The 56,969-nt window shown below is 46.0% G+C and overlaps 6 protein-coding genes across 6 annotated transcripts; 3 read left to right on the forward strand and 3 right to left on the reverse strand.

Moving 5' to 3' along the window:
- Positions 1 to 5,607: 5,607 nt before the first annotated feature.
- On the reverse strand, positions 5,608 to 7,842 carry LOC100824325 (probable cytokinin riboside 5'-monophosphate phosphoribohydrolase LOGL9). Its single transcript, XM_003576752.4, has 6 exons — positions 7,601 to 7,842; positions 7,355 to 7,452; positions 7,146 to 7,176; positions 6,826 to 6,996; positions 6,597 to 6,740; positions 5,608 to 6,126 (listed from the first exon to the last, which is right to left on the reverse strand). Exons 1-6 carry the CDS (start codon positions 7,781 to 7,783, stop codon positions 6,010 to 6,012), a joined length of 744 nt encoding a protein of 247 aa, XP_003576800.1. The 5' UTR covers positions 7,784 to 7,842; the 3' UTR covers positions 5,608 to 6,009.
- Positions 7,843 to 14,513: 6,671 nt separating this feature from the next.
- LOC100824630 (O-fucosyltransferase 6) lies at positions 14,514 to 19,011 on the forward strand. The gene is made up of 9 exons (XM_003576753.3): positions 14,514 to 14,916; positions 15,223 to 15,313; positions 15,518 to 15,594; positions 16,133 to 16,221; positions 16,338 to 16,521; positions 16,907 to 17,088; positions 17,484 to 17,586; positions 17,683 to 18,014; positions 18,118 to 19,011. Exons 1-9 carry the CDS (start codon positions 14,692 to 14,694, stop codon positions 18,557 to 18,559), a joined length of 1,725 nt encoding a protein of 574 aa, XP_003576801.1. The 5' UTR covers positions 14,514 to 14,691; the 3' UTR covers positions 18,560 to 19,011.
- Positions 19,012 to 21,860: 2,849 nt separating this feature from the next.
- Positions 21,861 to 24,925, forward strand: LOC100824937 (chitin elicitor-binding protein). The gene is made up of 4 exons (XM_003576754.4): positions 21,861 to 22,625; positions 24,008 to 24,125; positions 24,223 to 24,416; positions 24,555 to 24,925. Exons 1-4 carry the CDS (start codon positions 21,956 to 21,958, stop codon positions 24,692 to 24,694), a joined length of 1,122 nt encoding a protein of 373 aa, XP_003576802.1. The 5' UTR covers positions 21,861 to 21,955; the 3' UTR covers positions 24,695 to 24,925.
- A 1,167-nt stretch (positions 24,926 to 26,092) lies between these two features.
- LOC100825239 (protein DETOXIFICATION 45, chloroplastic) lies at positions 26,093 to 33,396 on the forward strand. The gene is made up of 14 exons (XM_010240162.3): positions 26,093 to 26,602; positions 26,694 to 26,818; positions 26,983 to 27,126; positions 27,196 to 27,344; positions 29,099 to 29,234; positions 29,873 to 29,969; positions 30,336 to 30,436; positions 30,568 to 30,731; positions 31,119 to 31,190; positions 31,289 to 31,405; positions 31,492 to 31,587; positions 31,698 to 31,819; positions 32,223 to 32,279; positions 32,708 to 33,396. Exons 1-14 carry the CDS (start codon positions 26,289 to 26,291, stop codon positions 32,727 to 32,729), a joined length of 1,716 nt encoding a protein of 571 aa, XP_010238464.1. The 5' UTR covers positions 26,093 to 26,288; the 3' UTR covers positions 32,730 to 33,396.
- An 899-nt stretch (positions 33,397 to 34,295) lies between these two features.
- LOC100824028 (probable flavin-containing monooxygenase 1) lies at positions 34,296 to 37,506 on the reverse strand. The gene is made up of 5 exons (XM_003578531.4): positions 36,960 to 37,506; positions 36,257 to 36,488; positions 35,998 to 36,173; positions 35,516 to 35,874; positions 34,296 to 34,861 (listed from the first exon to the last, which is right to left on the reverse strand). The coding sequence occupies exons 1-5, from the start codon at positions 37,404 to 37,406 to the stop codon at positions 34,516 to 34,518; spliced, it is 1,560 nt and encodes a 519-aa protein (XP_003578579.1). The 5' UTR covers positions 37,407 to 37,506; the 3' UTR covers positions 34,296 to 34,515.
- Positions 37,507 to 38,438: 932 nt separating this feature from the next.
- On the reverse strand, positions 38,439 to 41,140 carry LOC100824340 (probable flavin-containing monooxygenase 1). Its single transcript, XM_003578532.4, has 5 exons — positions 40,616 to 41,140; positions 39,851 to 40,088; positions 39,587 to 39,762; positions 39,120 to 39,478; positions 38,439 to 39,031 (listed from the first exon to the last, which is right to left on the reverse strand). The coding sequence occupies exons 1-5, from the start codon at positions 41,060 to 41,062 to the stop codon at positions 38,677 to 38,679; spliced, it is 1,575 nt and encodes a 524-aa protein (XP_003578580.1). The 5' UTR covers positions 41,063 to 41,140; the 3' UTR covers positions 38,439 to 38,676.
- Positions 41,141 to 56,969: the final 15,829 nt, after the last annotated feature.

Raw genomic sequence — 56,969 nt, forward strand, 5'->3', positions numbered from 1 at the left:
GGTCGCGTTGCTTACCTGCCCGTTACTGATGGCTATGGGGTATATAAGGGAACCGACCGAAACAGTTAGATTCATTCTCGCCTACGCGTCCTCCCTAACCCGAGAGACCAACCGTGGGCGCTTCCTAACCCTAACGAAAGCGCTGCCGGATTTTCGCGCCGCCGCCGACGCCGTCGACCGCGCGCGCTGCCCCGAGCCCGCCGCCGACGGCCTCGTCCTCGCCTCCTTCCTCCTCCGCCCCGAGCCCGCGCCGGATTCCGCCCCCGCGCCTCCCCGTCCTCGACCGGAGCCCCCCGCCAACGGCCTCCTCCGCCCTGAGCCCGCGCCTCCCCGTCCTCGACCGGAGCCCCGGCCGTCTTCCTCCTCCGTCCCGGCCGTCCCTGAGCCTGCGCCACCGCCAAGCCCGACGCCCCCGCGTCGTCACCGAGCCCGCGCCTGTGCCATCTCCGTCCTCCTCACCGGTGCGCGCCTCCTCTGCCTCCTCTACCTCCTTCTCCTCTGCCTCCTCCTCAGTTTGTGAACCCACGGTTGCTGTTAATTTAGGGTTAGGGTTAGGATTTGGGAATTTGATAATTGAGTTAGATAATATGCTGTTAATTAAGGGTTAGGGTTAGGATTTGTGAATTTGATAATTGAGTTAGATAACATATTGTTAATCTGATATAGGGTTAGTACATTTTAGGGTTAATTTTTTACAAGTGTTAGGGTTTACTATTAGGTTGCTTCTGCCCCTGTTTTACAAGTGTTAGGGTTCACTGAAATTAAAATTGTTAGTGTTAGTGAATTTACAAGTGTTAGTGTTAGTGTTAGTGTTAGTGTTAGTGTTAGGGTTACAAGTGTTAGTGTTAGAGTAATTTAGGATTTATATACGTGCTGTTTACTTATGCTATATACATGTTATATATGATTTATATACGTGCTTTATTTATGTGAATTGTGGGCCCGACCATCGTGTCGGGTCATTGGAGAAGGTGCCGACCATCGTGTCGAGGGGGTACATATGCGGGTGGGTTTTTTATGCAGGTTTCGAGCTCCTCGTTGAGAAAATTTGCTAGTTTTTTAGCATAGGTCATGCCGAAATTTTCGGCCGATATATATTTGATGGTTTTGATGGCACATAGGTACGAAATGAGCAAGAGTAGCCAGAAACCAGTTCTTGATCGGGAGGAGGTAGATCGTGTCGATGAAGAGTCTTCATCGGAAGAGCAAAGTGCCAGCTCTGCCTCAGGTAGCTCTTGTTCAGAAGAGCGTGACAACGAGCGACGGGTGGAAGAGAGAAACCCGCAGCCTTCTGAAACTTCCGCTAAGAAGCAAAGGAAGAAGACGCCGCGGGGGAGCCACAACTTGAAGGAGTTCTGTTACGTGGTCACCCGGCACTCTGAGAGAGGCCGCCCGGAGTCGCCTGAGAGGGCACAGAAGGCCTTCGCAACGACCTGTGGAGCCGTTGCACGCAAGTATTGCAAGATCACCGACGAGTGGAGTGACATCTCCCAAGTCGTTAGAGACACGTGCATCGCGGACGTTGCAAGGAGGTTCCAAATCACCGACGAGTGGTGCGAGCGATTCCTAGCGGCCGTCAACATAGCAGTCCGCAATTGACTTGCTAATTGGAAAACCACCGCTAGAAGGTAGATGGACAAACCGTACGAGATCATCAAGAAAACATGGCCGCCGGTAACTGATGAGGCCGAATGGGAAAAGTTCAAGAAGGAATTGTCTGACCCTGCCTTCATTGCGAAGAGTGAACGCATGAGGGCGCTGCGCTTAAGGAAGCCCTTGAACCACAGGCTAGGGAGTGCAGGGAAAGAGGGGAAAAAGAAGGTCTGGCGCAAGCAGGACCAAATTCTCAAGGCGGCAGGCAGGGTGCCTCCAGTGCATGACATGCTGGAGGACCAACGTGCTAGAGAATATGCACGTCAGCACATGACACCCGAGCAGTGGGCGGGCATTGAGCCAATGCAGACGCCTATTAAAAAATTTACGGTAAGGGTTCACGTACATTTAGTTGTTTTCGGCGTTAATTATGAAACTCCTGATCCATATAGACTCACGTCCTATCTTATATGATAACAGGAAAATGCCCACAAATGGGAGGAGAGCAAGAGGTCAGAAACCTCCGACAGCTCCGTGCAAAGCAAGAGGTGGGAGTCGGCTGTGACCGCCGGCTTGCAAAAGGCGGAGCACACGGGCCGTGTTCTAGGAGAAGGCGAAGGGGCATGCTAGGATGATTATTTCCCGCCTGCTCCGAAGCGAAGAAGGGTCCAGAAAAAGCTCCCCGCTTCTTCTGAGATAATAGAACAAGCTAAGGCAGAGGCGCGAGAGCAGGCATCTATCGTGTCTCAAGAGGTGTCGCGGGAATATGCAGTGCAAGCCGTCCATCATTTGGTGTCGGCATTGGCCAAAGACCACCCCGCCCTTGGCACCATACTCGGAGGAGGAGTGGAAGGTTTGAGGAACCTCCTTCCTCCTCTTCCTCCTCTTCCCCCGCGAAAGAGCACCCCGCTGAAGAGCAATGCCTCCTCCGACACACGTATGGAGGACGAAGAAATCTACACCCTAGGTTACTGCCCGGCTCCTAGCATGGACAACCCCCCCGCTAGCCAACCTTCCCCAAGCGAGGGCAGCCGGGATAACAATCAGGGTCCGAGCGACAACATCCTTGTAAGCAATCTTTTCAAACTCTTTTTCAATCCTTACCTTCATGAATAAAGATCTTACACACATATGCCTTCTTCTTGTTACGCGCAGGCACCGGTGAAGTGTCGTATCCACGTTGACAAGCCTGGGAAGCCTGTAGGCGCCATTGGCCGCCTGATGCCCAGACAATCACCGCCACTGGTGCACGGCATTCTCATGAACGACGCACAAGTGAGTGTGATGATGGACTCCGTCGTCGAGGAGCATCGGGATTATGCTATCCCGCTACCTCCAGAGGAAGGCGTGGATATCCTAGGCGGTTGTCCAAACTACCGAATTATGTGGCCTAGGAGCTTGGTATCTCTCTACAACCAGCACCGACCCTCTATGACTCCATCTCCCTCCGCCCACAAAGGTACTTCTTATTCGCCGCTCGGCCTTTCCCCTAGGATACTTCCTCCTGTCGATGCCGGCGGAGATGAAGAGCGCGCAATGTCGATGCCTACACAGCTCAAAGATAGCCAGACCACAGGGTCGGCACAGGCTGGAAGCGTCCCTCCCACCTTCTCTCTCTTGGTGCCGCTGAGTCCATGGGTGGCCGCAAGATCGATGACAAGTACAAGGCAGAGGAGCAGAAGGCATGGGACAGTAAGAGGAGGCATAGAAAGAGGGGGCGCGGCAGCAAGACCATCAAGGAGTCCTCCAATGTCACTCAAGATGAGATGCACCATGTGCTTGACATAACTGGAGTCTGGGAGGACAATAGGCCTAACATTCTCATCAAGAACCCATATCAAGGCCAGATATTCGAAGACGGATCCTATTTCGTGGCTAGGGAGTTTGACCGGGTGCTTCTTTATTATCCTGAAAGACCGATGGTCACCGAAGATTTTCTGCGTGCCGTGTCCAGAGAGATGCAAGAGCTTCATCAGTTCTACATGCAAGCATCAGCTGGTTATCGACAACATGCCCAACAGATCAATGTTAGAATCCCAAAAAACTATGGCTTCTTTGACCAAGAAACCAGGAACATTCAGGAACGTCCTATCACCTTTGGTGTGGAGTTCAACGAACTGTTCCACCTCTTCAACCACCAAAAGCTTGATATCAACCTCTTAAGGCTGGGGTCTGCCTACCAAATAAGAGAACTGCGGCGATTGGAGGTAAAAAAGTAGCCATTCTAAACCCCGCGATGTTCAACTACGGTTTTGAGCCAGAAAAGGATGCCTCAAGAACCATGCCGTCTAAATACTTGGTGGCATGTCTCGAGAAATACGCGGACGACGACTTCATTCTCTTCTTCCTTAATTTGGAGTAAGTTCAATTTTATATATGGACCGTTTGTTTTTTCTAATTCAGTCTTTCATATACACTCTTAGATACTAAAGTTTGTTTTTTTTTAAAGCAAAGACCATTGGGTGACAATACTCATTTGTTTGCCTTGGTCCGCGGTGTACTATTTCGATTCACTCCTTCCAAAGAAAGGTGTTCGAGGTAGGTTCTGGAAACCCATCAAATCGTTAACACTGCCTGGAAAGTGGCGACCAAGGGAAAACTAGCTGGTAAAGACTATAAAGACGAGCCTCACCACAACCACAGGTTTTCTTGCCAGCAACAGCCGCCAGGCAGTGTGTTCTGTGACTACTACTGCTGTCACATCCTTATGGAGAATGCCAACATGTTCAAGCCTGAGTGGAAGAGGTCAGTCGCGACGATGGAAGAGTACTGGCGGCCCCGAATGACAATGGGACACCGACCTAAATGGGTCGTCTATAACATTCAAAGGGAGTTCGCCCATCTCATAAACAATGAGGTCATCAAGCCTAGTGGGGACTTCTTCGAACGCATGGAACAAGTCGTGTTTAGGGTTCACCCACGACAATAGATTCATTTGTATTCTTTATATGCTCCATAAAATTTTGACACTTTGTAATTATGTTTTTATGGAATTTTGGCACTTTGTAATCAATGTCGTGAAGTGAGATACATTTGTATTCCTTATATGCTTTATATGATGCGGCTTATATACATTTGTATACTTTAAATGATGTGATGTGATGTGATGCGGCTTTATATGTATTTTTCTGCGATGAGATACATTTTTCTATGATGAGATACATTCTGTATATAATTTGCTGTGTATTTTCTGTGTTTTTAATTATTTTTTAAATACCGAAAATGTATCAATGTCAGTCGCTCGACCGACACTGATGCGGTGACGCGACTATTACTGATGATATATACATCAATAACGGTCCGGGAAAAGCGACCGCCACTGATGTATATATATATATATATATCAGTAACGGTCAGTGCGACCGTTACTGATGATGAGTATCATCAGTAACACGAAGTTAGTAATGGCGGTCCCGACCGTTACTGATATGATTTTTCGACCGTTGCTGATAACCGTTTATGCAGCAGTGGCATATATATAACTAATCGGCCGATCAGAACAGCAAGTGATTTGAATGATCAGAAGGGACTGATCGATCGAGACTCGGCTAATTAGCCACAGGACCGGACCCAGTGATTAGTACACGACCTCCCGACCGGTCAAGAGCTATTCCAATCGAACCAGGATTAAATTTCTGCGGCCTGGACTTGATTACCCCCTCAGCTAGCACGCAGCACGCTCTGATGCCGGCCATGCGTCAGCTACTGCTGCGGGCAGGAACGGAGCCAGGATCTAAAGTATGGAGATGCAAATGAAAAAGTTCAAGATTTGATGGAGCAAATTAATTGAGTACAAATGCTACTTCTTTCATCACATATTAAATGACTTAAATTTGTTCAAATATGAATGTATCTATGTTTAAAAAACGTCTAGATACATAGATACATGTAAATCACGACAAGTATTTAGTAACGGAAAGAGTACTTTACGTACGTACTTACTTATTTTGTCTTGGAATTAACGCCCCTCTTGCGCGTACGTTTACTGATTCACTTAATTAGCAGCAAGAGGAAGAAACGGAACCACACACATATGATCTTTCTTTCTTGTTCAAACAAACATGCTAATTAACTAAGTGAACACAAATTAATTAAGCTAGGCGTACGTAAACTAAGCAGATGCTCTTATAGCTAGTGCGCAACAAAACAGGTGAGGTTCTCGAACTAACTAATTAAATTAACACAGGTCTACAGCCATGCATGCATGGCGCCAGGAGATCGATCGATGGAGTGAGCAAATTAAGCACCAGAAGAACATTCCTCGCTAGCTAGCTGCCTACTAACCGTATCGATCTCATCTCGACCCTGCAGTACCCACTAGTACTAAACTGTAGCACTAGGAGTACTTAATTAGTAGGGGTAATTAATTAGCAGGGCATGCAGCATTAGCTAGCTAGCTCTAGCCAGCCAAGTTAACTAACGGGCGATCTCTGCCTGCAGGGCCGGTGTGAGGCGATCGTTGTAGCCGACCTGCTCGATCTCCCACCGCAGCTTGGGCGTCGCGGGGTCTTCCTCCTCCACCGCCACGTACTCCTGCACCGCAAATTTAAAGCACTGGTAAGTTAAACAAAGTTCACCTGAATTACCTAATTAAGTTCGCGGCCGGTTATATACGTCAGCCATGAGAATGTACGGAGTACTTTTCTTCGCTGTACGGCGGCTGTACGCAACAGATGGAGAAAGTTCCAACTTTGGATTCGGCATGTGGAGGTACGTAACGTTGCAGGGACTGGAGAGTAACTAAGTATAGCTAGAAGCAGCCGGCCGGAACTGGGAAGAAGAAAGAAACGACCGGCCGGGTGTCGCTGTGCAGTACAGTGCAATTTAAAGGAGAGCAGAGTACACAGGTCACACGACACGAGAACATAATAGGGGCATGCAATGCAGCCCGGCCGTGCTGCCTGCCCGTGCCCCGGCCCATGCATGGACCAAAGCCATGCGAGCGAGAGAATTGAAAGAAGGGCAACAAGTAATTAAGAGCAAGATAAGTGTGTTTGTTGTACCTCGAGCTTCCGGACGAGGTCCCTGGCGTCGGGCGCGCTGACGAAGATGTGCCGCTGGGAGGGCTTGATGAAGCCGTCGTCCACCGCCTTGTCGATGAAGGCCAGCAGGAAGTTGTAGTAGCCGTCCACGTTCAGCAACCCGACCTGTCCACATGCAAAATAATCAGCAAACAGATCAAGCTACATACTGATTAGCAAACCCGTAAGCAACTCGATGGATGATCTTAACTGGTTTGGTGTGGATGCCGAGCTGCGCCCATGCGATGACCTCGAGCAGCTCGTCGAGGGTGCCGTAGCCGCCGGGGAGCGCGATGAAGGCGTCGGAGCTGCGCGCCATCTCCGCCTTCCGCTGGTGCATCCCCGACACCGCACGCACCTCGCCCACAGTCTCTCCCGTGATCTGATCGAACCGATTAATTAGTTGCTTAATTAAGCACGTGTGTGCAGGCGATGCTGCTACTTACAAAGAAAAGAAAGAAATCAACCATGCATGCATGCATGGTCCTGTGGCCGGCCCAAAAAAAAAAGGTTGGATGGATGTTTGGTTACCTCCTTGCCCATGAGAGTGGTGGGTATGACGCTGCAGCAAAGAAAGCAAAACGCGTGAGCAACTAGGAAGATACCCAACTGGATCCTGGATAGATACTACTGTACTACTAGTTGGAGAGATTTCAGTGTCGAGAAAAAGGTATGGCTAGTGAAAGTATCAGAAAAGAAAAAGGCGAGATTCGACGATTCATAATGCAAGATAGGTGTACCCGATGACGTGGCCTCCGGCCTTGTGCACGGCGTCGGAGACCTCCCCCATGAGCCCCAGGCTGCCGCCTCCGTACACCAGATCCATCTTCCGAGCCACCTGACATACACACATGCATGCGCGCCGGCCCGCCCGAGTCAACCAACCAGTCAACACCTTTAATTAACTGACTAAACCGACCAACGAACTCAATCATGCTGTGTAACCCAGTCTGTATTAGTATGTCCAATGCATGGAAGTTTATTACCAGCTCCTTGCCGAGCTCGACGGCGGCGTCCCGGTAGCTGCTCCGCTTGCCCGAGCTGCTCCCGCAGAACACGCACACCCGCCGGAACCTCGCCGCCTCCGCCCCCACCTCGCCGGCGGCGCCCTTGTTCTTGTCCTTGACCTCCGCCGCCGCCGCCGCCGCCATTCCTCCGCCGCTCTCCATGCCTCTCCTGGAGCACGTGTGTTTTGGACTAGCTGAGGAGGTGTGAGCGAAGGGGAACACAGTAGTAAAGTACATGGAGGAAGCTGCCGAGGGCGCGAGGGGGTGATATATAGATGCAAAATCCTGTTGCTCTCCGGGTGGGACCGCGGGAACAAGAGTACTAGTAATTGTTTTCTTTTTACTACCCAGCAGCATGGATTACGTACTGCTTTATTACCGCCAATCAGGAGTGTAGCTGGCCTGCTACTGGTAGGCTAGACTAGCTAGTGATTTGAATGCGTTGCTACACTACAGTTAACTTGCGATCGATTCATCGATCGATCCAGCTGGGCGATCGAGCGAGACAAGGCATGCAACGCAAGCTCTAGCCTCTAGGACCCGAAGTGCATTTTGAAAACCGGACCGGTGATTGAACCGGAGAGGCTCTCGGTTCGGGTTTTTCCCGTCGAACCACCGGTTCACCGTTGAACCGGTCTGATTTTTTATGATATAAAATAATCTATTTTAACTAAATACTGAAAAAAGATACAAATCCCGCTCCTCTAGTTGCGGCAGGTGCGCAATGTGCAGCGACCGGCCGGGCGGCGAGGCGCGCGGCCGGCGGGCGTAGGATCCGGCGAGACGGGGAACGGCAAGTGAACCGGGCGGTTCGAGCCAAACAGCCAAGTTCACTGGTTTTCACCAAAAACGGCTGGTTCATCCGATTTTTCCCTTCCGCTTGGCCGTCCGGTCCAGTACGCTAAACAGACCGCTGGGAGCTGCGGTTCAGGTTTTTTCTGGTCGGACCGGTCCAGTCATGTTTTCAAAACTATGCAAGCGGCACCGTGAAATTGCAGGAGTACGACCGGTGGTTGCTAGTAGTAGTCCATCCATCCAGTCTCCAAAGTCCAAAACGGCTTGCGGAGGTGGTCGGTCACGTAACTCGATCGTCCATCGATCTGCCGGTGAAGTGTACAATGTACTGTAGCTACGAGGACGAAATTAACTACAGTACTTAGCTTAGCTCTTTCTTAATTTCTTTTACAGTGACAGTTTTATTTAGACATGTGCCCATGTGGGGCATAATGGCCGGGTGAGCTAGCTCTCTTTTCTTGAGTTCGGAAGGCACCTTCTTGAGCCAACTTAGCTTGTTGGACCAATATGACAACGAATTAGATTTAGATTAATCATCTCTTTCCAAAAAAAAAATGCATGACATAAGTTTCTAGTCTGCACGCAAAATGGCAGTAGTAGCGGTCCCTGGTTAAATTATTGGCCGTGCAATGCCTGTCGTCACGAACTGTCTGAATACTGGATGGACCGGCCGGGATACGTACGATAGTTACTTTCTACTTGCGCAAGTACGTATAATCCTCCTGAAATATCTTCACGTAGGCATGGGCGGAGCTAGAAAATTTTGCCAATGGGTTCGTCCGAGATTTGGCATAAACTAATTATAGTATTTTACGATCTTAGACCATCTCAAAACAAGTGTGTACCGCTCAAAAAAACATAAAAAACGAAAAATAAAATATCATCTATAACCATCACATTTAAACTCCCTTATCATAAGGCAGTTCATCTAAATTAATTTCTCTCTGAACACAAGACTGCAGTAGACTAGCATTAGTAAAATCTGATTGCTTGTGTCTAACGGGTGGCCTTGAAGTGCCTGCATCACGTAGAAATAAATGGCGCGCAATTTGGCTGCTATAGCTGCACGAAAGCCTCGGTGCGACGCTATGACAATTGCCGCGAAATCAACGTTAATTCCTAATTTTGCATTAATTCTTCATTATATAACAAATAAGTTTAGATATGGCGTTAAAATTTTGTACGCGATTGCGGCGCAATGGCAGCTGCTATTGCGGCTGGAGGATGCCACAGCGAAATGATTTAGCGTGCGATTTAAAATCTTGCTGCATCATTATCTTAATCTAACAATCGTTTTTTTCTCATAACAACGTTCCGTGGTCTAGATCAATCAATCAATCAAAGTACAAAGAAAAACCAATCAGAACATTAGGGATTACGCTAGACACTAGACACTAGACATGGCTTAGAATTGAGGGAGATCAGGTGCTCACGTACCTGAATTTTCAGAGCTCGACAGGTAGACGGCTAGTCAGATTGCCGCTGCCGTCGCCGGCGTCCGGCGTCTATGTGATGGGCGATGTGAGACAACAGAGACGAAGGAATTACGGGATTCAGAGTGGGGTTTTCCTTGTTTTGGTTGGTAAATAACGGAACGACGCGAGATTGCATAAGAATTGGAGTAGAATACGAGACGCCGCCACCATGCGTGTAGAGGGTGCGGACAAATTGATCGTTCAGGATTGCTAGCTGGGCTGTTAGTTGTCTAGTTGGACTGACTTGCTACCGAATAAATCGTCTCTAGCCCAGCAGCACGGGATCGATGGGTTCGACTGTGATTTGTGGTTGGGTTCAGCCGAGTAACTACACATTTATTTCTAAGTTGCCTGGCAAAAATTATTGGTGTCGAAAACACCCAACGCCTCTTTCTCAGCTCCGACCCTGCACGTAGCACATTTCAAAGCATGCGTCCAAACCGTTGGTTTCTTTCGAACGGGCAGTACAGTACAGTGCAACCTGTCCACCCATAGCTAGCTCCTTTCCTGACAGCATTCAAGTCTCAGCCCGAACAATGCCCCTATACGTCCATCACCTGCGCACGTTATATACTCCGATTTTTACAGATGTTCGTACTCCGACTTTTACTGATGCAAAATTAAACACTAGAATCACCTGAAGCTTCATCGGCTGAGTTAGTTTGAGCATTTTTACGGAGCATTCGTCTGAGCTAGCTGGGATGTTTCAGCTGGAATGTATTTTCAGTTCTCTTTTAGATTATTGAACTTTCTGTGATGCACACTATTGTGGTTCTTGTTGAAATTAAGGAACCGGAGCCAGTTTGGCCTCCTGTCGATCTATAAGAAATTAAACACCAGTACTACCGTACTACGCGCCGTCTACAGTTTACGTACGTACTCTGCACCATAACTAAACGCGACTACTAGCTAAGACAGAGCAGCTAGTGCACTGGTAGAGTGGTAGTCCACTGAAGTGCACACAGTGAACTGACTTGTACCCTCTGTTTCTTTCGTGTCGTATACTCAAGTGATAGCAGCTAGTATTGCTGAACTGTGAGATATAGTTGTAGGAGCAGGATCAGTACTGCAATGATGATTCAGCATCTAGCCCATCTTGTCGATCGATCCATACATATATCTCCTCTGCTTGTTACGGAGTACTAATTTTCTTGTAGGTAGGCCTTCGTGTACATGCAGGATTGGTGCCAATATCCACGCACTAGGATTATATCCCACTATCAGCGCAATGTGCTGTGTAATGTGGAATTGTGGATGATACAGAGGAAATTAAGGAGCATTATGGTCTTATATTCTTATGGCCTGTGATCACTGATCACTAGGGCTTGATGCCTTGATCCATATGCATGCATGCGTGAACGTGCGTGCATGCAGCCAAAAGCTAAGCTCCGTATCACTCGTATCCAGTACGGAGTAATTAATCACCTGAGCGGCCGTCGACCCTGCATGCACTGCACGTATCAGAGCCATCCATCTTCATGCATCAACTAGTTTGTTAGTCAGATCAGATCTTAATTGTAATCTAGCTGGTTTGGTCCCGTTGGTGCATGCGGCCCTGGATACAAAGCCGTACTTGCTCTCTTGATGGATCGATTCCGTCCATTTTCACTTTGACTGGTAGTGGAGTATAGTACTAGCACTAACTCCGCCCTGTCTGCAGGAACTTAACATACTGTACGAGACCAGCTGCATGCTGGTACTAATTGATCAATATTGTTGTTTGCTTGCTAGCTAGCTCCTAATTCTTTGCTCCGTCAGAAGGTCCATACGGTGGCCTTCCATGTCAGAGCAGAAAAAAGGCGATAATATTAAAGCCAAATCTGAACCTTGAGCTGACAGACGTTGTAATTAAGCTCTCATGGAACATATAATTGGTCACATATGCGGCCGGATGTACGTGATACTTACTCAAGGACAGTAGCAATAGACAGCAGCAGTAGCAGAGGCACCAGCTGGAACCAGTAATTCTTAAAAAAAAAAAAAGTTCTCGACCCCCGTCTTCCAAGGAGTAAAATCACATCGATCGGCTAGTAAAAAAAAATGCATCGACTGATCGATGTATGGAAAGACGTGGTAGGTAAATTAATGCACTCGTGATGATTGTTCCTACGAAACAGGGTATAGCATAGGAAATGGTCGATTTGACGAGACACTAGCTGCAAGTGCCATGAAGATCGATACGCGTGGATGGGGATCAATGTGAATTACTCCAACTGATACGGATAGCAAACATGCAAGCAAGGAGGCACGCATACAGCCACGAGTAGACCGTAGAGCGAGTAAATTTCTCTGCAGGAAAGCTGTGCTTGCTTGCTTTAGCTGCTAGTACGTACCGTTCCAAAGACCAACGTTGCTGGTGCGGGCGCATCGGGGTGGATGAGAGATAATGCGCTCAGCATTCATGTTTTGTTTTTTTCTTTTGCTCCTCTCGATTCGACTTGTGTCGAGCCTTTACGCAACGCTGCTGTGCGTACGACAGTATACATCCGATCTTTGTCCACGTTACAGCTAAACTGTCTACAATGAGAGAAACCGCAGCACAGCCGCCAAGATAGAGCATCGTACAAATTAAGGTCGGAGCAGAAATCGTGCGTACGCATAGTAGTTTGGATTTTCACCGGAACTACGGCCGAGAAGGACAAACTTTTCAATGCGAATCATTAGATTTAATCGATCGACTCTCGCAGCTCATTAGATTTGTTGTACACTGAAATTAAGTGACAGTGGGTCGAATTTACAACCCAATTGATTGTATAGTTTCTATAGTACTACTCCATTGGCATACTCTTTTAACACAAGGTAACTTGGATTTTAAACCGTGTGACATAATACAGTTACCTTTTTGTTTACCTGGAGTAGAGGGAGACCCTATGCCACATTGCCACCTCCAGTGTGTGTTAGTAATTCACACGCTATCAGCATGAAATAGGAGAACTCGTACGAAATCTTTGCGGCGGTATATGATTTTCACCCAAACTTGATGTGCTAGCTATGAGCTTGTGTGGGGCCGTCTTGGTACGAAATACTTCGACCATTCGAGCCCACGTCTAAAGCCCAAACTAAGGCCTGAAGAGAAGTCCTAAACGTTCTGCTCACTCTGTCGTGAAATAAGTGATGTGTATTTGTATAAGAGTTTATACAAATTCACGTCACTTATTTGGGGACGGAGGGAGTAAGATTCTTCTCAGCAACAAAAAAGTGTTTTAAAAGATGTTCTTGGTAACCAACGAGTCACGCAAAATTGTTTTTTCATTTTAACCATTTCTAAAACTGACAGAGAGTTTTATTCCACCACAACCGACATATTGTTGTTACAATGTTTTCCATCGTTCACATATGAAAGTACAGTTAATGTGTAGTTGTGGCATAGAGATGGATGCCTCATGTATGTAAGACATGTTGAAAGAAGGATGTTTCGCTGATTCAAGTCGTTTGACTCTGGGTGGCTGACATGTGGCTCCCGCTAAAAACTGGTCCTCATGCAACCCCTTAAAGTCATCAAATCAAAGTCTGTGCTGGACATGATTTCCTTTTGAGATGGAAGAAAACCGATAGGTCAAAACCAAGTAAGTTCCATTTTATTTCTCCTCCCGGTGTTCAAAATTAACGTAATGTAAAAATTACTAGCAATTTTTATCCTATTTAGTATTTTTATTCACTTTCTTTAGTATTTTTTCTACATTGCATCCAGTTTGTCAAATTATGTTGAATCCGAGCTAGCCAATTATTGGACGGACGCACATCAGACGCGTGGTGTATCCAATAGAAACACCACCTATGTGTATCCAACGTGGTGTGCAATAAGTAGCAATCTTAGCCTTATGAGCAGGCTTCATATGTCAAATTCGATACAAATCGTGATAACTTAGAGGTACAACGTAGAAAAAAAACATAACTAAATAGGGTACAAAGTAATAAAAACAATTAAATGTGATAATTATGTTGGTTTTGGACATTTAGAGGGTACAAAGTCTTGAATTTACTGAATAAACATTCTCTGTCACTTTTGACATGCGGGAAGAAAATGATATATACAAACCACTGACAATATGTCTCTCTTGAGCCTCTCTTCACAATGAATCCGGGGTATTTGCCCTATGCTCGTCGTAACAAGTTTTACACAATACGCACATACACATCCCATACGTTATATAAAGTCCACTCACTTAGTTTGATCGGTTTGATCTCTGTCGTGCTAGAGGTGCAACCATTGTCCTAACCATCCAACCAATATTTAGTTCGCCTTAGTTTGTAGTGTACCAACAGTTATGTCTGCAACGTTATACTCCCGCCGTTCCATATTAAGTATTCAAAATTGACTAAATATGGATGTATTTATACCTAAAAAAACATTTAGATACATGTAATATTTCGTCACTTAATATGTAACGGACGGAGTATGAATCATCGCCACGGTAAACAATCGCAATGTCTCAAGAATCGTGCTCCCACCATTATTTCAGTTTTGTATGAGCATGTACTCCGTATACACGCACGTTGTGTGCTCCGAAATTCCAAAATAAAAGCAGCCATGGTACCAGAAAATGTATTTGGAACACACTATGGTCGATTGCACGGTTTATTACAAAGCGCCGCGTAGTAGTGTTCAAATCTAAACTTATCCAATTCGGGCAAGGTGCGGTACACGCTGGGACAAGACAGACAAAAATCTCCAAATCCCCCCGATGCGACAAGCCTCGAGCCCCTGATCTATGTCGCCGCCGTCCCGGCGACCGCCCCGCCGCAGCAGCTCTCCCGTCATCCGCCTCCCCTCTCCGCCAAGGCCTTTGGCTGCCGGAGATGAGCCAGCCGAGGCGCCGCGGCTACCCGCACCACCACCTGCACGCGCAGCAGGTGTGCCCTCGCCGCGTCGCCCTGCCGGCGGTGGCGGCGCTCCTCCTGCTCTTCCTCGCCGTATCGCTTCTCTCCATCGCCATCTCCGCGCCGCCGCTCACGGACCGTCCCGGCCTTGGTCTCGGCGCCTCCTCCCGCCGATCCCTTCGCCGCAGCTCCCGCCACCCCCCGGTATGAACTCTAACTCTGGGAGATAAACAGCCCGGGTGACGAAATGTAGGGCTCCGAGAGCGGCGACCTCTCCAGCTTCCTTGCTAGATCGCACAATGCAAGGATTTAATTGTGGTCTATACTTTGGGTCATATAGTCAAGTAGTTTCTCTCACGGAGTCCAGTACTAATTGTGCCATGATTTGATGAACTTTAAGTACAGTTTTCCACCGTTTTAGGGTTTGATAACGTGGTAGTAGATTTTTTTGGTCATAAGAATAGTTTTCTTACATAATGATTGATCAATTGATGTGATACCCAAATGCAGACAAGTGTACAGTCTGCACGAGATGATCTGTGGGGTTCAGAGTTCGCTTGCAACTTTTATGGATGCAGTAACTCTAGCAGCAAATTCCCTGGTGAGGCATCACTATTACAAACCTACTACTAATATTTGTTTCAAATGTGCTGTAAATGTGGAGTACCGTGTGCACTTGTACAGTACACGTGTGTCAGTGCTTGTTGCATGCTACATTTTGGGAATAGTTTCGAGTTGTCATTTTTGTATGCTGATGACTTCATCAGTTCCTGCCTAAAGGGCTAGCCTGTTTCAAATCTTGCAGATTCCAGTGTTACCACACAACCAGATCGATATTTGATTATTGTTACAAGTGGAGGTCTCAATCAGCAGAGAACAGGGGTGAGATGCACCTCTCCCTCCCTCCCTCCTATGTATGAATAAGCTCTCATGTGTGTGAATGGATATGATATTATGATTACCAACCTTATCTTCCCTAATTGTCTAGGATGTTTCATCAGAATCTGCTCAAAATACTTGAGGTACATGAATTAGTTTCAGCCACAAATTGTGTAGTTCTTGGGCCCTTTTGAGTTTATTTGTTCAAGATTGTTTCGAAACGCCTTTTATTTATTTATAAAATGCACTAGGGAAGCTTCTGATGGACTAGACCTACACACGGGAAGCATGTGATGTTTGTTTGCCAGTATGCTAATCAAAATCATTTTTCTTTATTTCTTGACCATTAACTTTTTCTTCTAGGACTTTAGAGTTGGAAGTTTGCATCCTCATTTATGAGTTACACAGAATAGCATTTTACCGCAGCACTCATGCTTCATATATTTACTTGCAATTGTAATGCATGCATGTGTTCTGTTCTTCTGACCTTTATTATTGGGCAGCATGCATCAAACAAATCATGACATCTGGCTTTTTGTAGATTGTTGATGCTGTAGTGGCTGCACGTATTTTAAACGCCACACTTGTTGTTCCAATATTGGATCATACATCTTTCTGGAAAGATTCGAGGTATGCAATTAGCGAGTGCTTCGAAATTTCAACTTGTAGTCTTCTATGACTGTTTAAGTGTTTAAGGTGAACCAATCACACTTTTTCCTTAATTATTAATGCTATATCTGCTGCAGCAATTTTTCTGAAATCTTTGACATCGACTGGTTCATTTCATTTCTTGCGAAGGATGTCAAAATTATTAAAGAACCTCCAGAAAAAGGAGGTAAAGCTTTGCGGCCTTATAAAATGCGTGTTCCTCGAAAATGTACTCCACAATGCTACTTGAAGCGTGTCTTGCCTGCACTTCTAAAGAAACATGTAAGTTGTGGACCCTATGGCTTAGTAGGAGCCCTTATTACTGGGATAAATTAGTTCTATATGAAATTATCCTTATTTTCTTGTTAGCCACAACATGTCAACATATTAAATTCAATTGTGCATTTTTGTAGATACTTGTTTGATTAATTGGCCACTTAGACCTGATGCGTTGATGTTGATTATTTCTGCTAACTTACGCAGCCTTCTTGACTATGCAGGGAGCTTTTTCAATTATGCTTGCACTCGGTTTATTCTGTAACTTCTTTGTACATTGTGTTGTCTTCTATGTTTCTATCTGTGGTTTTATTTTTGTTTCAACTCATTTTGTGGCCGAGGTTAATTGAGAGCAGTTTGCCATAGCTTATTTTACTTCCTTTTGTTGCAGGTTATTCGAATGACTAAATATGACTATAGGCTCTCAAATAAGTTGGACACTGACCTGCAAAAACTACGTTGCAGAGTAAATTACCATGCTTTGAGATTTACTGATCCAATACAGGAATTGGGTAAAAAGCTAATTCAACGAATGCGACAGAAGAGCAAATATTTTATTGCTCTTCACCTGAGGTATACCTAGTTGAAGCTGTCCTCGATCTGCATAATTTCTTTGTTTATTACTTGCCAATTTCAGTTCACCCCTCAGCTTTTTTGGTTGCCAGTACATGCAATGATCCTCGGTAATTTGGGCCATGCATAGAATTTGGCCCGAAACCTCACGGGGTCAAGCAGACTTTTCCCATTATCCAAATACAGCCAAGGCCATTACAATTTAGTGATTTACTATCTAGTTGTGTTTTGGATCCAGACGTAAATTAGAATGGAGCAGCAAAATTACAAAGGCCAAGGAACCAACTAATGAAAAGGAAAGAACAAAATGAATGAACATTTTGTTTGTAAGTATTGCAGCATGCATCATTATGTTTTGTTTCTTGATCAACGAATGCTTGCTGTCCTTATGGCAGATTTGAACGTGATATGCTTGCCTTTTCTGGGTGTTACTATGGTGGTGGAGAAAAGGAGAGGACAGAACTAGGTGCCATTCGCAAGCGATGGAAAACCTTGCATGTATGAAGAATATCACGTATCATTGATACGATATCAGTTATTTGAATAATAAGCTAAAGCTGTCTGATGCCAACTTGTTGTGCTTTCAAATTTCAGACAAGTAACCCAGATAAAGGAAGAAGGCAAGGTAGGTGCCCACTAACTCCTGAGGAGGTAGGGCTGATGTTGAGGGGATTAGGCTATAGAAGTGATGTCCATATCTATGCTGCTTCTGGTGAGATATATGGAGGGGAGGATACTTTAGCACCCCTCAAAGTGCTCTTCCCAAATTTCCACACGAAAGAATCATTGTCAAGCAACGACGAGTTGACTCCGTTCTTGACACACTCATCTCGCATGGCTGCAATTGATTTCATTGTCTGTGATGGAAGTGATGCTTTTGTGACAAACAACAACGGTAACATGGCCAAAATACTTGCTGGGCGAAGGTGTTGCTTCAGTTCTTTCTGTTATCTAGCTCTTTTGGCAATTTTAGTTTTTAATCATTTTAATTCATTCTGACTTCTGACCATCTACTGTTGCTCTTCGCAGGAGATATTTTGGCCACAAGAGAACAATCCGGCCAAATGCTAAACAGCTCTATCCCTTATTTATGAACAGGGAGAATATGTCATGGGACGCTTTCTCCTCGCAGATGCGAACAATCCAGAATGGATTTATGGGAGATCCCATGGAAGTCATGCCGGGAAGAGGCGAATTTCATGCCAACCCTACCGCATGTATATGTGAAAAGACCAGCCAAAGTCCAGTAGTCAAATCGGGTTCTGGTAGTAACCAGGGAAGTACTAATAGCACTGGACTAAGGAAGGCCATTGGTGAACCAACATATCCTATTTATACCGATGAAGAGGTGGACGGATCTGACACTGAAGATGACTCCTCTGGGAACGGGGAGATGTTTGACACAGAGGCTGACGATGATTCATTGGTCAGACAGGAGGATTATGAGCTGGAGGAGATCCTTTCAGATTAGTTGAGTGATTGTGCAGCTGGAAGAAATTAGTTAAGTTAAGCAGATCTGACTTTGCATACAGGTGTTGTATGTGGTAGCAATTGATGGATTTTTGACCCTTCCCCAGATTATAGCGAGGTCTGCACCCTCTGGTGTACATAGACTATGCGGTGGAGCTGTACATCCTCTTCTCTCCCCACTAGCTCAACAAGGGTGGTCTCATTTTGACATTTTGGGCGTTTCCAGGTGTTGGTGGCGGCAAGTAGTTCTCCTGCAGCTTGTAAAAGTATGCAGCCTGTGTTCTTGGAATGTGTTAGTCCTGCTTCATTATCTCTTTCTTCTTGTGGCCAACTTTTTTAGGGCCAATCTTTAACCCTTGTTGTGTGTGTGTGTGTGTTTAATTTAAAGTATGGCACAGTTAATGGTAAGATCTCCTGATCATTGCATGATATTGTGTTGTGCCATTCCTTCAATTTTTTTTGCCAATTGCGTCTTGTTTGAGCAGCATAAATCAACATTGTAAGCACTCGTACTCAGTCCTTCCGGAACACTGAAAAATGGACTCTGAAATACAGCCAAGTATAATAAAATGACGCTGTCCAGTTCAAGAGCAAATGGCTCAGTTTCAGGTCAGGCATGGACGGCCTCTCTTCTCCTCACTGATAGTTTCGACGTTGCAGCAGTTTAGTGGCAACTGAATGGTACACACTAGCTTAGGATTCCTGAAGCAAAAGCTTTTGGTACACAAGGTCATACGGAGCAGCTTTCGGTATCAAAAGTAGCATGAATCAACTGCGAGCTAGCCAGTCGTCAAAACGCCAAGTTGCCAATCATACAAGTCGGGGACCTGAAAGAGCATCCCAACACTCGTCAACCAACTTGGCCACGAGCTGGCCGGTGGCGCCGAGCATGCACGGTCTGGCGATCCAACGGCGGAGGGGATCCGGGCCGGGCATCCCTGGAGTTAAGATCCCGATGTCTCGTCGCCACCCCCTTCACGTGCAGACGTGCAGTGCAGTTTGTGCAGGCCTCGTGAAACCAAATTACCAAAGGCTGGCTTGGTAGAGTACTATGATCGATGCTGCCGTGGCGCGACCGTGACAGAGACGAGTAAAAAGACGGTCTCCGTGCAAGAAGAAAACAAAAGAGAGGGAAAGAGATCCTTAGTAATTTCGACTTGAGGTTTGGACGGTCCATCTTGGCAGGAATCTTGGGCCGACAGCCAGTTTCAAACTTTCAATAGTATCCTGTTCTTGGGAGGCTGCGCCAATGCAAGTGCGTCGTGTGCGCGTGTCCTGTGCACCGGTCGGAAGTGAACGGAGAACGGAGAATGGAGCGAACGAGTCGTGACGGGCTAACAGCGCCCCACCGCGGCCCACGCGAGGTTAGGGCCACTGGGCCTGGGCCTGGGCCAGGGGAGAGGTCGCACGGGTTTCCCAAGGACCACAGTACCTACCAGCCAAGAGAAGGCATGGGAAATTGGTGATGCGTCTCTCCCAAAGAGGCAATGCAAGCAACGGATCCGACGCTCGGTGGTAACGCGGTGTCTGTGCCACACAGACTAAGTATTTGCACCCATTCGTACCCACATGTTTGGCGTTCTCCTATTTTTCTTTCTTAGTTAATTTCTGACATTTTAAACTAGAGTGCATGATTAACACTATTACCACCCGACAATTTTTTCTTTTCTCTTTCTTTGTTTCTTTCTTTCTCTCTCCTCACTTTTAAGTACATTGTGGTACGTGAACTATTTTTAAATACATATTTAGTACATTAGGTTATATGAACTGTACCATATCAGTTTTTAATCTCGTGTACATGAACTTGTGATACAAGTACATCGTATGGTACATCACATGCATTTTAACAGTTTTCTAGGTACCTCATGCACATGATAGATACATTAAGGTATATGACAAGTACATGAAGATACATCAAGGTACATGATAGTTCTAAACTCATACAATTAATAAGTACCTCATGAACGATAAATTACATCACATTACATGATAAGTACCTCCTCAATTTTCAATGGACACAGAAAAAAGAACTAATCTAAGTACTTGCTCATATGAAGACTTTGTACATCAATTCATAACAGTACATCGTGTATGAAATCACAATACAAACAATCATCGAAACATGGTACCAATCATCTAACATGGAAAAAAAGAATCAAAGCGGAGTACATCATGTACCAAGACAAAATCACAGTACGAACAGTCATCAAAACACAGTACCTCGTGGATATAACATAGAAAAAAAAGGAATTGAAGCGGGGTACATCATGTACCAGGACAAAATCACGGTACCAACAAGTACAAATTCGATCCTCAAAAACCTCAAATCAAGTACAAATTCAACGTCCACGTCAATCTTTGAAAATCAAGCTGTACTTGATCAATCCTCAAACCTCAAACGAGGAGAAAAAATGAATCGAAAACAAATCTCCGTCACCTCAACGGCGCGCCGGGGCTTCCACGTCCCAGGCTGCGGCGGTGGACACGGGCGGGGCTGGGGAGGCGGCAGACAAGGGCGGGGCTGGGGAGACGGTGAGGGGGCGGCGTCCTGCAGGGGCGGCGGCGAGGCACGGACGCACGGTCCGGGGCGGTGGCGGAGCCAAGGACGGCGGCCGGCGCGTTGGCGGAGCCGGGGACAGCGACCGGTGCCGGCGGAGGCGGCGGGGGAGGTCGACTCGAAGGCCTGCGGGGGCTGTGGCGGCGGCCAGGACAGGGGCACTGGATCCCTGCGGGAGGTGGAAGGACGGCCTCGCGGAGGGAGAGTACGAGAGAGAAGGAGCGTGGGCTTCTGACGAGCGGGTACTGCTGGGACCCATGATCATCGGTAGATAGTTGGAGTGCCACCGTGTCCTATAGTTTGGCCGCTCGGTGGAAGAAAGACGACGCGCACGCGGCATGCCTGCCTGCCACCGTGACAGACGGCAAGTGCTCCGCCCAGGGGTCTCCCATCCGAGCGACCGCAGATTGTCTGCGGGTGCCGAACTGCCGACCGAGTCCGCAACCTCGCCGTCTTGAGAAACGCACGTCAGAAGTCACTGCATGCGTGCAGAAGATCCCCCACTCTCCATCCCGGCCGGACACCCAGGCGCCCACGGCTAGCAGCACATTCGAACGGCCTGGATCCCTCGTCAAAGCCAGCATCGACGCACGCGCACGCCCATGAAGACGAGAGAGCCCACCTCGCTCGCTGCGTTCTGCGTGCGGTGCCAGACAGCCAGAGCAATGCACACTGCTCCACTCCTCTGCCTCCGCGCCTCCCAAAACATTTAAACAGCCGAACCAAAACAAACAAATCCCCACACACCCCCGCCGTACTGTGCCGTCCCCCCCCCCCCACCTCGACCACCACGCACAGCCCCACACTCCCACCACTAGCTCCTACAGTTCTAGCCGAGCAATGGCGCAGCTCACCATCCTCGCCCTGCTCTGCGTCTCCCTAGCGGCGCTCTCACTCTCACCCTCCCCCGTCACGGCGGCGAGGTTCGCCTGCAACGCCACGGCGCCGCGGGCCTCGACATGCCAGGCGCTCATCTCCTACGCCCCGCCAAACTCCACGGCGTCCATGACCCTCGCGGGCGTCCGCGCGCTCTTCCAGCTCCGCTCCCACCGGGCGCTGCTCGCCTCCAACAACCTGCCGCTCTCCACCCCGCCCACGGCGCCCGCCCCGACGCCGCTCCGCATCCGCCTGCCCTGCCTCTGCTCCGGCGGCGCCGGGGCCACCTTCCAGCGGCCCACCTACCGCGTCCGCGCGGGGGACACGCTCGACGCCGTCGCCCGCTCCGTCTTCGCGGGGCTCGTCACGTACCGGGACATCGCCGCCGCCAACAACGTCTCCGACCCCAGCAAGGTCGCCGTGGGCCAGGAGCTCCGGATCCCGCTCCCCTGCAGCTGCGACCCCGTCGACGGCGTGCCCGTCGTGCATTACACCTATGTTGTGCCCGCCGGGAGCTCCGTGGCTGGCATCGCGCAGGAGTACGGCGCCACGGAGGCGGCCATTCTGGCGTTGAACCGCATGCCCGACGCCAAGAGCCTTCTCGCCGGGCAGGTGCTTGATGTGCCGCTCCGAGGTACGGCCAAAAAGAACAACGAAAAGTTCTTCCCCTTTCTTTTCTGCTAGATTCAACCTTTGTGCAATGCATTTTATCTTCTAGATTAAACTTTTTGGCGATTCAGTAAACTATAACAACTTCTTGTGCTATCTGCTACTTGCTTGCCGGTACATTGCAAAATACAGATTGCAATGGCAGCTGCTGATGTAAAACTGCATCTATACAAATATGTTCTGAACTCTTTTAGGTTCTTTCTGCTGGTAAAAGTCGGGATGCCATGGAGATGTTTGCCAACACAAAGTTCGAACTCTTTTTTTACTCCGCTTTGCAACTGCTTTTCATAACCCATCCAACAGTGCTCCAAAGTTGCTTTTCAGATTGTTTGCCTTGAAAATTTGTGCTTGTGAATGGGCAAGGTGGCTATAAAGATTCGTACCACCAGTTGTTTTTCAGTCTTTCAGCTTGTGTCCTCTTGTAGCTTTTGCTGCCTTGCAAGTTTGCCAGACATATCATACCTTGGGTTTAGAGTCACGTGGGGGTTTAGTGGCCTTGAATGAAGTGAGGGTTTACCGGTTTAGTGACCTTGAACGATTAGACTGATACTCACTCCGTCCAACAATAAAAGGCATATTAGGTTTCGGTTGACCAAGCCTTTGACCACAAATTACTCCATTAATATGTGGCTAATGTGATCAAAATCATAACCATAAACAAATATAGTTGAATATGAATATTATGGATATCAACTTATGTCATATAGTTATATATTATTAGAGTAATCTGTGGTCAAACCATAAGTTAAAAGAAAGTTAATACGCCCCATATGGTTGGACGGAGGTAGTAACTGATAAGAGTGGGGAAGCACATCTCCATTTTTCCACTAGAACTCTGGAACTACTGTTGTTTCTTGTTAGTAACTCTGTAACTATTCAGGGTCCCTGTAAGCTAGTGGATATGTATGCTGCCATTTGGATCTGAAGTTATGTACATTTATCATTTGTCATATGATGAATTTGGAAAGGTCTATCTTCATTCTATTTTAGGAAAATGTTGGGCCAAATGAATTATAGTACTGCTGGCTGAGTTAAATGATGGCAGCAGGACAAGATGATTCAGACAAGACTATCTTTTAATGGTTTTGCTATTTCAAAGGCCACTGGGAGATAACTATTTCTTGGCTGTTCTAATGTTAGTGCCGTGCAAGTTCGAATGCTCATTGCCATTTAACTACTCACATGTTCTTTATTTTTCTGTATTGTACTGAATGGCTGGCATCAAGCTAGCCTGTAACGAAAATCTAAAATTTATTTCTTCTGCAACTATCATGCTTGACACATATTCGATAATGTTATAATTGTCCAGAGTTTCGTTTAAGGCTAATGATACATATAAATGTGCAGGTTGCTCTTCTGCCATTAGCAACACGGCCATAGACCGCAACCTCATTGTCCCAAACTCAAGCTACATCTTCACCGCCAACAACTGTATCGTGTGCGGCTGCAGCTCCACCACTTGGCAGTGAGTGCTTTTACTCAACTTGTCCCCATACATGCTACTGAAAATCTCATTCTGTATGACCAGATTGGAACTTTGACAATGCTCCGAAAATCTTCAGGCTTGACTGTCAGGCAACAACAGGGATAGGCCCATCCTTCTGCCCCGTGGCGAAATGCGGCGACGCGTTCCTGGGGAACATTACCACGTCCACTGCCCCGGCTTGCGAGACCACGATGTGCTCCTACGCTGGCTACACCAACAGCACGTCATTCGCCATCCATGCCAACCTCACCACCACCTCCGTCTGCAATGGTGAGTGTACATGGCCAACGGTTGCAAACAATTGCTATCATGCTGTGTGCCAATGCAGTTGTAACCAGTTGCTATCAATCATGCTGTGTGAAATGGCCTTGCGTCGTCATTGATCCCTTGTTGGTTGTAAACTTGCAGCTGCTGGGGTGTCGCCGGCAGCGCAGCCGTCTCACTCCTCGGCGTCCGGGTTGGCATCAACCGCGCGGTGGAGATGGTCGGAGCTGATCGCCTGCCTCCACGTCCTTCTGTCGTTGTGCCTCTGGGTCTCTGCGCCGTGATTGAGTAGCATTCAGATTCTTGCTTTCCTAGTGCCTGGACCTGTAGTTCGTAGTTTGTGAGTAATATGCTCGGTGCCTGTGTGGCTTCAATTTGTAGCTCGTTTGGATGTAGAAGTGCAGACATGAGAGGAAACACTTATTTTGTGTTAGAAGGTAGATCAGATCAGGACACTTTTGTAATGAACTCTTGCAAAGGTATTTTCATCGTTTTTTCGCTAAGCCTTTTGCTAAGCACGGGATTACCACGGCCCAATTATTTTTTCCTTGACGAGACATTTTGCTGAGCGCCAATCATATTGGCGTTGAGGTTGGCTACGACAGCATCATGCATCACGACGGTAAGAAAAATCTCCGGAAGTCAATCACCGTTGGCATTGAGGGGTTGAAACAAAACACTCTGGTGCTGAGCCTGAGCCATGTGAGCTCAGTCCCATTATTATTGGCGGCTTGGCGCTAAGGTCGGCGTCAATGGAACTGGTCTTACGATAACAGCTTGGTCAGAACCTCCAGTTTTTCTGGCTTTTTCAACGTCGTGACGCCTGGCGTCGATCTAGCCAAGCTGGTGACGAGAAAAAAAGTCAATTTTTTTTAAATCTGTACTGCCTTTTTTTTTCTTTCCCTTTTGAACTTTCAATTTGTTTCTTCATATTTTTCGATTTTCATGAGTTCCTCAAGTTTTTCGTCCGTGGGTCACCCATGCCGTGCGTGACGAAACACGCTCGAACGTTTCAGTTTGGACTTCGGAGCCGTGACGCGAGCAAGCCACGCCATCGCCACGCTGAGGCAGGCACGAGGAGGGGGCGGAAGGGTTTTCGGTCTGCACCTCCTCTCTTCTACGGCTCCTACCTATGGTTTTAAATAGCGCGCTATGACATTTAGCGATGGCTTCCTCGAGATGCTATAGACGCTATAGCGTGCTATATTTCAAATAGCGTTTTGCAGAAGAAATGAATCAAATATAGCCCAAAATTAAAGGTTTCAGCATAACAACGTACTAAAAAGTTCTCCAATCATTTACAAGACCAAGTCAATGACATAAACATAGATGCAAAATTGAAGCACCGGAGGTGTCGCCATTGGTGGCGAGCAGGAGGAAAGGCGGCTTGTTGCAAGCTGAAAGAAGGAGTTGTTGGCCTCGCTGCCAGTCACGAGCTGTAGGATCTGCCGCCTCCGTCTTCATGGTGGAGCCGTTTGGGTCTGAGAGACTGAGACGAGAAATTTTGAGCCTGGTCTTTAGGCCCCATGGTACTATTTGGATTTCGGACGCTAAATCATTTAGCGACGCTATAGCAAATAGCGTTCAGCGTCATTTAGCGTGCTATTAGCGAGAATAGCGGCATAGCGTGGAAAATTGTTTAAACGTAGCGTCGGGTTTTAGATACGTAGGGACGCTCTGGCGAGAAAATAGCGTGCTGTTTAAAACCATGCTCCTACCTCCGCCCCCTCCTGCCGCTTCCCGTGCCCGGAACGGCGGCATCGTCGTCATTTACTCATCGTCTCACCCTCGGGCGCACGCTCTTTGATCACTCCTCCTCCGCTCTGGTGTCCTGTTCCGACGCGGCGCGGGGAGTTTCGCTTAAACCCCACCCACCCGATGGAATTCACCGCCGATCGGCACCGCCCCGCCGCGCCGATGCTGTCCGTCCGGCGGGCGAGCGGGGGGATCCGCTGGGCACGTCGCGCCACCGCCGCCGCCCGGCCGGGGCTCTCGCTGCTGATGCCCCCCGTCGCGAAACGGGCGGTCTCCGGCCACTTCCTCCCCAGCCCCAGGAACATCGTTCGCTCGAGTGGCAGCGGCAGGGAACATCGCGGCGAGGTCGACGAGGATGATGCTTGGAGCGACCGATCGTTCCCGAGGGGCGCGGATCCCTTGGATGGTGATGCGAAGGATGACGCTGCTAGTGCGCGGTGAGTCCGGAGCCCAGTGTGCGTTTCGCTTTCGCCGTGGCGACTGTTCGAGTGATTTGTGTGTATCTCTCGCGTTCTTACTTGTCAACAGTTTGGCTAGGGATAATCCTGGAGGAATCAGGAAGGAGCTCGTGAACCTGGCTGGCCCGGCCATAATCGGCCAGGCAATCGATCCTCTGGGGCAGTTGCTGGAGACTGCCTATATTGGTCGTTTAGGTAAGCTCCGTTCCGCAGCTGCCTCAATTAGAAAGAGATGCAGTTCCTTCAGCTGAAATGCTTGGCCGTGAATTCAGTAGCAGAAGTGAAGTATCAGAAAAAGACTAATCCAATGTGGTTTCGTTTCTTATGTATTGTGTTGTTGTTCATCTCAACTCTGGTAGGTCCAGTGCCGCTGGCTTCGGCTGCCGTTGGCGTGTCAGTCTTCAACATCATCTCAAAGCTTTTCAACGTACCGCTCTTAAGCATCACCACCTCATTTGTGGCTGAAGATGTTGCCAGGAATGATTCTTCACAGCTTAATCCGGGTACTCAGTGACTGTCACAAGAGTATAACGACTTAGAATTCTGAACTAACTTCATATGATGATGCACAGAAGGAAACATAACCAGCGAGGCTGGAGAAAGGAAGAGGCTTCCCTCCATATCTTCTGCTTTACTTTTGGCAGCTGCTATTGGTGTTATTGAAGCTTTGGCTTTGATTCTGGGGTCTGGAATACTCCTCAACATTATGGGCGTCTCACATGTATGTTCCAATGTATACCGATGTATGCTATTATCACAAAACACAGATGGATATGCAAAACTGTGACAAACCTAATCTTCTCCCGTTAGGGACTTACCAGATAATTTGTTGAACATATATATATATATACATACATACATATATATATATATATATATATATATATATATATATATATATATATATATATCTAGCAGCCCATGACCCAATAGACTGGCCTAATATAATTAGCATATGGAAAGGTTTAATAGTTCAAAAATATATACAAAATCAGCATAGCATAGGTAATAAGGTGGAAGATATGATAACCTATCTTGAAACCTTTTTAGGAGAATCTGTAAAAGTTTTACCCCGAATAGTTGATAGAATATCATTTGATTTGAATATGATTCAAAAAAAAAAAAATATTAATAAAAAAATTAATATAAATAATCAAAAATAATGAAAAATATTAAATCTTAAGAGCCATCGTTAGCATGTATTAGGCATATAAGACCCATCATCAGCATCCAAGATCACAAATGCATGGGATCCTATGATTTATGGTGTGCAGACGAAGAATAGTCAAGGAAGCAGACAGTAAGGCTGCAGTGTGTCGTAGACGCTATCATTAAAACACAAGACTACTCCCAAGATGAAGGAAGCCACGTTCGTATGCAACCAAAGAGAAGTGGCAGGCCAAAAGACCCCTTATCACCATGCATGCATGCATCCAAAGGCTATAAAAGAAGCCTAGGACCTATAAAGACCTATAAAGGAGATGCATCATGGACATGGAGAAAGGTGAGGTAAATAATGCAAGGAAGCACTATTTGAGCCAGCCATGGTGCCTATATAAGGAGGCTCTTTGCAGCATTGGAGCACACACAACCATCGAGCACAACACAAGCCTTCAGAACAGCAAGTAGTTCAGGGCAGTTAGCCAGAAAACTATCTGCTTTCTAGTAGTAGTAGTACCACTTCCCACTGTAATAAAGCCTGTATAATCAAGGCATTTGTAACATAAGACTGGGAAGGTAGTAAGGTAATTTCTTTATCTTTGTGTGAACCCTTCGGGGGTTCCCGAAAGGGAAAACCGTATGTAAGCTATATTGTGAAATGAAGTAGTTTTGTTTTTCCCTCGGTCTTTTTAGCGTGTTTATACGGGTGGGTGCTTATGCTAGGGATCCTATAGGAGAAACCTCTGCGTGTAGTTCTCTGTTAAGCCGTGTGTGTGTGGCGTTGAAATGAGAACCTTGTAACCGTAGAGAAGTGTTCCCTTCGGGTGGAACTGCCTGGGAAGACGATAAGAAATCACCCATATAAACCTGACTAAAGACGCTTAGGGAAATAAACTTAGCTACTCCTGAAGCAATATAGTAATAAATACGGTGAGTACTGAGTAGGATTATTACATCACTGCGAAAACCGTCGGTAGTTCCGTTGGCCTCACCAGCCTTATAAGATCCTGCAAAAGATAATCATAATTTACCATATAACCTAATATTAGCCGAAATAATTTGAATATTAACGTATCTAATATCTATTTATACATAATATTCGTGGTATCATATATATATATATATATATATATATATATATATATATATCCTTATGCCACGGAAATGGATTCTGAGTGTTGATAGATAAACTGATGCATCAGGTCTCAGTTATACTTACTAATGCAATCAAATATCAGTTAAGAATACAAACAATGTCAATCTATCATTTCACCAGAAGTTTTGATGCAGTTTTCTTTATTGTAATTTTGGCAGGCATCAAGTATGCACGATCCTGCAAGGCTTTTTCTTTCTGTAAGAGCACTCGGTGCTCCCGCTGTTGTAGTTTCTTTGGCTATTCAAGGTGTCTTTCGTGGATTAAAAGATACAAAGACACCTCTGCTTTACAGTGGTAAGTGGAACCTTTTAAATTGATTGCTCTGTATCCCTTCTTGATTGATTGGACTATTGCTTGTGTTGATCATCCATATTTATGCTACGCACTTATGTTTTAGTACAAGTTACGTCTGCTGCTTGGACTACAAAATACTGGATGAATATTTCATCCCTTGGTCAGTACACCGGATATCTGTATAAATTCTCCTCATGCCATTTGTTCTGATAAGTGAACAGAAGATATATTGGTCTGGTCACTTGACGGTCAAGCTAACAGTAATTCATCGGAATAGACTTGTTGCCTTGTTGGTATGGACCAACTTGAGCATGTTGGTATGGACCAACTAAGATCAGTTTCCACTTGATACTTTTAGGATATATTGGTCACTTGACGGTCAAGCTAACAGTACATTGTAAATTCTTTGTAAACTGTGTGGATTGTTTATTACTACGAGGAAAATTTACATGTCTTCCAGAAGTAAATACAATTTACATCTTATACATGGGTCAAGTGCCGCCTGGTGTGTTGTCCTGTGGAAGTCTGAAATCATACCAGAATCATGTGCGGCCTATGTGCTATGTTTTTTGTTAATTTATTTAATAATCTATAAGCTTATTATTCTACATTGGTTGACTGTTGTAATACATATTCAGGTTTGGGCAACATCTCAGCTGCGATTCTACTACCCTTTTTTGTATATTACCTGAACTTTGGACTAACTGGAGCTGCTCTAGCAACTATTGCTTCACAGTACGTCTTGCATTTTGTGTTCATACATTGATACTTGCAACCACAGTCACAGAAAATGCAAAGCACTATTCTTTTCAAAGTTAAGTGCTGTTAAAGTGTCAAATAGGTAAATATACAAATCCTATTGATTTGTTACTGGGTTTTGAAGGTTCCCAATGTGTGAGGATACAAATTCGATTTACAAGAGAGAAAAGGCCCGCTAGTTTCTTTTTATCAACGTGATTACCAGTTACCACTACTGTAATCAATTACCGCAATTTGCGCTCCAAACTTTATTTATTTTCTCCAGAAGAACCTACCTATGTTTTCTTATAATATTCTTCACAGTGCTGCTTGCTTACCACTTCTATGATCTTGAGACACAAGGTACTTTAGTATGTTTCTGCTTCTCTGGTCTTTAAGCAAAAAGGCAATTCTACTTCCTCCAAAAGTTGAAGACCTAGACTTTGTTGGTTACATAAAATCTGGTGAGTTGCAGGTGTTCATCAAACTTGTAAATATTCACTCCACAACTCTAATATTTATGGGCTACATGAACGAACTCCTTAGTAATGATAGTCTTCCCTATGAATACAATTTGTGAAATGTTTTTCTTTAGGTGGCATGCTGTTAGGGAGAACTCTTTCAGTTCTGATAACAATGACCCTTGCAACTGCCATGGCTGCTCGGCAAGGCACACTAGCTATGGCTGCCCATCAAATTTGTCTGCAAGTATGGCTGGCAGTATCATTGCTTTCGGATGCACTGGCTGTTTCTGCCCAGGTGCAAATCTATTTAGTTGCTTCTTATTTTTATTTTCTGTTAACACTGTCAGTTTCAGAAATAGTCGTGGTTTCTTCTGAGTTCACTATGTTTATCTTTCTGGATGAAAAATACAACATGAATGCTATTTGAAGTTTTGAACTAATCAAGGTAAGACTTAAGTCATGTTTAGAGAGTTTTAAGCATGACCATTGTGAGCATAAAGCTGCTACAGACTGGCGCCTTGTCAAACATGCTATTCTTAGAACCAGTCTTTTGCGTAAAGCATGGGAGGGTCAAAGTGCCTTCTGCCAATTCATGTGCTAAAAATGTTTATGCACGATCTAAATCTCCCTTACAAAGGAACCATGCCCATTCAGTTTATTTTATAGACTTTCTTGATTTCAGGCGCTGATTGCAAGTTCGCTTGCTAAACTTGACTACAAAAAGGTGAAGGAGGTCACAAATGATGTATTGAAGGTCGTAAATTTTTCTAATTGCGTTGATGCTACTTTATATAGGTAGAAAGTAATATGTGCAAGTTTCAAGTCAATTTACACATGAACTTTCTTTTCCAGACAGGTGTATTTGTCGGTGTAGCTTTAGGACTTCTTCTGTTTGCCTCTTTTGGTAGACTTGCAGAACTTTTCTCCAGTGATCCCATGGTTCTACAGATAGTAATGAGTGGTGTTCTGGTATCCACTTTTGTCTTTTCATACTAAGATAAGACATTATAGTATTGCCAATAATATCTTTACTAAGTTCTGTTTTTTCCTTGAAGTTTGTTAGTGCCAGTCAGCCAATCAATGCCCTTGCTTTTATCTTCGATGGACTCCATTTTGGTGTCTCAGACTTCTCATACTCGGCTTCTTCCATGGTATGCACATAAAGTAACTTGATTTTTTTATATCTTACAATAGTTGCAGGCTTCTCAGTTAGCCAATGTTTCCTTTCTACCGTGATTTACTGTGTCTTTTGTATCCACAGATGGTAGTTGGAGCAATATCCTCTTTATTTTTGATGTTCGCTCCAAGAATTCTTGGGCTTCCTGGGGTTTGGGCTGGCCTGGCTCTTTTCATGAGTTTACGAATGGCTGCAGGATTTTTTAGGTAACATTTTTTAATTGACCTTTTCCATATGATTTGCTGAACAGATATGGTCATTGGAAATAAAGCCAGGTTATCAGGGAATATTGGTTTACCTTTCTTGGAGAAGTAATATTCTCTTTTCTGCAGCATTAGGTTGAACGAACAGCAGTCTTCTGTTGAAATCACAACTATTGCCACATATATATGTCATCATCTTCTCATTGCCCTTTTTTGTAGAGTACACAATTATGATTCTGAACTTCCCTAAGAATATTGTTTCCTTAGACTTGTTTGTCTAACTGTTCTTCCTAATAAAAAAAGCAGTACAAGCTTTGGCTCAATGATTATAACTGCAATAAACTGCATGATGCTTTTCTGCAAAATATATGGTCGGCCTGTGACAGTTGCATAATTTACTTTGCAGATTGGGTTGGACAGGAGGGCCTTGGTGGTTTTTGCACCAGAAAGATCTGGAATACAAGTTAGTAATGAAGATATTTTCTTGGTTGTATCATATACCACTGATGCATTTAACAATAACTGATCCATCATTGTCGAGTATTTTTGTACCCTCATCATAGTTTCTACCATGCTCCGTTTATTTAATATTTATATTGAGCCTTACGCCAAAATCATCTTCTTTGTCAGGTTATCATTCTGTTATTGGTCAATATATGCTATGACTTGCAAAAATGTTATCTGTTCAGTGCTAAATAAAAGATTGCAGTTACCTAATACCTTAACACATTTGTATTGACTAGCCCGATCAGGAAATTTATGAAATAATAGTATGATACTATAAATAGTTTCAATTTTTAAGGAAATGCAACTATTCCTTTCATCTTAACAAGTTTCTTTTGCCATAAGGTAGGATGCTTGCTGAGATATAAGGGAATTATTTTTATGCAGGTTACACCCCAGAAAATGTTGATGTCAAGAACTGGGTTATCCAAATGGCAAGATAGGATGTAGAGTGGAAGTGATAAAGCGTGGGTTATACTCAGAGGACAAATAAAGAAAAAATGTTCTTACCATTACATTGACTTATCCTCAGGGCTTGGAAGTCAGGAAACTGGAATGGCAGCAACTCATAAGCTATACCAGGATTTACTCCCTTGCGGAACCTCTCCTGCTTGTCAGCGTGATCTGCTACATCTTTTGGGGCATAGCAAGGCGATTAAACTCGCGCAGATATTCGGTGGACTTTCTTTTCCGAGTCAGCTCCTGAAACTCTTTCCTTTCGATGTCCATGACGTGGGCATTGTGGAAGGCAGTGCGAAACTCTTGCATTGCCATAAGCCTCTCCCACCAGGAACTGGCTGTTCCTTCGAGCTTGCACTTAAAGCTGTTGTGCATGAAGCTCGGTGTTAGATGCATGCTACACACAGTGGGCCAAAGTGTATCAAATAATGTATAGGACTGGGGCCTTCGGTTTAGCATGACATCTTTTGCTTTCGCTCTTGTTGTAGTTTTTCAGGTTTGCGAGTTGCATGCACTTGACAGTATGAATAATAAGCTTTCCTGCTTTTGTACTACTTCGTGAGATGATGATGTTGTACTTTTTTTTCACCTGCAATGAATTCCTATATGTTATTCCATCATTGTCTTTTTTCTAAATTTTGGATCCTGTCACTGATTGTTGTGTCTATCTTCAGGATGGCTAGTGGAACCTGTGTTGGTGCCGGTCGTGTTCACGGCCATGGCACCAATGCTGGTGATGAGGATGATCTTCCACCACATCCATCAACGGCATAAGTGCCGATGCAGATCGAGCGCATTCATGGATCAGAAGCATTTGCTTGAACGCCTAGTCTAGAACAAGGGTTGACCGAATGAGGACATGCTGGCCTTGGGGGATTCCATGAGAACTGCTGGCCTTGGGGGATTCCATGAGAACGCAGCTGTTTTCCACACTCTGATGAGTCATTGGATGCTGATAACTGATTCCGTGCCATCGAGCTCAAGTTCGAGACGATGAAATTCCTGCTGATCATGTTGCCTTTGCCACCAGTTCGAAGAAGCAGCTAGTTCCTAGTAGGAGGAGTTTATGGCAATCTGCCTTTGGCAATGCCCATATTTTCAAGAGTGTCATGGATATCAAAAGGAAAGAGCTTCAGGAGCTGACTCAAGGGACAAAGTCCATCACAGAATATGGCTGATGACGCTGACAAGCAGGAGAAGTTCTGCAAGGGCTCTCATTCCAGTCTCCTGACTTCCAAGCCCTGGTGAACTAGGTTATCGACGATATAACTAGGTTATCGACTTATCGTTATTTAGCATAGCAAACTCACTCTCCAGGCTTTTACAAAGCACGATCATGATGTTCCTAAGGCTTCTTCCCTAGGGGATAAAAAACGCCGTATTTGGATCCCCTACAGAGTTCTGAACTGAGCAGTATGTTCCTAGGGCTTCTTGTAGGCATAACATAGCTGATACCTTCTCGGTCTTCTCTTCTTTCACTGCCTGAAATTAAAATGTTCTTTTCATGGGAACAGTATGGGTGAACCCTACCAGAGAATATATATTGAAAGGAAACAAAATTATACTTCACAAGAATCTGGCAGACTCAAAATGCAAAACAAGAAAACTAGAGGATGCAACAAGGCATCCGTAATCACCCTAGAAGACCAAGACAGACTTCTAGAGCCCTGAAGGTAGCAACTCTTGTCTCTTCTTCTTTTGCTATGAATATGCTAGTGAGAAAGGTACCCATGTCTTCAGCAAAGACCTGCATAATCAGCAGGTCCATATGGTTGGAACCATTCAGCCAAGAATCCTTTCTTTCTTCTAGGGGTGCATCCGATGTCTTTGCATAACAAATCATTAAACCAAATGTTGACGGTGCTTATACAAGATCTGCGGAAATACTTCCCATTATAAATATCCTTGTACTTTCCCCACTCTGCTACACTCTCTTCCATGCATCTTATGCTTGGCAATTGGAAGCCACCAGCCAGGAAATGGATTACCCAATGGGCCATCCTCTCTGAGGCATATATGTTGGTAAGGCTCTCGGAGTATCCAACTATCGCCAACTGTGGAATTCGGGGATGTATGCATTCTCTGTTAATTTCAGCCATATTGATAAATGAGTTAGTTTTGCATACTCAACATATAAGTAAACATTAGTTTCAATCGTTTTGATAACAAGATTAGCAAACTCAACATATAAGTAATCATCCAAAATAAAATTTCACCTAACTTAATATTTTGATTTGTTAAGCTTGTCATCATCTTCAGTTTTGTGCACCAACTGGTTAGTCTTTATCAAGACAAAGCATAAGACACTGTACTTATCAAGGCGTTGCAGGCACTCTATACAAAGGTAGTTGATAGCCTTAACAGGGATGCATGCTGTTAATATATAATTCTTTGCTATACCTTGCAATAGTGCAGAATGTATATATTTTTGCACGGAATAATTTTTACTTTGTATGTAAGCTTCAGTTTCCTACCTTATGCACTGTTATTTATCACTCCCTCCGATCCTAAATTCTTGTCGTTGTTTTAGTTCAAATTTGCACTAAAACAACGACAAGAATTTAGGATCGGAGGTGGTACTTCTTAGCGCATTATTAGCTCAAAGTTTTTCCTTATTTTCCGTGTTTCAATGGTTAAGTGGTGCTGCAGATATGTTGGAAAAAATGTTTTCCCTGGGCACACTAATATTGTCCTTCAGATATTCGCCCTAAAAGATTTTTTTTCCCCAATCTGTACCTGTATAGAGGAACTGGTGTATCTGATGATCCTACTACTATCTTCCTACACCAGTTTTCCATGAAGATGTCCCTAAGTTTCTGGTCTCCTCTGAATCCCGTTGCTAGTATTATAATATCACTCTTTATGCATTCATTTCTGTCCTCCAGGATGATCCCATCACTGTAGAAGCTGAACCTCTTGGATTTTTTGAGAACGATGCTGCCCTCATCAACCCTGTCATAAAACCCTTCTGGCAGCATTGCAATCAAGCAGGAAGACATAGCGAAGGAGAAGCTGTAGTCAGGTACCATCCCATGTTTTTGTAAGGGAATGCTCTGCTTGAAGTATGTTTCAATTACTTTTGTAATTGCCCATCTCTGAAACAACAGGTACACTTTCAGTTTTGTGAATTGGATAGTTCATTCTAGGAGCAAGTTCATTATTTGAAAATACCATTGACTGCTAAGTTCAACACTCGATTTGAATGAAGTAATATTTACCAAGGGAGCGAGTGCGCTGGCCAAAATATAGTGCAGAAATCCTTCACCAGGCTTATGAACTAGTAGTTGAGAGATGCGGTTAAGATAGAAGTAACTAAGGTTAATTCCCCATATGCTGGATTTGTGAACCAGCCAGTGCTTCGTTCTGTATATCATGGTGCATGGCTGTGCTGTGCCTGCATTGAAATAGAAGTTTCAGCCATATGCTCCTTTGATGGATTATTGCTAGATAATGAAGTCTTAGTTCTCTTGGACTCACCATTCACCTTGGCAACCTCTGCAGCAATGTCAAATGCTGATTTTCCAGACCCGATTATCGTTACACTCTTCCCTTTAACAAATGGAGCCACATCATCCATGTAAGAGTAGTCTACTGAGTGCAATATTTTTCCCTTGAACAACTCAAACCCTTTGTTTTCTGGAAATTCTGGGATATTTGGAGTCCCACTATGCCTTCCAATGCACAGGATGAGAAAATCCACTTCAAAAACCTGTGACAGGAGATTACTTATACATAGTTGCAGTATGGTCTACGGTGATTCCACATATAAGATAAAATGCATAATATTTTTCAAGCAGACTATCTTAGTTATAAAAAAAATCTGGTTCAGGCTGATCCTTCTATATTTATGATGCACAATATCTTTCTACGAACATGCACCTAAATGTGTGTCATTGTTAGGAGAAAGGACGCCAAAGAACGCGCAAAGTACAAACCACCTGGTGGAAGTCGACCAGGCAAGAAAACCCCAAAAACAACAACAGAAGAAGAAAAATGGAACTGCTCTAACTTAGCCAAGAAACACCTAGAATGCCCAACCAGCTACTGCTGTTCTGGGGTCGCGCATGGAGGATTTATCTCATATGGACAAATCATGTGATCTGAGTTCTGTGTGTTCATGCGCAAACATGTATTTTTTGGAACTCGGAGAAATACTGATATCCAAAGGGATTGCACACACCTCAACGTTACCAATTTTCAAGTCCTTCACTGTGAGGCGCCACCCTCCATCCTTCCCAGCTCCTAATGCCTTTCCATTGCCAGACCAGTGCTCCCACCCCATAATCTCTTCCTCGGTTGCACCAAGGTAATCAATTCCGAGCACCTGGCTATTGAACTTGATACACTTGAGGAGATCAAATTGGCATGCGTATGACCTGAGGTACTCCATGACTTCATGATGGCTCGGGTATGTTGCCGTCACAGATGCTGGCCATGCCAAGTCTGAGAACCGGAATGACGATGTTGGTGCCTGAAGCCTTGTCGACTGCAAGGTATGCGCCCACACCCCACCGACAGTGTCATCCGCCTCAAACACAACTGGGCTAAACCCCTTGTCTAGTGCGTGCTTGCAGGCTGCTAGGCCGCTCACACCGGCACCAACTATGCCCACCCTCTTGCTCTCCATTTTCTTTGTTGTTTGCTTTTCTCTGTAACTTGGAAGGAAGGAGGGCCTGAGGATGGAGGGCAAAGGGTGTCTGTTATGTAAAACCTCGGGTTTGATTCTCCGGGTGAGCTAGATTTTTAAGTCGCTGGATCTTTTTGAGTGGCAGGATGAGGCTCAACCACCACTTGGTTGTTAGCTTTCGTTGTTTTCTTGGTTTATTCCTGTCACTCTCTGACCCCATGTCCTGCTTTGTTTTATGTCAGTTATTCGTTTTGTCTTCAGTGATCCAATGTGTAGAAATAGCTGATGGATGAGTTCTAAAAAGCTTGCTGAGTTATATACAGGTCCCTTTCAAATTTAAAGGGATACAGATGTGGCATGGAGAGCTAACTTCGGTCAATTATCTCGTGTCGATCATGGATCTCCACATGGAGGTGGTGCAGCATAAGTAGGGTGCCATAAGTATGCGCACTTAACTTCTTGACCCAACATTGCATTTATGGCATGCTGACATATAAAAGATTGAGACAAATAGGATGAGTAAACAAGCTTTTGGTGGCCCATTTGTGATGGTTCAAAAGTGTTTTTTTTTGTGAAAGTGGGGACATTTCGATGACACTTCCATCATGAGTCGGGTGAGGATCAGCTAGCTTTACAGCTAATGTTTGTAGGGTAGTCATTTGGAGTTTTGGATCCATTACCATTTTCTATAGATGATTATCATATTCGGTGGTGGTAGTTGCACTTGGTGGAAATAGACAGTTTCGTAGTTCACAGTAGAGTAGGAAGATCTGTGTTCATACTGTGTACCCTTGTTAATTCTGGGTAGTGATGAAAATCAGTTGATAGGTCTGCCTAATTTTTAATTTGACAGCATGCCTGGTTGATGGGCGCATAGCTCAGCAGGAAATTAACATGGAGCATGTTTTCATCTTCCTGAAACTGATACCAAGAATGGTTTACCCATTGGAAAGGGTCCTGGAATGGAAGAACGGTAGCGGTACGAGTTCACTGCTGACTCGCTGCCCATGTATTTAGGAACATGGTACCGAATTTAGTTTCAACTGAAGAGCTTATTCTAGGATATTCAGTTCATACAATAGCCATAACAGCATGTCTTGAATGATAATTTTCTCTTTCATTCAAGAGCAACGATGGTGTGACATTTCACATATCTTATGACAAAGGCCAAACTCAATGAACTTCTGAGATTACACTACCTACTCTCTATGAGATTAGAACGCCTACTGTGCCCTTTTGCCTAGAGCACATCACAAACAATTGAAGCAGGTCATTTCTTCAGGTCGATATCCTTGTAATCTGCTGGAAGATATGGCATCAGCCAATCTGCCAAGAACCCCTTCTTCCTCCTGGGTTCACACCCCATGTCTTGGCACAACTGGTCATTGTACCAGATGTGGAGAGCTCCAATACAAGATCGACGGAAGTATTCACGAGAGTACCTCTTCATGTATTCATCCCATTCCTTTATATTTGCCTCCATAGATTGTATGCTAGGCAATTGAAATACTCCGTCAAGGAAACAAGCCAACCATTTGGAGCGCATTTCAAAGGTGTAAAGGTTTGCTATGCTCTCAGAATAGCCGATGATTGCCAGTTGTGGGATCCTAGGATGTATGCATTGCCTGTCCAGTTCACAATAACCCAGTGACTTGTTAGGTTTCTACACATAAACAGCTGAACAAGCATGTTTGAGAGATGGATAAGTCAAACCTGTAGAGAGGAATAACATTGGATGGAGAGCCAGTTACAATGTCTCTGAACAAGGATGATGTGAATATCTCCCTGAGCTTTTGATCTCCCTTGTATCCAGTGGCAAATATGACTATATCACTCTTTATCGGCACAGATTCTCCTTCCACAGTTACACCTTGTTTGCAGAAGCTGAAGCTCTTTGCTTTCTTGAGAATAATGCTTCCTTTATCAACCATGTCATAGAATTTGTCTGGCAATATTGCAATCAAGCATGAACTAATGGCCTGGAAGAAACTGTGGTCTGGCACCATGCCATGCTTATCCATGGGCACCGCCCATCTGTAGTAGCTCTCGACAAACTTAGAGAACACCCATCTCTGATCAGAATATTCAGGTGGCACACATGCATGAACAAAAAATACAATGGTTCTTGGTTACTTAAAAAGAGTGGAATAGCATAGATGAAAGGAGTTTGTGGCCAATACCAAGGGTGATAAGATGGTAGCAAGAATGCTAAGGAGCAGCCCCTCCCCTGGCTTGTGAACCAGGAGTTCCGAGAAGCGGTTGAGACAGAAGAATGCAAAGTTGACACCCCAAGCGTAGGAGTCTGGTATGGTCCATTTTTCCGTGCGACATATTATTGTGCACGGGTGCTCGGCTCCTGGGTGCAAGCAACAGCTTGAACAATTAACGATATCTGAATGCTTCGAACAAGTTTTGTGTGGACAGGTGCAGGAAAGAGATCTCACCGTTTATGTTTGCGCACTCAGCAGCAATGTCGAGAGCAGACTTCTGGTAGCCGACGACGGTGACGAGCTTGCTCCTGATAAGTTGCGCGGCCTTGGCAGAACCCATGTCGGAGTAGTCCATGGAGTGGATCACCGTGCCATCAAAGTTGTCCGGCCCTTTGTCAGGTGGGAATGTGAGTATGTTTGGCACACCGCTGAATTTGCCGGTGCACAGGATCACAAAGTCCGCGATGTGCGTCTGGAGATTGATAGTTGTGAAAGGGATATCAGAGGCAAGAATCAGCTTGTTACCAATGTACAATGAACTGAAGTGTTGGCTCATATATAAGTTGGTACTGATAAACTGTTCGTCTTGGTGACCTGTTTGGGTAGCCAAAACGATCTGTTGAGAGTTGAGACAGACCCGTCTTCTCTTTGTTAACTCTTGTCAGTAACATGGCATGTTTGAGGACAAAACTGAACTGAAGAGTGGCTTCTTCTTCTTTTAAAAAAAAATCAGAGTTGTGTGTGTGCGCGCGCGCGCGCGCGTGTTCTTCATTTATTTTTCTAGAACAGTGTGTTCTTGGGTGCTATTGAGCAAAGGTCCAGTAAGAAGGGCCTCATGGGCCGGGCCTGGAGTATCTACTGCAGCGTGTCGTGTACAGGCTAGGGATGATGTTTACCAGGTTGAAGTCCTCTCAAAAAAAAAAAAAAAAAAAACAGGTTGAAGTTGAGCCACACGGGTCTGCCAGTCACGTCACATCGACCCGTACGGTTATTTCTCACCTCGACGTCGTCGGAACCTTGCTGCACGGTGAGCCGCCACTCGCCGCGGCCGTCCCCGAACGCCTCGCCGCAGCCGGCCCAGCGGTCCCAAGCGCCCATCATCTCCTCTTCCCCGACGCCGTCGTACTCCATCCCGGCCACCCGGCAGCCGAACCTGACGCGCTCCAGCACGCCGAACCGCCGCGCGTACGAGCGCAGGTACGCCGTGACCTGGGCGTGGTCCGGGAACACCTCGGCCACGTCCGGCGGCCAGGGGAAGTCGGAGAACTCGTAGAACGGCCGCGGCGTCTGCAGCCGCGTGGACGCCAGCGCGCGCGCCCACACGCCGCCGATGGCTTCCTCGGACGCCTCGAAGACGACCGGCAGGAAGCCCCGCGCCAGCAGGTGCTTGCACGCCGCCAGGCCGCTCACGCCGGCGCCCACGATGGCCACCCTCTTCTTCTCCATTGGGAAGAAGCAATGCGGCCGCGCGTGTGTCGATTAGCTAGCTGGCGGCCGTGCTGTGGCCGTTTTTTGGCGTTAATTTGTGGGGGAGTGGAAGGAAGACTGGCGGTGATATATAGAGAGCGTGGCACGGTGACAGGCTGGGTGGGTCTGGATCGACTTTGCCGTCACGTGTTTTGGAACGATGATAAAGGATGAAAGCAAAGTGTGGCACTCAACTCAGGTGCTGCCGTACTGCTGCACTGCTTGCTTGTTTGATCGTATGGTTGGTTCAAGTTAACTGGTAGCAGGAACTAGAAATCTGTTTTAGTAACCCAAGTCTTCACTTAGCACTGGTAAATTTGAGCGTGGAAATTCCAAATGGACACGTGAACACCCCCTGCCGTCATCGTCAAAAAGGAGAACATCTATGTGTCGATTCAGGGAAGGACGATACCGCTGCATATCCACACGGTAAATTCGTCGTGATGGCCCAAGCGGAAAAGAGGGGCAAATGATAATTTTCTCAACATGCTAAATCAATCTGTGTTCCTTTTATGTTTATACACGGAGCATTTGCTGGAGCAGGAGCAATTTCAAAATCTATAGGGGCAAATGATAATTTTCTCTGTTCTGCTAAAGGAGTTACTCATGCTCTGTACCTGGCTCCTCCTGATCTTTCAAATTGGCTCCACCTGGCTCTTGATCTCCTAAATTGGCTCCAGTATCATCTTCGGGTGGACTGGAGTTAAGATCTGGTATAGGCATGGAGGCTAGAGACAAGCGGAGGCCTGAAGGCTGGACACAAGCGGACTGGAAGATGACGCAGTGCTGCTGCAGAGGAAGTTGGCCGCAGGACCGGAGAGGGGAAGGAGGAGGCGACCTGCAGAGGAGAGAGCGCAGGCGGCTAGAGTGCGCAGGTGACCTGGAGTGGCATGCGGAGATTTGAATTCAAACTGTCTTTGTATTAATGGACCTGTAATTATTTTAATTCGGAGGATGTTTTTGTAAAGCTGTGTTTGTGAAGTGGCTGCAACAAGAATATCGGAACAGAGGGAGTAGCTTTCTCTAATGCCACAAGTGTAGCATCCACGGTATTTTGGAGTCGCAGGGATCTCAACTGGAACTTGCATTAGAAACTGGTAGCAGGAATTAGAAAGTTGTTTAGTAACCCAAGTATTCATTTAGCACTGGAAAATTAGAGCGTGTGAATTCCAAATGGACACGCAAAGAGCGTGTGAATTCCAAACGGACACGCAAAGGCTTAGGGCCTCTTTGATTCGTAGGATTGGAAGAAAATACAAGAATAGAAAAAATGAAGGATTTCAATGTCATGTACACTTGATCCATGCCCGTAGGGTGCTTCGGATCGGGAGTAACCACTCTGGAAAGGACATAGGAAAGAGGGATGCCTACAAAATGATCCGCGATGGTGCGAGGATAGGGCGGAGGAGGAAGAAGGTGGGTGACGAAGTTGGGACTTCGACAATGTCCATATTAGTGGACTTATATCTAGGAAAGTTTCGAGTGTATGTGTTGGCGATCTCGTCGTCTAACAAGGACACAGGGGACACGATTTACCCAGGTGTGGGGATTGGGTGTGGATGGAGAGGAGCGCGGAGAGGAGAGCGGGCAGGGGAGGCCGAAGTCGACCGCGGGAAAACTCGTGGCGCTCATGTCGGAGTCAGACAAGAGGGCGGCGGTGCTGGCCTATTTAGGAAACCTTCCACGTCAATGCGCCAGCTAGCTAGACCCAACAGGTGGGCCTGCCCAGTCATTTTTGGTCTTAGATGGTAGCGACCGAACGGTTAAGAAAATCCGGTGTTTTTAGTAAAAAAAACATAGATTGGTACTGAACTGAACCCTAGCCACAGTACGGTGGTTTTCTGTAATTTATAAAAAAAAAACACACCTCAGCTCTTCATCTCCGGTCGGCCCAGCAACTCGATCCTCACCCAGCCATGATGGCCTGCCCATGAAAATCGCTTGGCTCTTCTGTCCCTGGCTTTGGATCTAAACATTGGTCGCATCTCGGTGGCTTTTGATTGTTTGCTTGTGATCGAGACTTCAAGAGTACGTGGCAGAGGGACTTATGTTATTATAGTGTTATCACTAGAGAGAACGAAGAAAGGAGGGGACTGTTTGAGGAGGTTACTTTTAAGCATGAGAAGAGATATACTACTTTCCTCGTCCTCACAAAGAATGGCATGCACGAATTTCAAGATTTTACTTTGACTAATAATTAGGCTAATGATTTGAGAGTTTTATGATACAAAAACTATGTCATTGGATTCGTAGTTCAAAAACCTTTGCAACAATATAAAATTTGTAACATATAACTTACATATATTAGTGTAATCTTTGGTCAAAATTCGATCTCGAAAAGCGTGGAGTGACTCTTTGTGAAATGGAGGGAGTAATGTAGTAGATGCTAGGGCTCATTTCCCCCCTTTCTATTCCTCTTCTCTCAGCCCCCTGCTACAGCTCCGAGTCCTCCAAGCCGCGCCTCCGCCTCCTCTCTCCCTTCTCTCTGGCGGCTCTGCCGGCCGAAGAGGACGGAGAGGATGGAGAGCGGGGGGGGGGGGGGGGGGGGCTGGGTCTGGTGATATGTATATTAAAGTAGTTGCCTTAGGGTAGTTTTCTACAGGAACTTCAGCACCGGTTTTGAGGCGCCGGTTGCTCGTCGGTTTGGTCGTTCTTGCTGTCGTCGTCTGCATCGCGCTTCTCAGTCTGCACGGCAACGGTTCAACCTCCGATTTGGTTTCCTTTTTCAATAAAAGCCTCTGCCTAGATCTGGATTTCTCTGCTGCCATGGATTTCATGGCTGGCGCTGGATCTAAGGCCCTCCCCGTAGTATCCAAAATAAATCCCTGTTATTTTGCCAGATTTGTTCTCCACAAAACTTTATTCCTGGCGAGCTTGTTCTGATCTTATCTCCATGACCGCCTTGAAGATCTTGTGGGCTGGTTTAGAGTTGGGGCATGATTTCTTTTTGAATCTCTTGGCCCCTTCTCACTGCTACTCGGTGATTCGCCTCCTTACAATCATCTGCATCGAAGTAGCTAGGACTAGTTCTGGTCGTTGCATCTGTATTGTTGTTTGCCACTGCTCCTCTCAACCTCTTGCTTGGAGGCCCGCGTCACGGCTCTAGGGCATGGTCTTCAACATACAGATTTGGCGGCTCCATATAGACCTTCGTCTGGTGGTTTCAGCCCGTTGCAGGGGCAAGATTCGGTTTCCGTCGTCGTCTGACCTTACTCATTATGGTCTCTTGGCGTCGGAATCTCCTATTGTGGGTGCCATGGCTCGATCTTCCTCATCATCTCTTGCCTTGGCTACTCTGTTTGTTCCTCCGTGCTCGGAGGCAGGTGGTCGTTCAGAAGGTGCTTCGTTTTGCCGGTGGCGGCCAATTTTGCTGCTTGCTGATGGTGAGTTCAGCAGCGGTCAACAGCGACGCTTCCCGATGGACAGGTGGCCGGTACCCTCTACCGTGGAAGCTCGAGGAGGCGTTCAAGATGCGTGGCGATCCGTCCTTCTGGTGTCTCCCCACGTGTACCCAAGGGTCTTGTTTGTAATTTTTAATTTTCTCAGGAACCAGTTTGTACCTCGAGTTGTAATCCTCTGTAGGACTTTTGTCCTACTGTTTTAATGAAGCAGTGCCTTTTTACAAAAAAAAAATGTAGTAGATGCTCATAACTTACCTAGAGCGGCTTGACCTCTTCCTTTTTGTCTCCGTGTTTATTTATTACTTTCTCTGTCCAACAAAAGATGTCTCAAGTTTGTAAAAATTTAGATGTATCGAGACATGACTTAATGTATAAGTGCATTCAAATTTAGTCAAAGTTGAAACATCCTTTGTTTCGACGGAGCTGGTAGAAGTGTCGACGATGGCTTGGTTGAATACAGTTGATCAGCGGTTGTTTCCTAGTGTTGCACTTGTTCCTTTGTAACCTTTTTTTTCGGGGAGTTGTTCCTTTGTAACTTGTGTGCTAATAATATTCACTCTTGTCCGAAAAAAGCAAGGAAAGAAAACGCAAGACAATTGTTTGCCGAGAGATGGAATGCTCAGACCGACTGGACCAAAGTCGCTGAATCCCCCGAAGTTAGTCGCGGAATTGATCAATGCGCAGCTGGAACCTGAAGTCGATCAATGAACATTCTAGCTTGACGCGGCTCGTTGGGGGTTGCTGTGGAAGACGAGTTTCCCAGCGAAACTGACTCGCTCCCCACGGAAGTGGTGATGATGAATCGCAATATGGCGCAAGCTTACGTGTGCGGGGTATAGTCACGGGTATACTTCAAGATGCCACCCGCGGGGTATAGTCACGGGTTCATGGCTCCCCATACCCGTATCCATGATCGGGTATAACTTTTGTCCATATCCGTGACCTGTCAGGGTAGATGGGTAGTTACGGGTAAAAATGTCCGTGTAATTACGTTTTGTTCACATAGTTAAAAAACCCACACTATATTTACGTAAATAACACTATATTAGACAAAAACGTATACATATTTGCTAAAAACAACAACATATTTTCATAGGATTGGGTAAATGCGGCCAACAAGCCGAACCGGTCCATCATCACAAATCGGTTTTTTGGAGAAAGAACAAAGAATCGTCACGGTATGAAATGTGCAATATACGGAAACCCAATTGGCATGCCTTGGGTCTGGGTCTACATCTCCGCACCTGTACCCGTCATACCCCGAGTACAAGATTTTTCCATGAATAAAGTTTTATCCCATACCCATGCCCTAATTGGTTTTTACCCGCCATGTAAACAAGTAATTGGTAACAATTGCCATCTTGAGACGTGTTGTGAGGCCTTGTTGTCTCTCGTCCTGGACTTACCATATCTCCTCTTTCTAGGTAGCCACCGATCGTCCTCAAGTTGTTATTAAATGTTTGGATTCGGAAAGCTTGAGCTAATATAGTGCCATTAGGGCCTCCTCCCTGGTGGTGGTGGTTACTAATTTTCTTCCTCCTCTTCTTTAATATGTTTTTTCTTGTTCTCTTCTCTTTCTCGATGGGTCCATATGCCATCCTCTTATACTTATTAGTATCCGTGTAGAGGCCGTTGATTCTTCAAATAACCACTACCTTCTTGTTATATTAGAGCATCTCCACTCGCCCCCCCCCCCCTTCCCTCCCTCCATATAGCATCCGGCCTGTCAGTTTTCGGGCATATGGGGGGCGCCAACTAGATTTTCTGTTTGAGGCCAGCCGGTTCTCAGTCGTTACCCCCAAACGGCTCCCATACCAAATTTTACAAATATTGCAAATTCAAACAAGCACATTATTTAATAAGTTTTGAATCACAGTTTCAAGCAAATTCAATCAAACAAATAAGAAGAACTAGACGTTTCCTCTGAACCTCCACAAATGCTTGACCAGATCATCTTCAAGTTGTTGATGAGTGCCAGCGTCTTGAATTTCCTGACACCTGGCGAGGAAAGCAGCAAAGGCAACCGGCACATGGTGATCAACATCGGCTAAAGGACCCATCCGCTCATACGATTCAGTGTCATACATGGACATTTCCGCTCGCTCTCAATGATCATGTTGTGCATGATCACACAGGTAGTCATGACCTCCCATATCTGATCTTTGGACCAGGTGAGAGCAGGGTACCAGACAATGGCAAATCGAGCATGCAACACACCAAATGTCCGCTCGACATCCTTCCTACATGCTTCATGTTGCGTTGCAAACTAATATCTTGCTCCTCCTGCGGGTGCGTTTGAGATTGTCTTCACAAAGGTTGACCATCTTGGATAGATGCCATCTGCCAAGTAGTATTCCTTGTTGTACGCATGGCCATTGATCTCATAGTTCACCAGAGGAGCGGTGCCTCCAATAATCTTGGCGAACACATTCGAGCATTGTAGCACATTGATGTCATTGTGCGATCCTGCCATACCGAAGAAAGCATGCAAAATCCACAGATCCTGATCGGCCACTGCCTCAATTACCACACTACATGATCCTTTGTGGCCTTTATACATGCCCTGGTGTGCAAATGAACAGTTCTTTCATGACCAATGCATACAGTCGATGCTGCCAAGCATACATGGGAATCCTCTTTCTGCGTTATGTGCGAGGATTCGAGCCGCGTCTTCTGTGGTGGGTGTTCTCAAGTAAATATCTCCAAACACCGGCACAATTGCCCTACAGAACCTGTACATGCAATCGATGGCCGTGGACTCGGCCATGCGGAGGTAGTCGTCCTGTTTATCGGCAGGAATTCCATACGCAAGCAACCAGAGGGATACCGTGCATTTATGAATTGTTGTGAAACCAAGTGTACCGACGGCGTCTCTCTTCAATTTGAACTAATCGTTGTACTCCCAAAGGTACTCAGGGATTTTCAAAAAAAAGTTTCCGAGACATCCTGAAACGGTGCCGAAAAACCACATCGTTGTGCAATGGATCATCAGCGAAGTAGTCGGCGTACACCATGCAGTAGCCCTCCGTCCTCTGCCTCGACTTGCTCTTGTGGCAGCCCTTCCTCGATCCTCCCCTACTCGGCCGCTGTGCATGCTGGGCGATCAGGCCAAGAAGGGCCGACAGGATCACTTGATGCTCGTCTTCGCCACCGGAGGCTGCATCGTCGGCATCGACAACTTCCTCGTAAAACAGCACGGTGAGCATCTCCTTGTCATCCGAATCCATGGCATTGGCAAATCGTCGAACACCTCCTGAGCAAGGTGGCCGCGGGGTGGGCTTGGAGCTGCCGGTGGTCTTCGAAGGACAGCGGAACGGGAAGCTGTGGCGGCGCGGAAAGATCTATGTGACGGTTGGGCCTTTCTATCGGCTGCGGACCGTCACCGGTGAGAGGGGTGGTTCCGGCAGCGATTTGGAGGTGGAGGGTGCCTGCGCCCGACAGAGAGGTTGAAATGTAGTTTGTTTTTGGGTTGTGCCACTGACAGTGCTGGCCCGTACGTTTTTACGCCGGAACCAACACCCCCGCCTCCATTTGGTGTTTGAGGGGCCTTTAGCGGGGCCGGCTGAAGATGCTCTTAACATCTTCTTCTCGTTGGACTACTACTTCTCGTTACCTGTGTACAATGACGGAGCATGTGCAAAACACAAGAGGGGCAATTTCATATCAAAACAAATATAAGAAGGAATCTCATCTATTATATACTAAAAGCAATATGAAGGGTACCGAGAGAAGCATCCACGTTGATCCACATCATCAGTATTATTTAGATTGTTAGATCTTTAATTTTATGGCCAAGATCTAACGAGGGAAATAAATTTGGTAGACTCGGGATAGCTGTCACGGACCAAAAGTCCGGCTTTATCACGACCGAAATTAAAAGATTGAGGAAATTTACGGTAACTGCACGGACTCCCGTCGCACGCACGCATGCTGCCGCCTGTCTAGATCAAGAGCGCGTCCGACTCCCTGTCCTGCCATCCTCAGTTTGTCCAGGGCAAGCTCAAAAAACAAAAAGACAAAAACAAAAAGAATTGCCCAGGGCAGCGGAGGGAATAAAGAAAACATCCAATAGAAAAAGAAAATGGCAAGTAGCATTGCTTTCCCATCTAAGTATTTATCTATTACAATATGTCATCTCAATCTCAAGTACAAACCGTCGGTTGCTTCAATATTTGTGTCTATTTATTTTAAATCACAATGAAAAATCCGCAGAGTCATTCATATAACATGTGTGACACCCCATATCAGGGAAAGACCAACAGTCGGTAGGTGATTCGAACTTTAATTTTGAGAGTTAAATGCACGGCGTGTCCTAAAAGTACTGGCGTGGTGTCATCTAGGTCCTAGTAGTATGAAATTGCAGTTTTGGATCCTAAAAGTACTTTAAGTGTGTCACCGGACGGTGCTAAACATGCCGGAGCAGGCCTGACCTGCCCACGTGTCCTGTTGACCAGCTCGGACCGGCCATGTAGGATTAAGAAAGGATACTCAAATTTGCAATTTGCCCCCCAAAAATCCCCTCACCCCCAAATCGCGGCCCTCTCTCTTCTTTCTGGTCGGCTTTCGGAGCGTGACCATGCCGCTCGCGGCGGGCTCTAGGCGCAGCCACGCGCGGACGACAACGGCGGGGGCTCACCGGAGAGCGGCGGCTAGGCTACGTGGAGAGGAAGAGGAAGGAGGGCGGCTCACAGTGGGCTCGAGGGGAATCGACGGTCGGAGGAGCGAGGCCGGCGCAGTGCAGAGGATAATGGCAACGGCGGTGGATTCGTCGTCAGAAATGGGGAAGACGGCAGCGGATCCGTCGCCTCGGAGCATGACGGGGTGCGACGAGTGGTCCTATGGATGCGCTCCTGCACGGTGAAGCGACGACGAGGGAGACACGGTGCTGGAGGCAGCCGGTGACTGGGAGCTCACGGCGGCGATGAGGAATGACGACGCAGGGGAGATGCGGTGCACAAGAGCTTCGGAAAAGGGTGGATCCGGCCTCGGGGAGTCGAGGCGGTCCTTGTAGGCAGATCAACGAGGCAGCGGCTTCGAGCCTGACGGCGCATGGCCGGAGCTCGGGAAGATGATGTCCGCGTGGAGCTTGGGCGCGCACGAGCCTAGGCGGTTCGGATGTGAGGGAATCGTGAGGTTGGGGCCTAGCCAGCGCTGCGTAGACGAGTTTGCCGAAACTAGAAGAGGAGGCGGCCGTGCGAGAAAGAAGAGAGAGGGCCGTGATTTGGGTTGGGGAATTTTCAACGTCAAATTGCAAATTTGAGTATTCTTTCTTAATCCTACGTGGTCGACCGGCGTCGGTGAACGCAATACGTGGGTAGGTCAGATCTGCTCTAGCCTGTTGAGGACCGCTGGTGACAAATTTAAAGTACTTTTATGACCAAAAACTGCATTTTAATAGTATTGGGACCTAGATGACACCACGCCAATACTTTTAGAACTTGCCATGCATTTAACTCTAACTTTAAATAGTAACCTAACTTCACCTATAAAACGATCAATCAGTTCATGCAAAAGCTGATCGACCATATTTCTAAGTCGTGTAAATAATATAACAATACAAATATGTGTGAGTCAAAAAATAAAAATGCACAAATATTTCCCGCAAAACTTAAAGTAGAGGGGTACTGAGAGGAGGCATCACGTTGATCTACATCATTAGAATTATTTAAACCTTTACATCTTAATTATATCTAAACATCAATGTTTAATGAGGGAAGATATGTTTATTGGACTAGCATGGAAATCAAATTGGTTTAGCATAAAACGTCAAATTAGTCTACGGCCCACCCAGACCCAATATGTTGCGGTTAGTGTTAAAATACGTTAGACGATCAATATTTTACGACCTCTCGTGTTTATTTTTGTTGTTCCTTCACGAATCATGAGAGCAGTAAGTAGTAAGAGCATCATCATTCGTCATAATCTATTCCTTTTGCGGGGATGAGTTATTAGCCGGCATTTGAAAATTATAACTATTATCAATACATGATCCCGAAATTTAACCCTGGCTACGAATTGACATCATGTAGTTAGGAAATGACTGCTAGGGAACCAAACACGTCCTTATCAAATATTGCTACAAAGTACCGTAGAAAACAAACATCTAGCTCAATTGTGATAGTATATTCAAGTAAAACTTTAAAATCTTGTATTGTGACTTATTATCAAGAAAAATCTTACCTACCAATATAACTTGACATACACACGATTATCAGTGCGAATAACCGATCCACCTATTGCCGCATGTGAACTTGAATTTTGTTTACAAATGTTATGTATATCACCTCTCATCAACCGTGTTAGGTAAATACTAGCGGTTGATGGGTGATCTGAATTTTAACTACAAAAGGTAAGGTAATATCACATACCAATAATCAATTCGTCTGATTCAAAAAGTTGACCGACCAGTCGACGTGCGACCTAACCTTCAGTTCTTGATTTCAATATAAAAATACAGATAAAACACCGTCTCATGTTCAAAACAAATTTGACTCAATATACTACCGTACTTCTAGGGGTTGTGAGATTGATTAATTATAATTTTCTAAATATGCTGGGTTCATTAATCCCGTCTTCTTAGCGACATGTGTGTAACTAGCAGAACAATATGTATCTACGTTGGATAGAAAATAATGATAATTAAGACCTTTCCTGCGCAATTGCGCGCAATGCTAGTATAAGAGAAGAAATAATCAGAGAATTACACGTATACACGTCATATTCTGGCAGCAACGCTCCCATGGGCAGCAGTCAGCTCGTGCGTCGGCCACCAGGCAGCGAGCCGTGTGCGTGGCAGCATGGGCGTTCGGCAGCGGCAGACACACATGGTTGCCCGTAGAGCAGAGGAAGGTGAGAAACCCAGAAGGGAAATAGCGAATTAGAGAATTGAGGAGCAGAGTGAATAGCCGAGGTAGATTGAAGAAGTGAAGAGAGAATTCAAAAGAAAAGAAGAAGATGATTAGGTCGGCATAAACGGACGCTATCGGGGTTTGCGATTTGGACCAGGAGTCCATGCATGCAGATGACAGAAGGGCGATCAGGAGACAGCTTGGGGGCTCCCTTGTAACCTTGTTCATGAACTGGGCCAGAAGATACCTATTTAGTTATTATTTTCTGTTTAGGCCCGGGTTGGCGTCCACGTAGCTCCACCGGTGCCTGTGTACTACTCATTCATCGTTGAAGACGCCCTTGTCGAGTTGTTCGAAGGTCGTCGGCGCCTATTCACCTTGGTGTTTGGTTTGTGTTAACCAAACACAGGAAACACGAGTCCAACACTGATGCTCATAACTTAGCTAAACTAGCCTCGTTCCTGCCGGTGGGCTGTGTGTATTTTAGATGTGCCGGACGTTATTGCTTGTATTTCCTCCGTCCAATAAAAAATTTAAATGCATCTATACACTAAGTCATGCTTAAATACATTCAAATTTTAATAAACTTGAGACATCTTTTGTTGGACCAAGGAATATTCTGAATTTGTGTTAAATGAAAAGTCTGGCTTTGCCTAAAAGAAAAACCTGTTTCTTCTGTAACTTGTCCTGTTTCTTTTTTCCCTAAGAAAAACTTGTGCTTCTTACCGTGAGTTCTTCCCAAAAAAAAAGTCTGCATTGCAATTATGTGACAAAAATTGGCATGATTATGTTCGTATTTGAAATTACTTACTAATTTTGTTTCACTTAAGCTGCACACATAAAGGCTTGTTTAAAAAAAGAAATGGAGAGACTATATATTATATATTTTTTTATAAAAAAGTCTGATTATTCGCGGTAAAAAGAAATCGTCCTGAACCTGAATAGAGTCAGACCGGGTCACGTTTGCATCGGCGCATGCAGAAATATCGGTGCAAAAGCCCAGGCGCTTTTGGTCAAGGCAGACGACGCCCGTTGCTTTGGGTAAACAGTTGCAGGGTCTTTGCAGGTCTTTTGCAGGGTCTTTGTTCCCGGAGAGCGGAGTATATCTCTATGACCTGCTGGCCCATATCCTACTGCTACAGCGAAATGCTAATAACACCCGCCCTTTGCTCTTTGGATTCCAGTGGCAAGAGGAAAGAAAATATTGCTACTGGAAACTGTAAAAGAAAGAAAAGCACAAACAGTGCCATGTACAATTCCTTGGTAACCATAGCAATCAACTTTTTCTGCACCGGCTACCTGACACAAGAAGCCAGGCCCAAGGCCACCACCGCCTCCATCCCTCACCGCGGAGGCAGCATTGGCCATCGAGCGGCGCCTCTCCCCGCCATAGCCTCTCCTCTTCTGCCCTCGGATCTACGGCATACCGCTGCTCTTCTCCCTCCGGTCTCTTTGTTTCCTTTGATCCTCTTGTCGACGGAGATGGTGGATTTCTCCCCTGCGCCTCCATCGCTGGTTCCTCCGTCCACGCGTGCTGTCTGCGACCCTCAAAAACCTCCCGCGCACGACACGCTGCCACTCCCTATCGGCGTTCCATCGCCTCTCCTGTCGCCGGCGGTTGGCTTCATCGACATGGCGCCGGACGAGGAGACGGGCGCGTCTGCCTCTCTCTCCACCACCTTCGTCTTCGCCGCCGCGTCTACCCCTCTCTCCACCACCAGACCGACGCCCCGGTCCAGGCTGTCTCACCGGAGGCCGACGCCACCATGGCCTCCTCGTCCGACGGCGGTCCCTACGTCTGGGCGGACGCAGCTGCCCTACCGGAGGCCGACGCCGTCGCCTTCGAGTCCGTCAGTTCCGAATCAACATGTGATAGATATTTCTGAGATCGAGGAAGACAAGCAGTAAGGGGATGGAGATGAGGACATTAGCATCGGAGTGGCACTAAACATCAGCAATGGTGGCAATCACAATGGACAGAACACATCTGCAGCTGCTGCTGGAGGAGGATCAGGAGAAGATGGACGAGACAGTCAGCTTGCAGCAAACCAACCTGCTGGAGGAGGAGATGAAAGAGGGGAGATTGGTGACAACGCAAGATGGTACCAGACTCCTTATGCCTGTCTCTCATACGTGCGGGGGATTTGGGGTGACCGGCATCAGACTCCTTATGCCTATATCTCATACGTGCTGGTTATTTGTTTATTTTATCATGGTCTGCTCTGTGTGCTATCATGGTGGATCACACTCGGACTCTCACAAGAAACACAGCAGAAATGGGGCCGTTGGATTTGGGCTGCCGTGTGGATGATCTCAATACCTTTACTCGTCTTGCCATACCTGAGGTTCTACGGTTATGCTAGGACGATAGCAGCGGCGGCCGCCGCAGCTAGGAGGGCAGAAAATCCAGCAGCAAACGAGCAAAATGATGAGTACCGATTCAGTGCTGTGAATGCAAATGCTTTGATGATGCATGTAAGTGGTGCCGCTAGAATAGTGTACATGGTGGTAGGCACCTCTTAGCCACTCGTCGTGATTGCTCATGCAGTGGCTTTCCTTGTTGAGGCACTAGACCTGGTGTTAAATTACCTGGCTGAAGGAGGAGACGTCCACGTTCGCTTGCCCCAGGTATAATTTGCAAAGGAAGACCGTTGTCAGGAGATTCTCACAGCTGCTGGCATATTTCTCTTATTATGTGTTTAATTTGCAATACTCAAGTGCATTTGTTTCTATGAACCAGAAGTTTGATTTGGGGTTCGTAACTGTGATGTTTGGTACTTTGGACTTGTTCCATATATTTTAAAACGACATCTGTTTGTAATTTGCAATGCTGGTGATTGGGAATTAGTCCATATGTGATATGTTTGTGTATTATATTGGGAAAATTGAATTGTCACATTGATGTAATTGTTCATAGTCACATCAGGAGCTGTCCATGGCTCCATGCTATGATTATGGGCTCTCACGGGGGCTAGCAAATACGAAGATCTCTATTCTTGCTGGGAAAATTACGGACTGAAAGATAACTGTTTGTATTTACGAAAGGAGTGAATGTTCCGACGATTTTATTTTATGCCAGGATCGGTAGTGCAAAGCTACGTATTTTGGTTGGAAAAAATTGTTTTAACGCGGTAACAACGGGGATACCGCGGATTTGGGTTAAGATAAATTAATGAGCTTGAGTTAGCGAATTTATTTTAGCTGTGCCCATGAAATTAATTTCAGATGGCGCTGATTAACCACTTGGGATTGCGTATGCTACGGCTGAGTGTGGGATGGTAAACAAATTACTTAGGCCTATTCGGTTTGTAGAAATCTCATAGGAATTTTCCAGGATTTCAACCCTTATGAATTTTTTCTATGTGTAGCATTCGTTTTATAGGAATGAAACTGTTACATTCCTAAGGATTGGGTCCAAATTGACCTGATTCCTAAGGATTTTAAGCATTAGGTAGGACTTCATTTTAAATTCCTAAGGATTGAAATGTTATGCACACTCCAATCCTCTACTTTTCCTATCCCTGTGGTTTCAAATTCCTATGAACCGAATGGCCCTTAGAGCATTTGTAGCAGGTTTCCTAAATCCATTTCCAATCCCTATCTATCACATATCCTAAAAGGTGAAAAAACATGTTCCAGTAGGTTTCCCGTGTGGTTCACAACCCTAAAATATTTAGATAACTCTCTAAATTCTCTCTTCTCATCCCTAAATCTACAGAATCAACACCCCGTTCCCTAAACACCAACAAGCATATGGGGAAAAAGAAGGTCTCGATTCTTTCCGTTTTCGCTAGTGAGGAGAGGGAATGCGGTGGAGATCAGGATTGGCCAAAAAGTGAGAAAGAGAGGAAGAAGAGTGTGAAAGAAAAAAGAAAAAGAAAAAATGCATCTTGTAGTCGGGTGAATATGCCCTTCCCTAAAGCTCCATGACATGTAGGCCCATGCACAATTGGAGCCATGCTGGGTATTATTCCGGGTGCGCGCAAAAGAGGACATCTTTGCTTAGAGTTAGATTATGACTCAAGATCGAGTGAAAACACACCGCCTGGAAATTCCCCAAGAAGTACGGCGCGGAACGGCACGCACGCTGGAAGCATAAAGAAATCCATGCTCAAGAATTAGATTTCGCTTATGTTTTAGGATGTGGCTTTTTCTAAGTCACTTGGTTTTTAAGAATTGAGCCTTAAATATCAGTCTATTTTTCAGACTAGTTGGATTAAGATCCTAGGGTCATCCTCATTCTCTCATCTTCCATTTTTTATGATCGGATTAAGATCCACACACCGGTGGTGGGTAACCTGGACCGCCACTAAGCCTGCGCCACTGGTGCTAACGAGCACCGGTGGCGGTGATGATACCCGCCACCGGTGCTAGCCAGCACCCGTGGCGGTTTGCACAACCGCCGCTGGTAATCCGTAGGGGAGCTCAGAAAGTGCATCGGTGGCCGTGGGAAGCACCGCCACTGTAATGTACCAGTGGCGGTGCTTACCCACCGCCACTGGTGGTATACTAGTGGCCGTTATGCCTCACCGCCACTGGTATGCTTTCGTAGCACCAGTGGCGGTTCTCTGTCACTGTCACTGCTACATGGACAACATGTCATGTCGTCCCCTTTTCTCAACATATGTTCCGTGGTGGCATAAGTGAAGTCCTTCAGTTTTCTTATCCACTCTTCGCAATTTCTTGTCTCCTCGTACATCCAAGCACGGCTCATCGAGCTAAAACACGATAAACAAACATAAATCAAGTTACATATAGTATCACACAAAATTTCGGCATGACCTTTGCTATAAAATTTACAAATTTTGCAAAAAATGCCAAATAAACACCCACCCACACCCATATGTGAACACAACCGGCACAATGGCCAGTATACATGTACAAACAAAAATATTCACAAACACGGCACGATGGCCGCGGAACATGCACATTCAACACGTATTTTATTGAGAGAGAGCAGCTTAATTAATCACATAGGGGAACAGAGGGAGAGAGAGGGGACCAGAGAGACAGAGGGGAGGGGGCGTGCGTGCAGCAACCAGAGAGACGACAGAGGGGAGGGAGAAATGGAGCTAGGGGAAGAGTGGGGGACCTCCCAAGCAAGGGGGCCAGCCGGGACAGCTCCTGGAGAGAGATTGAGCTCTCCCGGCCGCCGGCGCCATTTCAGCCACATCGAAGAAGAAGAGAAGAGAGGAAGGAGCTAGAGGAAACGAGAGGGAGAGGAGGAAGGAGAGGCAAAGGGAGCAACCTTCCGGCCACCGGCGTTATGGAATTTTGGCAGAGCTTCGCCGTCGCCTGTGTGTTCAGGAGCCGCAACTGGTCCAGAGACACGCGAGCTGAGGAAGATAAGCCACGGTAACTTTGCTTTATACAGAACTTACCAGTGGCGGTTTAAAGAATCTACCCGCCACTGGTAAACGGGATGGAAATCTCTGAGGAGCACTAGTGGCGGGTAACCGATGTGGCCACTGAAACTAGGAGCACTAGTGGCGGTGCCAGCACTCATGCGGCTTCCACCGCCACTAGTGCTCCACTAACAGCGGCGGTGGAAGCTAACCGTCACTGGCACTCGTTTCAGATTCTTCCAACGACTTACCAGTGGCGGTTTGTTTTTTCGACCACTCTAACCGCCACTAG

Source organism: Brachypodium distachyon, chromosome 4 (genome assembly GCF_000005505.3).
Source record: "Brachypodium distachyon strain Bd21 chromosome 4, Brachypodium_distachyon_v3.0, whole genome shotgun sequence".
Lineage (NCBI taxonomy): Eukaryota > Viridiplantae > Streptophyta > Magnoliopsida > Poales > Poaceae > Brachypodium > Brachypodium distachyon.

Bases quoted from the DNA above. Each gene is read 5' to 3' on its own strand.
- LOC100824340 (XM_003578532.4), bottom strand. From the start codon at position 41,062: ATGGAGAAGAAGAGGGTGGCCATCGTGGGCGCCGGCGTGAGCGGCCTG. The intron at 40,089-40,615 runs GTGAGAAATAAC...ATCAATCTCCAG, and splicing joins AAGGTTCCGACGACGTCGAG to ACGCACATCGCGGACTTTGT. The intron at 39,032-39,119 runs GTTTGACTTATC...TGAACTGGACAG, and splicing joins AATGTTATTCCTCTCTACAG to GCAATGCATACATCCTAGGA.
- LOC100824325 (XM_003576752.4), bottom strand. From the start codon at position 7,783: ATGGAGAGCGGCGGAGGAATGGCGGCGGCGGCGGCGGCGGAGGTCAAG. The intron at 7,453-7,600 runs GTAATAAACTTC...TGTGTATGTCAG, and splicing joins TCGAGCTCGGCAAGGAGCTG to GTGGCTCGGAAGATGGATCT. The intron at 6,741-6,825 runs GTTAAGATCATC...GCATGTGGACAG, and splicing joins TCGGCATCCACACCAAACCA to GTCGGGTTGCTGAACGTGGA.
- LOC100824630 (XM_003576753.3), top strand. From the start codon at position 14,692: ATGAGCCAGCCGAGGCGCCGCGGCTACCCGCACCACCACCTGCACGCG. The intron at 16,222-16,337 runs GTATGCAATTAG...TATCTGCTGCAG, and splicing joins TCTTTCTGGAAAGATTCGAG to CAATTTTTCTGAAATCTTTG. The intron at 17,089-17,483 runs GTATACCTAGTT...TCCTTATGGCAG, and splicing joins TTTATTGCTCTTCACCTGAG to ATTTGAACGTGATATGCTTG.
- LOC100824028 (XM_003578531.4), bottom strand. From the start codon at position 37,406: ATGGAGAGCAAGAGGGTGGGCATAGTTGGTGCCGGTGTGAGCGGCCTA. The intron at 36,489-36,959 runs GTGTGTGCAATC...CTCCTGTCACAG, and splicing joins TGAAAATTGGTAACGTTGAG to GTTTTTGAAGTGGATTTTCT. The intron at 36,174-36,256 runs GTGAGTCCAAGA...ATTTCAATGCAG, and splicing joins AGAGGTTGCCAAGGTGAATG to GCACAGCACAGCCATGCACC.
- LOC100824937 (XM_003576754.4), top strand. From the start codon at position 21,956: ATGGCGCAGCTCACCATCCTCGCCCTGCTCTGCGTCTCCCTAGCGGCG. The intron at 24,126-24,222 runs GTGAGTGCTTTT...GAAAATCTTCAG, and splicing joins TGCAGCTCCACCACTTGGCA to GCTTGACTGTCAGGCAACAA. The intron at 24,417-24,554 runs GTGAGTGTACAT...GTAAACTTGCAG, and splicing joins CACCACCTCCGTCTGCAATG to CTGCTGGGGTGTCGCCGGCA.
- LOC100825239 (XM_010240162.3), top strand. From the start codon at position 26,289: ATGGAATTCACCGCCGATCGGCACCGCCCCGCCGCGCCGATGCTGTCC. The intron at 29,235-29,872 runs GTAAGTGGAACC...ATACATATTCAG, and splicing joins GACACCTCTGCTTTACAGTG to GTTTGGGCAACATCTCAGCT. The intron at 31,406-31,491 runs GTATCCACTTTT...TTTTCCTTGAAG, and splicing joins TAGTAATGAGTGGTGTTCTG to TTTGTTAGTGCCAGTCAGCC.